General features: G+C 40.9%; 12 non-coding genes and 3 gene segments (V, D, J or C); 4 read left to right on the top strand and 11 right to left on the bottom strand.

The window, feature by feature from the left end:
• The first annotated feature begins 18272 nt into the window (after window positions 1-18272).
• LOC142385705 (Ig kappa-b4 chain C region-like) lies at window positions 18273-19797 on the top strand. The segment is given in 3 exon segments: window positions 18273-18281; window positions 18569-18650; window positions 19328-19797. Coding segments are annotated over 3 exon segments (432 nt in total).
• A 6904-nt stretch (window positions 19798-26701) lies between these two features.
• LOC142385704 (immunoglobulin kappa variable 2-29-like) lies at window positions 26702-27179 on the bottom strand. The segment is given in 2 exon segments: window positions 26702-27012; window positions 27125-27179. Coding segments are annotated over 2 exon segments (366 nt in total).
• A 5420-nt stretch (window positions 27180-32599) lies between these two features.
• Window positions 32600-35054, top strand: LOC142385703 (Ig kappa-b4 chain C region-like). The segment is given in 3 exon segments: window positions 32600-32638; window positions 33879-33960; window positions 34646-35054. Coding segments are annotated over 3 exon segments (444 nt in total).
• A 584-nt stretch (window positions 35055-35638) lies between these two features.
• trnal-caa (transfer RNA leucine (anticodon CAA)) lies at window positions 35639-35749 on the bottom strand. The gene is made up of 2 exons: window positions 35712-35749; window positions 35639-35684 (listed from the first exon to the last, which is right to left on the bottom strand). It is a non-coding gene; the product is annotated as a tRNA-Leu (tRNA).
• Window positions 35750-36278: 529 nt separating this feature from the next.
• trnak-cuu (transfer RNA lysine (anticodon CUU)) lies at window positions 36279-36351 on the bottom strand. The gene has a single exon. It is a non-coding gene; the product is annotated as a tRNA-Lys (tRNA).
• Window positions 36352-38547: 2196 nt separating this feature from the next.
• On the bottom strand, window positions 38548-38620 carry trnak-cuu (transfer RNA lysine (anticodon CUU)). Its single transcript has one exon. It is a non-coding gene; the product is annotated as a tRNA-Lys (tRNA).
• A 2194-nt stretch (window positions 38621-40814) lies between these two features.
• On the bottom strand, window positions 40815-40887 carry trnak-cuu (transfer RNA lysine (anticodon CUU)). The gene has a single exon. It is a non-coding gene; the product is annotated as a tRNA-Lys (tRNA).
• Window positions 40888-44711: 3824 nt separating this feature from the next.
• Window positions 44712-44785, bottom strand: trnan-guu (transfer RNA asparagine (anticodon GUU)). The gene has a single exon. It is a non-coding gene; the product is annotated as a tRNA-Asn (tRNA).
• A 469-nt stretch (window positions 44786-45254) lies between these two features.
• On the bottom strand, window positions 45255-45328 carry trnan-guu (transfer RNA asparagine (anticodon GUU)). Its single transcript has one exon. It is a non-coding gene; the product is annotated as a tRNA-Asn (tRNA).
• A 10048-nt stretch (window positions 45329-55376) lies between these two features.
• trnah-gug (transfer RNA histidin (anticodon GUG)) lies at window positions 55377-55448 on the bottom strand. Its single transcript has one exon. It is a non-coding gene; the product is annotated as a tRNA-His (tRNA).
• A 499-nt stretch (window positions 55449-55947) lies between these two features.
• trnay-aua (transfer RNA tyrosine (anticodon AUA)) lies at window positions 55948-56036 on the bottom strand. The gene is given in 2 exon segments: window positions 55948-55983; window positions 56000-56036. It is a non-coding gene; the product is annotated as a tRNA-Tyr (tRNA).
• Window positions 56037-56751: 715 nt separating this feature from the next.
• trnah-gug (transfer RNA histidin (anticodon GUG)) lies at window positions 56752-56823 on the bottom strand. Its single transcript has one exon. It is a non-coding gene; the product is annotated as a tRNA-His (tRNA).
• Window positions 56824-57325: 502 nt separating this feature from the next.
• trnay-gua (transfer RNA tyrosine (anticodon GUA)) lies at window positions 57326-57414 on the bottom strand. Its single transcript is given in 2 exon segments — window positions 57326-57361; window positions 57378-57414. It is a non-coding gene; the product is annotated as a tRNA-Tyr (tRNA).
• A 7707-nt stretch (window positions 57415-65121) lies between these two features.
• On the top strand, window positions 65122-65193 carry trnae-cuc (transfer RNA glutamic acid (anticodon CUC)). Its single transcript has one exon. It is a non-coding gene; the product is annotated as a tRNA-Glu (tRNA).
• Window positions 65194-67923: 2730 nt separating this feature from the next.
• On the top strand, window positions 67924-67996 carry trnav-cac (transfer RNA valine (anticodon CAC)). Its single transcript has one exon. It is a non-coding gene; the product is annotated as a tRNA-Val (tRNA).
• The last annotated feature ends 3944 nt before the right edge of the window (window positions 67997-71940 follow it).

The raw sequence follows: 71940 nt of genomic DNA, 5'->3' as shown, positions 1-71940 counted from the left end.
GGAGCCCCAGGGTGGTCAGCAGCAGAGTCAGTGACATCATCATCATGGTGCTGCTGGTGTGTCAGTGTCTCTGAAAGCTCTGGACAGCCACTGATCAACACTGACCTCTTAACATCTGGGAGCAGAGAGGCAGGACACATATGCAAACACACAGAGTCAGTCAGCTGGAGCTGTGCTCTACATGTCAGGATGTTTCCTGCTCTCTGCTGAGATTATTACTCCATGTTCTTTTAGTTTTCTACTTAAAATGATCTTTTTCACAATGATTTTTAGTGTTTTGGGTCCTTTCAGTCTGACTTAAAAGTTAAACCTGAACATTTGGGATCAAAGCATACAGCAACTTAGAAGCTGTTCAGAGGGTTTCAGTTAAACAGTCTATAATGAATTTTCATTCATTTCAGTCATCATAGAATATTATATATGTAGTCTATCTTCCAATGCTAAGGAACTTCTTCATCTTACTGAAATTTCCAAAACTTCATTTGATTTAAGAAACTTCAGTTTACAAGGTCAAAATACAATTTTTGTATATTTGGTTTGTCTTTTAAATAGAATCTGCCATTGCATGTTCTTCTATTATTATGTGACCTCTTGTTATCAGAAGAATCCCTGCTGTCATATGATGATGTACTAATCAGGCAATAGATGAATGAAATTCACAGTGAATGCCTTTAACTCTGGTCAGGACACCAGTTTTATAACAGCAGGTGGCATTGAAACACTGACTGTTATTTCAGAGTGATAAGACAGTGTCTCTGTTTAACTGTATGACATAAAACAGCTTGGACCTGGTGTTTAAAAAAATATTTAACAAAGATAGAAATTGTACAAATAGTTTCCTTCAAATGTGCTCCTTTGCTCGTGTTATATCATAATAGTTTTCTATGAATATATATATATATATATATATATATATATATATATATATATATATATATATATATATATATATATACATATATAAATAGTTATATATGTCTGCAGAAAATATTTGTGGAATCAAAGCTTTCGATAGTTTTAAATCATTGTCATGTTGAGCTTTTTTAGATAACAACAACTAGATCAATTGTATAGAAATCTTTTCATACTGTTAAATGTTATAAAAATCTTATGGTGTTGAGAGGATGTGCAGATTTCTTCTTGAGTATTAAATCGCTGATAATTAGGATTTTGTTTTTAAATGTATTTTCAAATATTTTTTAATACATATAGTTGAGATGCACAATTATCCTGAGGTCAAAGGTCATGGGGGTAATATATTTCATGAACTCATATAGTCCTTATTTCTTTTATATATAAATCTATCAGAAAAATAAGATTAATATGGATTTTGCCTGGATGTGATGGATGAATTAACCTTTAACTGTTTAATAACCTCTAATGTGTGTCCTCAGTGAGCTGTATCAGTCTCTGCAGCTGTCAGTTCAGTTTCTGTTCAGGCTGACTGAGGGAGGTTTTTGTACGACTGTTTTTCACTGTGTGAGCACCCACTGACTGTTGATAACATGAGCACTCTGACAGTAATAAACTGCAGCATCTTCAGCCTGAACTCCACTGATGGTCAGAGTGAAGTCAGAGTTTGATCCACCATCTGTAAAACGATCTGGAGTCCCTGATACTCGATTGCCAACATAGTAAAAGAGCAGTTTGGGAGTTTCTCCATCTCTCTGTTGGTACCAGGCTAAACGATGGCCGTTGCCATCAACATAAACATCCTGACTGGTTTTACATGTGATGGTGGCGGAGCCTCCTACAGCAGAGCTCACTGCTCCAGGCTGAGTCACTGTGACCTGACCTCTGGACTCTGAGGATACAGAGACAAAAACATAAAGCAGCTTCATGCTTTTGTCGGCTTCATTTCAGAGGGACGGATGTTCATAGAGGAGAGGAGTTTGATTCTCTGGACTTTACCTGTGAAGCAGCAGCAGAGGAGAGTCCAGATGAGGACGCAGATCAAAGTCATGTTTCTGATGAGGAGGATTTCTGTGGCTTCTGGTGTCATGAAGGTCAGCTGTCAGTCATCCAGTGTTCAACTCTCAGGACTATAAAGTCTCCCAGAGCACTGGAGCATGGTGCTGCTGATGCAAAGTGGCTCTCTATGGAAATGCTCTGACTGTCTCCAACAGGGAGAATTTATACAAGTATTTACCGAAAACTTCCTTCTACTTAGTTTGATGTGCTGGTGACTTTTTATTAAGATTTTCTGAAATATTTTTATTTTATTTCAGTTAAAACTGTTTTACATTCCACAGAAATTTAGTGAGGAAGAAAAAAATACATAATAAAAAAACAAACAAAAGATAAATTAATCCAAAGTTTATATCTACTTTGATTTATATCACAACCAGGGAGTTGACTTTAAAATTGATAATTATTTTTACTTTTTCATGTGATTGATATTTTATTATATCATTCAGCATACTATAACTACTTACAAAAAGAGAAGCATGGAGTCAATATCAGGCTTAGATTTAAATTCAAATATCAAAGATATCTGTTCAGCACCGTAAATGTTTCGGGAACATATTAGCATATTAACCACTTGTATGACTGACAAAATTATTCTAAGGGAAATATTATTGTTCACAGAATACTAGCCATTTCAAGGAAAATATGAGCAAATATCCTGTGATGGACAGGCTATATGTCCCGTGCATACCGCTCCTCCCACACAGCTAGGATGGCCTTCAGTGAACTTTAACCCCTCCACCCCCACACCTGAACAGGACGAATCAGATTCAGAATACAGATGGATTTCTAAAAAGTCTGGAAATGATACCATATAAAGGTCCATGCCAATGAAAATGTAGATGATGTTGATATGTCCTTCTGCTCAGGAATATTTGCGAAAGCTTTATTGGAATTTGTGGATAAATATGTTTCAAACATCGGTCTGAACTGTGCATGAAATCCATATTTGATGATAAAAGCTGTTTGTGAGAAGGCTGCAGGGTGATGTGGTGGTTAGAACTGTCGCCTCACAGCAAGAGGGTTCTTTGTGTGAGTCCCAGCCGGGCCTTTCAGTGTGGAGTTTGCATGTTTTCCCTGTGCATGCGTGGGTTCTCTCCAGGTTCTCTGGCTTTCTCCCACCGTCCAAAAACATGCATGTTAGGTTCATTAGTGATTTAGATAGATTACAGGATATTATTGAGAATGTCTTGGACAAATAGTCCGGAAATGTTGTCATCCACAGCACATGACAGTAAAAATAGAGTTTATTTAGATATTTCCTTCTGCTGAGCAGGATTTTTAAACTTCACAGGACTTAGGAAGTTTCTTAAGGATCAGTGCTGTAATTTGATCAGTTTTTGGTCTTTTATCATAAAGTTGTGCACCCTTAGCTTTCAACTGTCTTTCAGTAAAGTTTTTTTTGCAGCTGTTCATTCAGCTCAGTTCCTCTGCAGCTGAAGGAGGTTTTTGTACGACGTTGTATCACTGTGTGAGTTGCCAGCTGTAACCACCCTGCTGACAGTAATAAACTCCTGCATCTTCAGTCTGAACTCCACTGATGCTCAGAGTGAAGTCAGTTCCAGATCTACTTCCACTGAAACGATCAGAAACTCCAGACTGACGAGTTGTAGCAAAATAAACAAGGAGTTTAGGAACTTCACCAGGATTCTGAAGGTACCAGTGAAGGTAGTTACCCATATCTGAACTGGCTTTACATTTCATAGAGACAGTCTGACCTGGAGAAACAGGCTGAGATCCAGGAGTCTGAGTCAGGATGATTTCTGCTGATGAACCTGGATAAACAGGACGGAAGTTAGTACAACAAATTCATCTAACTAGACAAAAAATCATCAGTTTAAAAACATTTATAACAGAGATTTGATGATAAATGCTGCTCATTTCTCACCCTGAACAAGGAGCCCCAGGGTGCTCAGCAGCAGAGTCAGTGACATCATCATCATTGTGCTGCTGGTGTGTCAGTGTCTCTGAAAGCTCTGGACAGCCACTGATCAACACTGACCTCTTAACATCTGGGAGCAGAGAGGCAGGACACATATGCAAACACACAGAGTCAGTCAGCTGGAGCTGTGCTCTACATGTCAGGATGTTTCCTGCTTTCACTGATGAGTCTGTTGCAGTTAACATTAACATGATCACTGTGGTATATTAAAAAGTCTGATGCTGAACTGATCTAGCGTTTCATTCTGTGTCTCCAGATGGGTAACATTACCATTCTGATACTGTTGCAGACTTGTTATTTCAGAGTCACAAAGTAACTCTGAGGATCAGGATGTCAGATAATGTGCTCAGTGAGCTCAGGTTAATGTTAACTGTCCCAGAACTTTGGAATAAATAACATGGTCCTCCATCTCAGAGGATATTTGTTCAGCTGCATCAGAGAGCTTTATCAAGAATAAGAATGAAAATAAATGCTTTGACCTCATGATTAGGAGTCTGATGGGTTAGTTGGTGGTTTAGTGGGATATGGTAAAGAGAGAGATGAGGGTGGGGTGGGTTTAGGATTTGAACAGATCACACAACTGCTCTGATATCAATGTGTCAGCGCAACTGTTCTGAGAACGCCGAGAAAGTTTGTTGAGAGAAGACGCTCAGAGGAAGAGGAGTTTGAATATCTTATGGCAAACACTCTATTTTATAACTTACTGTATTAAATACTGACTGTATGGAGCACCAGACTTATAATGAAGGTATCTGTATATGCTGTGAATTATGTGATAAAAAACATCTGAAAATTACTAAAAATAAAATGTATTGATCTACAAATCTTTACCTCAATCTAAACCAGAGGCTCAAGAGACTCTGTTCTAATAAAAATAAAATAATTAATGATACCATCATGCTTGAAATCTGAATAGTTGCCCAAATTTCATTCACAGGTTAAATATTTGAACTTTCTGTTTGTGTGTCCTAAAATCTTCATTAATCTTCCAACTGCTGCCAGCCATGAAAGTGTTTATGGATAAAAATAAATTAATCAAAATAAATTTTAAAACAAGAAATATAATTAATGATCATTTCTGTAGTGGTATTGTCTCCATGTACTTGGACAGACTTGGATAGAGATGATTCACACTAATATTTGGATGACTGTGATGAGAACTGGAGCTTCAGTCACCTGCGATGTCGGGTTAATAAGGTTGAATTAATGGTAATACTCTTACAGAGAGTTCATGTACGGAAAAATATGTGAAATGTGTTTATATGCATCTATTGACAGAGATTAAATGTGTGTTACACGTAGAGTTTATCAATAGTTCATATATGTGCTTTTGTGTGTGTGTGTCCTCAGTGAACTGTATCAGTCTCTGCAGCTGTCGGTTCAGTTTCTGTTCAGCCTGACTGAGGGAGGTTTTTGTACGACTGTTTTTCACTGTGTGAACACATACTGACTGTTGATAACATGAGCACTCTGACAGTAATAAACTGCAGCATCTTCAGCCTGAACTCCACTGATGGTCAGAGTGAAGTCAGAGTTTGATCCACTGCCTGTAAAACGATCTGGAATCCCTGATACTCTGCTGCTAACACGGTAAAAGAGCCGTTTGGGAGTTTCTGCATCTCTCTGTTGGTACCAGGCTAAGAAATCTGAGTTATAAACAGCCTGACTGGTTTTACATGTGATGGTGGCGGAGCCTCCCACAGCAGAGCTCACTGCTCCAGCCTGAGTCACTGTGACCTGACCTCTGGACTCTGAGGATACAGAGACAAAAACATAAAGCAGCTTCATGCTTTTGTCGGCTTCATTTCAGAGGGACGGATGTTCATAGAGGAGAGGAGTTTGATTCTCTGGACTTTACCTGTGAAGCAGCAGCAGAGGAGAGTCCAGATGAGGACGCAGATCAAAGTCATGTTTCTGATGAGGAGGATTTCTGTGGCTTCTGGTGTCATGAAGGTCAGCTGTCAGTCATCCAGTGTTCAACTCTCAGGACTATAAAGTCTCCCAGAGCACTGGAGCATGGTGCTGCTGATGCAAAGTGGCTCTCTATGGAAATGCTCTGACTGACTCCAACAGGGAGTTGGAACTCTCTGATGATGATTAATATAAATAGAGTTCATTAAGATATTAATCAGATCCTTGTCACATTCCATCATATATGTTTGTTTCATTAAATCTATAAAATCTAAATTTGAAGTCATTGCTCATAATTCACAAACACCACAATAATCTATTTAAAAAAAAAATTCATCCTCCTCAATAAGACATCTTCTCATAATTCTAACATTGAACGAGTTTCATTGTAGAATTGTTTAAGGCTCCGGTTCATTGCTGTTTTTAAAGTGTTTTAAATATAGTTGTGATTTTCTATATTTATTTGATGAATTTATGGAGCATTTTGACACAAACTTCTTGATCATTAACTGAAATGATATTTTGCATTGTTTGTTTCAAAGACATGTCTCTCTTCTGTCAGAGGTTTTTGTAGAGCTGATCAATAATTATTCATCATTGTGGCTGAATCAGACTGAAATCTAACTGTCAGTACATGTGAATCATTGAATAACCAAACTGATCATTTTTCTGTTATTTGATATATTTAAAAAAAAAGCTATTTCACATGACTGCATACTGTTTGATCAGGTATTAGTTTATCTTTCAACAGCATAAAATATATGTTTGATGAAAACTTAATTGTAATATTTTGTTAAGTTTAAAAATGAGTTTCTAATGTCTGTTATGATGGATGAAAACATGTTGTGCATAAAACTGAACAAAAGTTCTGTTTCTTCATATTAAGGTTTGAGAACGGTTTTGTATTCGTGGGAAAACATGATTTATATAATCATTTAACCTGTGTTATTGGGTTGAATGATTCTAATTCGTAGTTCAGTGGTGAACAGCTTTTATTCTAAATGAACACATAAAAGAAAAATAACTCAACAAGGAGTCTTTGCTGTTTTATAAATTCTAAGAAATAATGAATATCAACAATCTTTCCGACACATTACTGTAATCTGCAGACTTTGCAGGTTTAAGTTATCTTTGATGTTCTGTTACATTCTTCTCATTATTAAGCCTGTAAAGTTACTCACACAACAGTGTTGTTAGTATCACTTTGTACGCTGTCAGTAATCTCTGATGTCATCTCTGGCGAAAGGTTTCATGACAATGAACAGGACTGGAGTTTTTATGAGGAAATTTGATCGTGTTCGACAGCATGAAGGCTCACATTACTGTTAGTAAGAGATCAGACTACTTTTTTACAACTCTGCGTGGCATATATCAAATTAAATATCACTGCAGTTGATAATGTGGTAAGCAGCAGTTTTATTCAGATATTAACATGAATATGCTCTAGCATTTAAAACAGATGAGAAATTGTGTTCATGATGTTTTTACCTAAATTATTTCACTACTTTATCTTCACTTCTGAAACCTGTCTGTTGCTGCGGTTCAGCAGTGATGCTCATCTGTTGTCATGGTAACTGAGGTGATAGAGGGAAGTGAAACCCTGAGGAAGAGTTTCACCTAAACTCTGTAATGTATCCTCTGTCTCTGCAGTGTGTGAGGTCCCTCTTTCCCAGATGGTGCTGCCCCCCTCTGGAAAGCAGCTGCAGATGGTGCTGCCCCCCTCTGGAAAGCAGCTGCAGATGGGGAAGCCCACCATCATATATCTGGCCAACAAGGGCTTCCCCTCAGACTGGAGTCTGTTCAGGAAGGTGGGGAAATTATGCACGCTGGTAGTTTGGTGTTTTCTTCTGATTTTTGGCAAATGACTGTTTTTTTTACCATAAACACATCTTATTTGAAGACAAATTCTGAAAGTGATATGATTGTGATACATTAGAAATGATAAACTAATCAAATAGATTTTACTTCTCAGCAGCTCTTCATTCATTTCACTTCCTCTCCAGCTGTGAGCTTTTTGTACGACGTTGTATCACTGTGTGAGTGGCCAGCTGTTACCCTGCTGACAGTAATAAACTCCTGCATCTTCAGGCTGAGCTCCGCTCACTGTTAGAGTGAAGTCAGTTCCAGATCCACTTCCACTGAAACGACCTGAAACTCCAGACTGGAGACTTGTAGCATAGTAGATCAAGAGTTTTGGAGATTCTCCATCCTTCTGGAGGTACCAGTTGAGGCATGTGCCAACACTTGAACTGGCTTTACATCTGATAGAGACAGTTTGACCTGGAGCAGCAGACTGAGATCCAGGAGTCTGAGTCAGGACTTTTTCTCCTGATGAACCTGAAATAAAAGAAAAACGTTATTGAGAGAAGTCCAGCCTCATGAAAGAAGATCAACATCCAAAAAGAAGAGGATCATTTCTTTCACATGGAGAGAACAGATAGAAAAATTATGATTTTTCTTGTTTCAGTGTTTCTCCATCACAGCAGAACATCATTGGGATGAAGCTGCTTTTAACCTGAAGCAAAGTTCTCAGAAGAGAGTCTCACCCTGAACAAGGAGCCCCAGGGTGGTCAGCAGCAGAGTCAGTGGCATCATCATCATGGTGCTGCTGGTGTGTCAGTGTCTCTGAAAGCTCTGGACAGCCACTGATCAACACTGACCTCTTAACATCTGGGAGCAGAGAGGCAGGACACATATGCAAACACACAGAGTCAGTCAGCTGGAGCTGTGCTCTACATGTCAGGATGTTTCCTGCTCTCTGCTGAGATTATTACTCCATGTTCTTTTAGTTTTCTACTTAAAATGATCTTTTTCACAATGTTTTTTTTTTTGGAACATTTGGGATCAAAGCATACAGCAACTTAGAAGCTGTTCAGAGGGTTTGAGTTAAACAGTCTGTAATGAATTTTCATTCATATCAGTCATCATGCATCATTCATTATATATGTAGTATAATCTGAATATCATTCAGAGACAACTCTATATCTTTAAATGCTAAAGAACTTCTTCATCTTACTGAAATTTCCAAAACTTTATCTGATTTAAGAAATTTCAGTTTACAAGGTCAAAATAAACACGTTTAAATGTAATTTTTGTAAATTCGGTTTGTCTTTTAAATAGAATCTGCCATTGCATGTTCTTCTATTATTATGTGACCTCTTGTTATCAGAAGAATCCCTGCTGTCATATGATGATGTACTAATCAGGCAATAAATCAATGAAATTCACAGTGAATGCCTTTAACTCTGGTCAGGACACCAGTTTTATAACAGCAGGTGGCATTGAAACACTGACTGTTATTTCAGAGTGATAAGACAGTGTCTCTGTTTAACTGTATGACATAAAACAGCTTGAACCTGGTGTTTAAAAAATTATTTAAGAAATATAAAAATTGTGTCAAATATTTTCCCTCACATGTGCTCCTTTGCTTGTGTTCTATCATAATGGTTTTCTATGCATATTTACATATATATATATATATATATATATATATATATATATATATATGTATATGTATATATGCATATATATATATATATGTATACATACATATATGGTGATATACATGGAGCACCGCGTTAGTTCTGGCAGACCACGTTAGTCAACGCGCCCTTTGCCTATTGGCTGACGCCGACCCAACCCTTATGGCTGTCCACAAACCAGCTGCGCTCATGGGTAATCAGCTGCTGCTCGCAATTGGATGCTGGCATTTGGGGCACTTCATTTAAACTTGGTTTGCTGTCACTGCTTTTTTTTTGCTTCTGCTTGCAGCATCGGGGCGCCCCCGTCCAGTCCGCTGGCTCGGGCGCCCCTTCCACAGCAGCTCCCCTGCGTAGGGGCAAAAAGTTTTTGCTTTCTGCTTACAAGACGTAGCTCCGATTAGCATACGCGCCGATGCTAGTATTTTTATTGTGCTGCTTACCCTGTCGTCCGGCATGGATCCCCGCTGCCGGCGGAGTCGGAGAGTCTGCCGGAGGACTCGGAGATTTGGCTGAGATGGACGTGTGGAGGACACCGACCTTCCCAAATCCAGCCGAGCCAAGACGCGACACCGGGCGGGCTGTCACAGCGCGCCGCGGTCAGAGTCGAGGTAGGCCGCGGTGGGCTCCTGTACGTGGCAGGGCTTGCCGTGGTTAGACATGCGGCTTATTTTACACCGATTTCACATGATTTTGCGTGACTGTAGCTGTGGCGCGGGTCTTATGCCGGCGCATTTGGATTACAAGCCATCCTCCTAATTGGTCCGTTGGATCCTCGCGGTGATGCTTCTAAGGTGGAGCGCGCGCCTCAGGTGCTACACGCTGCTGATTGGTATGTTTGCATTACAGTCTGATGGGTGCGGCGCCACCTGTCGTGTCGGGGTGTGGAGTGCGGGGATGGTTATTGCCCTTGCTCGAATGGGGAGCATGGCCCAACTGTGGCTGTGGTCGGATTGATCTCATCATGTAGATCCACTGTGATTATTATTGCTCATGTATGTTCTGCTTGTATTAATTCGGCTCATCGTTGATAGGCCCTGAACGGTTTGATCCTGAAGAGAGAACGTCAGGATGCTACCCTGTTTGATATAGAAATGCACTTCGTTGTATAACAACCTCCAGAGACCTACAGTGAAACTTCACTACTTAGCTGCATTTTTGCTTAACAAAGCAACAGTAAGAGGCTTGATTAGCTAGGCTATCGTTAAACAATGGAGCCTAAGTGTACTTGGCTGACTGAACTACCTTTGAATATTTATTCAACTGGTAAATGAGCTCTGGGAATTATACATTTTTAAACAGTGGATACATTTTTAGGTGGCTCGGGTAAAAAAAAAATATATATATATATATATATATTTTTCCCTCAGGTTTTTTAAAATCTAGGTCTCTACAGGCGCTCATATGGAGCGATTTAAAGAGACTTGTCCAGTAATACACAGCTATTTGCCACTAACAGGAAATCCTTTATTTAACGCACTATAACTGACAATAAGAGAGCTATAGTTCTTTATGCTCTATAAAGCCAGTCCTCTAAGCTGCAAATAACACCATATCATAAGGATGCATACTGCTCTCCTGAGCACTGCTGTGTGAGCTGCGATGCTCGTATACTAAGAGAATCACTCACCCTCACTCGTTCTTTGGGGCCATTTAGGGGACAATTTCAAAGCACAATGCGTCCAACAGTTTTTGTGTTAAAGGCTTGAGCATAAACACAAGATGGAACTTGAGATCAGTGATGCACTCGATGATTTAAAGGATCTGACATCTGTAGCCAGTTCTACAGCATATGTTTGTGATGCTTTGTGGACAAGCGTCCGGCACTTCGTGTAACACCAGCCTGATTATGATTGGCTCTTGCACAGCAAATGGAATGCTAATTTGCATGACATCAAAACATTTCAACCATCGTCCCCATGGTTGATGTCACAACTAATCCCTTCAGGAGGAGTGTTGTCCTTTTTTCCTACTGTTTGAGAAGCAGCCTGTAAAAGCTGATTTCAGCTGTAAGCTGATAAAAGAGCAAACTGTCCATTTAAGTACTGGTGCAGGATGAACTTCTGAGAAAACATATGTTGCAGGAAACACTGGAGGCTTCTTTCTTCCCTTTAGTTTCTTGCCTGCAAATACTGAGTGTGTTGCTTTCTGGCTATTTGTATACGACTTATGCATGTGATGTGCTCGTGTTAGGAAGCACTTGCCTCTTCTCATTTTGTGTCATTTTGGAGGCTGCTGGTCTTCTTGGAAGTTTGAAAATAAACGGCATCCTGTTTCTCTGCTTACTCAAGCCATTGTGATGCCCTGTTGATGCCAAGTTGCCATGCTTACGTGTCATCTTGCCACAGCTTGATTTTCAGTATTTACAGTATTATTTTTACTTAAACCTGCTATAAGCTGATGTTTCAGCTAGCTGGAGTTTGTGCTGTTGGGAAGGTAGTTTTCAATGGGTCATTGAAAGATTTTTCCACTTAGAATAGCAGCCTACTGGAGTTAAAGAAAAAAAAAGAGAGAGAAAGAAAAAGAGAATAAAAAAGGAAAAGAAAAGAAGAAAGAAAGAAAAAAAATTGTGCAGCTGTGCCTCTGTTTAAATAAAACAAGAGCCACTGTTAGGGCTTAACTTTGCATGAAAGATGCTGATTAAGATCGAAAATAAATTTGGGATGAAGTCAAATCATTAAAACCGCTCCCGGAATTGATGGCATGAACAGCAATGACAGAGGTCATTTGTGTTGTGCTTTATGGCTTGTTTAATTGTGTGGATAGCAAAAATATGCAAGCTCACGGTGACTTTAACTTCCTAGGTGGGTCAGGTGAAGTGTGTTAAAGGCTCTGCTTTGCTTGGATGTTGCTCTGCTTTGCTTGGATCTCGTTTTGCTGTTCTTGGATCAGATCTTGCTCTGCTTGCTTGGATGGTGCTCTGCTTTGCTTGGATCTTGTTCTGCTTTGCTTGGCTCTCGTTTTGCTGTCTTGGATCGGATGTTGCTCTGCTTTGCTTGGATGTTGCTCTGCTTGCTTGGATGTTGCTCTGCTTTGCTTGGATGTTGCTCTGCTTTGCTTGGATGTGCTCTGCTTTGCTTGGATGTTGCTCTGCTTGGTGTTGCTCTGCTTTGCTTGGATGTTGCTCTGCTTGGATGTTGCTCTGCTTTGCTTGGATGTTGCTCTGCTTGGATGTTGCTCTGCTTTGCTTGGATCCTGTTCTGCTTTGCTTGGATCTTGCTCTGCCTTGCTTGGATCTCGTTTTGCTGTTCTTGGATCGGATCTTGCTCTGCTTGCTTGGATCTTGCTCTGCTTTACTTGTATCTTGCTCTGCTTTGCCCTGCCGCAAAGCGCTGTCGCTGCTGTGGAGACCGACTATATTTTTTATGGTGTACCTAAGTGGTTGAGTTCTATGCTTGCCCCAAATAAATACTTGCATCACATTTCAGTCTGTGTTAATGTGGGCCTACGGCAGTTCCACCTTTTAACGTCAAGCTTAGTCGCGGTTTAATAATTATTTTTGTAATACTACTACTACTAATCATTATGGTGACACACGTTGGTAGCTAATAATTCGTTGGGGGGGTAGGATACCCTGGTTCCAACTAATCAATTGGCTGGTCTACGTTCCGGTATGGTCTGTTGGGGGGTTTGTTGCCTTTACAGCAAATGGAAGGCACTCCACCTGAGGATGCTGCTGTTTCCTGTCTTGGCTTCCATGGAGCTCATGGAAAAGTCGGGAACTTCCTCCGAACAGAGCCATACCACCAAACACAATTGTATGCATTCAGAATAAGCTTCTGAAATTCATCTCTGTTTCTCGTCTCGTTTTGACGAGAGTGGTTCTGACAGAACTATAGTTATATATGTCTGCAGAAAATGTGTGTGGAATCAAAGCTTTTGATTGTTTAAAATAATTGTCATGTCGAGCTTTTCTAAGCTCAATAAATGTGATTAAAATCTTATGGTATTGAGAGAATGTGCAGATTTACTCTTGGCAATTGAATCACTGATGATAAGGATTTTGATTTTAAATGTATTTTCACTTTTTTTTTTTTAATACACATAGTTGAGACGGTTGGGATGCACAATTAACCTGAGGTCAAAGGTCGTGGGAGTAGTATATCTCATGAACTGTCACTCATTGACACCTTATTGAGGCACGCTCAGGACGGGAGATTGGACTGAAGACAATTTTCGGTGCAATCTGTCGGTTTCCTTGGCTAGGAAATTGTTTTTGAATTGGCTCTATATGAATTAATTGAATTATTTTATAAATAATTATGATTACAATTAATTGAATTCCAATTGGCTGGAATTTGACTTTATTATTTAAGTGCCTTGAGATGACATTTGTTGTATTTGGCGCTATATAAATAAAAATGAATTGAATTGAATTATTGCTTTTATATGTAAATCTATCAGAAAAATTAGATTAATATGTATTAATATAAGATTATATTAATATATTGATATGAATTTTGCCTGGATGTGATGGATGAATTAACCTTAAACTGTTTAATAACCTCTAATGTGTGTGTCCTCAGTGAACTGTATCAGTCTCTGCAGCTGTCGGTTCAGTTTCTGTTCAGCCTGACTGAGGGAGGTTTTTGTACGACTGTTTTTCACTGTGTGAACACATACTGACTGTTGATAATATGGAGACTCTGACAGTAATAAACTGCAGCATCTTCAGCCTGAACTCCACTGATGGTCAGAGTGAAGTCAGAGTTTGATCCACCATCTGTGAAACGACTTGGAGTCCCTGATACTCGACTTCCAACATAGTAAAAGAGCAGTTTGGGAGTTTCTGCATCTCTCTGTTGCTACCAGGCTAAATGGTTGGAGCCATGAACATCACATGAGCAACACATCATCAGTCCGGTAAAACAAAGCTGTCTCAGCACCATCTAACAGACCAGGATGGAGACTGAGGCCCAAATATAGTCAAACTTTAATTAACATTGACAGTAACAATGACTCTCACTTATATCAGGTCTTGAAACAGATCCATGTCCAACATTTCATGTCTGAAGTTTTACCTAAAAAGTCTTTTGATGATGATTTCACTCTAAAATGTGAATTTAACATTTTTAAACTTCTACTGTAGAATATTTTGATTAAATTAATACACATTAATCTGATTTTGTTTAAATCAAATGAGAAAATACATAAAGATTCATATTGAATAGAAGAAGACGGTATCATCTGGATCTACTGTCAGCAACATTTTCACACTCCTATTTATATGCTTCAATTAATGTTGATTGCATGTTAAAGAATGAACAAATTAAAAAAAAATTAATCAAACTCATATCATAAATATGCACCTGATTTCATATACGTCTGCATTAAAATTAGACAGTGGATTTATCTCATTAACGACATTTAGTTTGTCTCAGATTGTCTCAGTTTCATTATTAACAGTGATGATAAAATTATGGAAAATACACCAAGTATTTTTTCTGCAGTGAGACACAGTGTATTAAATAATTAGTTAAGAATGTGAGTTGATGTGATGATTTGTGACAGTATTCTGTTACATAAATATATTTACTCTATTTAAAAGCCTCTGCTGTAGTGCAGCTGGGGATCAGTTCCTCTGTAGCTGACTGAGGTTTGTGTACGACGTTGTTTCACTGTGTGAACGGCCTGCTGTAATCCTGCTGACAGTAATAAACTCCTGCATCTTCAGGCTGAACTCCACTGATGCTCAGAGTGAAGTCAGTTCCAGAATAACTTCCACTGAAACGATCAGAAACTCCAGACCAACGGGAATTAGCATTATAAATTAGGAGCTTAGGAGCTTCTCCAGGTTTTTGAAGATACCAGTGCACATCATCGCTAACACCTGAACTGGCTTTACATTTTAAAGAGGCAGTCTGTCCTGGAGAAACAGACTGAGATCCAGGAGTCTGAGTCAGGATGATATCCCCTGATGAACCTGGATAAAGAGGACATTTATTGAGATAAACGTAACCCATAGGAAAAGGATCATTTGAAAAACAGAAAAGAAAAATCTCTTTCAACCTCAGAAGATATGAATGATGGTAAATGCGTCTCATTTCTCACCCTGAACAAGGAGCCCCAGGGTGCTCAGCAGCAGAGTCAGTGCCATCTTCATCATTGTGCTGCTGGTGTGTCAGTGTCTCTGAAAGCTCTGGACAGCCACTGATCAACACTGACCTCTTAACATCTGGGAGCAGAGAGGCAGGACACATATGCAAACACACAGAGTCAGTCAGCTGGAGCTGTGCTCTACATGTCAGGATGTTTCCTGCTCTCTGCTGAGATTATTACTCCATGTTCTTTTAGTTTTCTACTTAAAATGATCTTTTTCACAATGTTTTTTTTTTTTGGAACATTTGGGATCAAAGCATACAGCAACTTAGAAGCTGTTCAGAGGGTTTGAGTTAAACAGTCTGTAATGAATTTTCATTCATATCAGTCATCATGCATCATTCATTATATATGTAGTATAATCTGAATATCATTCAGAGACAACTCTATATCTTTAAATGCTAAAGAACTTCTTCATCTTACTGTGGGGATGGCCCTGGTTCGGGGTGGCTGGGGGATCCTGCACTTTGTGCTGCTTTTTTTTTAGTATGAAAGGTGCTATGTAAATAAAGCTTGATTTGATTTGATTTGATTTGATTTGATTTGATTTGAAATTTCCAAAACTTCATCTGATTTAAGAAATTTCAGTTTAATAGGTCAAAATAAACACATTTAAATGTATTTTTTGTATATTTGGTTTGTCTTTTTAAAATAGAATCTGCCATTGCATGTTCTTCTATTATTATGTGACCTCTTGTTATCAGAAGAATCCCTGCTGTCATATGATGATGTACTAATCAGGCAATAGATGAATGAAATTCACAGTGAATGCCTTTAACTCTGGTCAGGACACCAGTTTTATAACAGCAGGTGGCATTGAAACACTGACTGTTATTTCAGAGTGATAACACAGTGTCTCTGTTTAACTGTATGACATAAAACAGCTTGGACCTGGTGTTTAAAAAAATATTTAACAAAGATAGAAATTGTACAAATAGTTTCCTTCACATGTGCTCCTTTGCTCGTGTTATATCATAATAGTTTTCTATGCATATATATATATATATATATATACATATATAAATAGTTATATATGTCTGCAGAAAATATTTGTGGAATCAAAGCTTTCGATAGTTTTAAATCATTGTCATGTTGAGCTTTTTTAGATAACAAGAACTCGATCAATTTTATAGAAATCTTTTCATACTGTTAAATGTTATTAAAATCTTATGGTGTTGAGAGGATGTGCAGATTTCTTCTTGAGTATTAAATCGCTGATAATTAGGATTTTGATTTTAAATGTATTTTCAAATATTTTTTAATACATATAGTTGAGATGCACAATTATCCTGAGGTCAAAGGTCATGGGGGTAATATATTTCATGAACTCATATAGTCCTTATTTCTTTTATATATAAATCTATCAGAAAAATGAGATTAATATGAATTTTGCCTGGATGTGATGGATGAATTAACCTTTAACTGTTTAATAACCTCTAATGTGTGTCCTCAGTGAACTGTATCAGTCTCTGCAGCTGTCGGTTCAGTTTCTGTTCAGCCTGACTGAGGGAGGTTTTTGTACGACTGTTTTTCACTGTGTGAACACCCACTGACTGTTGATAACATGAGCACTCTGACAGTAATAAACTGCAGCATCTTCAGCCTGAACTCCACTGATGGTCAGAGTGAAGTCAGAGTTTGATCCACCATCTGTGAAACGACCTGGAGTCCCTGATACTCGACTTCCAACATAGTAAAAGAGCAGTTTGGGAGTTTCTGCATCTCTCTGTTGGTACCAGGCTAAACGATGGCCGTTGCCATCAACATAAACATCCTGACTGGTTTTACATGTGATGGTGGCGGAGCCTCCTACAGCAGAGCTCACTGCTCCAGGCTGAGTCACTGTGACCTGACCTCTGGACTCTGAGGATACAGAGACAAAAACATAAAGCAGCTTCATGCTTTTGTCGGCTTCATTTCAGAGGGACGGATGTTCATAGAGGAGAGGAGTTTGATTCTCTGGACTTTACCTGTGAAGCAGCAGCAGAGGAGAGTCCAGATGAGGACGCAGATCAAAGTCATGTTTCTGATGAGGAGGATTTCTGTGGCTTCTGGTGTCATGAAGGTCAGCTGTCAGTCATCCAGTGTTCAACTCTCAGGACTATAAAGTCTCCCAGAGCACTGGAGCATGGTGCTGCTGATGCAAAGTGGCTCTCTATGGAAATGCTCTGACTGTCTCCAACAGGGAGTTGGAACATTCTGATGATGATTAATATAAATAGATAAACACACTTGTTTATAAGTGGAAGTTTATATTGCAGTTTTGGGGAGACAAATAGTTTATCATCAAGATGAATGAAATGATATCAGCAGGACAATGCAAGACCTCGTTCACAGCGACTTAAACAGTTTGTGTTTAACTGGCCTGCCTGCAGTCCAGATCTGTCTCCTGTCGAAATGATCTGGCTCATGAAAGAGAGAATCAGACAACAGCAAACTGTTGGGCAGTTAAAATCTTGTGTTCAGGATTAATTAACAGAAATGTAACACAATGGTAAAAAAGCCTTTTTCATCAAACTTTCTATGAGTCACCTGCTGGCATGAAATTCAGGATTTATTTATATTTTCTAAATAGCTCAATGAAGACACTGAACTTTTCTTCTGAGCACGTTTTATGTTTTATTTTGCATGTATTTTTGTACATGCCTACAGTAGTGCTTAAAAAACACAATGTTGACATCTAACCAAAAATATAACCCACAAATACCACAACAATAAAAAACAAGTTGAATTAAAAGTACTACACCCCTTCTTTTCTCATTAAAAGCATTTTGGAACATGCAGAAGATGAGCTTCATAAAGTTTCTGACAGTTTCACATCATAAAAATGTCATAAAAAGACAACCATAAGAGCTGAATGTTTCTGAAGAATCATGAATATAGTAGATAAACATTTGTTGGACCATGTATGACAGTAACATGTGATGCAAAATGGAAGAACATCTAACTATTATTAGTTAATCAATACGGTCCTGATATCTCACCATTTGTACATATGTTTTGCAATACAGCATTAAATAAGTCCATCCTTCTTTTCACAAAAGTAAAACTACTACCATAAAAACTCTGATGTGAGACATTTGTTGCTCTGTCTGATCTTCAGTTTTCATTTGAAGTAAAATTCCACAAAAAACAAAAAGTTTTGCTGAGTTTGTTTGTCTCTGTGCAGTCAGAGGTTTTTGTACGGCGGCTCAATGAGTTTGTATCACTGTGGTACACGTTCGGTGGAGGATCCAGACTGGAGTTTGGAAGTAAGTTTTTACTGTATTTAATATCAGTGACTGTAAGTTTTAAGTGGGCTTTATTCCATTTAATGTTTGAATGAAAAATATCGGTCATAATTTTTATTTATCCTCAGAGCTTGGCTAAGATCAGCTTTGCTAAAATTTGTCAACATTTCTGTGAAAGTCGAGCAAATATTTTAATATTGTGGCAAGACTGTCTCTACAATGAAGAAAAACATGCATTTTTAACAAGTGGAACCACATTAAACTAAAGAGGAAATATTTTAACATCTCTGTAATGATAATGTCATACGTTACTTTAAATCCCCTTTAAAATAAACCATGTGTTCATTTGTTTAAGCAATATTTATGCTCCATATGTAGAATGTTTAATGTGAGTGAGATGCTTTTCTGAACTGGAACTAAAGCAAAACTTACTTTGTAAATATGCCGACATCTGCTATTTTAAATTTCCCGTACAGTTTTAGATATTTCAGATCAAACTGTGTGAGGATTCTCTCTGTGCTGATGTGCATCAGAGGTTTCTGAAAGGGAAGTGAAACAATGTGTTAGTCAGTGACTGGTGGAGCAGAACCTGACAGAAACTTCTTAAAGGAGAAAATCAGCTCTGAGATGTCCAAGTGTCTGCTGTTCTATGGACAAGTGTGTGGTTCCTGTTCTCTAAGCTGACTGGTGTCTCCTAGGTGATGTCCGTCCCACCCTGACAGTGTTGCCCCCCTCCAGTGAAGAGCTGCAGGAGGTCTGCTCTTCACAGAAGAAGGCCACACTCATCTGTCTGGCCAACAAGGGCTTCCCCTCAGACTGGACTCTGTCCTGGAAGGTGAACGGCAGCAGCAGCATCAGTTTTGAGGAGAGCAGGAGCCCCGGGGTGCTGCAGAAGGACGGCCTCTACAGCTGGAGCAGCACCCTGAGGCTCCCTGCAGACCAGTGGGAGAAGGTGCTCTCTGTGACCTGTGAGGCCACCCAGGCCTCCCAGACTCCAGTCTCAGAGACACTGAGAACAGACCAGTGTTTCCAGTACTGACCTGACTCACTGGGACTGGGCAAATATTTTAACGTTTCTGCATTCTGTTTGTTTTAATCATAAAATATATTTTCTGTTTCTTTTCCTGTCATCTGTCTCAATAAAGGTATCACCAAATTTCAACTTGAATTCAGACTATTAAGATTTGTTTTTTTTTCCAAGTCAAAATGTTTCCATTTGAATTCTTGTTCAAATCACTAATCTTAGTCTAATTTAAACCCATATATATATTTAAAGTGTGCCAAATTATTGTTGTATACTTTGTTTTTTCATTTTCTTATATTTTAATGCAATTTTAAAATGATGCCTTAAAGGTAGGGTAGGAGATCCTGGATTTTGAGTCCAGCGAAGCTGCATTTTGAAAATATACATGCAGGTAAAAAGTCCCAACCCTTTTCTTCACTTTCCCCCCGAAGGCACGCCTCTAGAGTACATGAACGTGCACGAGCGCTGTTCTGACAGCAAGCATCGATCGTTGCCGTATTTAGTATTTAGTATTTAGTATATGCAAACTATACGTTTAATAATGCTAGGTGCTAGCCAAGCTGGCTCTAGTTTAGCTTCCTGCCAAGCTTCTGGACGCGTAATTCGTTCACGGAGCAGGGTACGTGCACAGGAGGAAGGAGGGGGAGGGAGGAGCAGATTGCAGTTTGATAGACAGCATCAGAATCCAATCATTGTGAACGATCCGTTCAGTATGATTGGATAGTGTTTTTCCTAGATTGTACGTTCTAGAGGCCACTAAGACTTTTCATATTAATGTCAAAACTTTTAATTAATTGGTTGCAATGGGGGTGTGAAGAGAAAAAGATCCCCTACCCCACCTTTAAATGTGCTTTGGGTGAAATTACAAACATTTGAATAAAGCAGTAAAAAAAGGGAGAAGAAAGTTCAGGGTTAAACTTTACACTTTGGCAAAGGTTTTATGGTGCATGAAAAATAAAACATCACTTAAACATACATGGAAAGTGGCTCTCTATGGAAATGCTCTGACTGACTCCAACAGGAACTTGTCTTTATCATCATTATTATTATCATTATTATCATTGTTGTTGTTTGGCTGTTTTGCATAGAAATGCACACTTGATTGCCTAAGAAGAAAAGACAAATAAAATTTGATCTAAAATATGGATTTTTCAAGGTCTGCATTCAAATGTTGTGAGTTTTTGTTTGACATAAAAGTTTATTCTTTAAGTCATAATTTGATCAGTATCACTGCTGACAATGGGAGGCAGGTTTATTGAAACATACTAAATCAGTTTTTGGTCAACTGTTTCAAAATATTTACTATTAGTAAAAACTTTTCCAGTAGATATGTGAAAGAACCTGGATACAGATGATTTGTAACTAACAGACTGCATAAGGGAGGTTTAGGGAGGTTTATCTTTGAGTTAATGCTGATATATCTGATCCCATCCAAGATATCCATTTCAACACATTTGGTCCTTCATGGATCTCAGATAAATATCTGATGATGCTCAGAGAAAATAATCTATACAATAAAAGACTGATTAGTTTTTATCTCTATTTGTTAAGATGAAGTCATTCATACTTTGATAATGGCTAACACAAAAGCAAAACATGAATTTAAATATAAAAACTGATTATTCAAATCACAAACTTAGTCTTAATAAGTTTTGTTGCTGTCATATAAATATGATAAAAACTGTAGTCATATATAGATGGGTTTTATTTTCTCAGCATCTGTTGAGTCCTTTCAGTTCCTCTCCAGCTGTGAGGTTTTTGTACGAGGTTGTATCACTGTGTGAACGGGCGGCTGTTACGCTGCTGACAGTAATAAACTCCTGCATCTTCAGGCTGAACTCCACGGATTGTCAGAGTGAAGTCAGTCTGTTGTGCGTTTGCACTAAAACGCTCTGGAATTCCAGACTGACGTGCTGTAGTATCATAAATCAAAAGTTTAGGAGCTTCTCCAGGTTTCTGAAGGTACCAGTTAATGTCATCACCTATAAGTGTGCTGGCTTTACATCTGACAGAGACAGTCTGTCCCGGAGCAACAGACTGAGATCCAGGAGTCTGAGTCAGGGTGATTTCTGCTGATGAACCTGGAGAAAGAGGAGATGAATTATTGCAACAAATCTAACCGGAAGAAAAGCCATCAGTTTAAAAACAGAGAATGATGTTGTATGTTTCTCACCCTGAACAAGGAGCCCCAGGGTGGTCAGCAGCAGAGTAAGTGGCATCATCATCATTGTGCTGCTGGTGTGTCAGTGTCTCTGAAAGCTCTGGACAGCCACTGATCAACACTGACCTCTTAACATCTGGGAGCAGAGAGGCAGGACACATATGCAAACACACAGAGTCAGTCAGCTGGAGCTGTGCTCTACATGTCAGGATGTTTCCTGCTCGCTGCTGAGATTATTACTCCATGTTCTTTTAGTTTTCTACTTAAAATGATCTTTTTCACAATGGTTTGTGTTTTTAGTGTTTTGGGTCCTTTCAGTCTGACTTAAAAGTTAAACCTGAACATTTGGGATCAAAGCATACAGCAACTTAGAAGCTGTTCAGAGGGTTTCAGTTAAACAGTCTATAATGAATTTTCATTCATTTCAGTCATCATAGAATATTATATATGTAGTCTATCTTCCAATGCTAAGGAACTTCTTCATCTTACTGAAATTTCCAAAACTTCATTTGATTTAAGAAACTTCAGTTTACAAGGTCAAAATACAATTTTTGTATATTTGGTTTGTCTTTTAAAGAGAATCTGCCATTGCATGTTCTTCTATTATTATGTGACCTCTTGTTATCAGAAGAATCCCTGCTGTCATATGATGATGTACTAATCAGGCAATAGATGAATGAAATTCACAGTGAATGCCTTTAACTCTGGTCAGGACACCAGTTTTATAACAGCAGGTGGCATTGAAACACTGACTGTTATTTCAGAGTGATAAGACAGTGTCTCTGTTTAACTGTATGACATAAAACAGCTTGGACCTGGTGTTTAAAAAAATATTTAACAAAGATAGAAATTGTACAAATAGTTTCCTTCACATGTGCTCCTTTGCTCGTATTCTATCATAATAGTTTTCTATGAATATATATATATATATATATATATATATATATATATATATATATATATATATATATACATATATAAATAGTTATATATGTCTGCAGAAAATATTTGTGGAATCAAAGCTTTCGATAGTTTTAAATCATTGTCATGTTGAGCTTTTTTAGATAACAACAACTAGATCAATTGTATAGAAATCTTTTCATACTGTTAAATGTTATAAAAATCTTATGGTGTTGAGAGGATGTGCAGATTTCTTCTTGAGTATTAAATCGCTGATAATTAGGATTTTGTTTTTAAATGTATTTTCAAATATTTTTTAATACATATAGTTGAGATGCACAATTATCCTGAGGTCAAAGGTCATGGGGGTAATATATTTCATGAACTCATATAGTCCTTATTTCTTTTATATATAAATCTATCAGAAAAATAAGATTAATATGGATTTTGCCTGGATGTGATGGATGAATTAACCTTTAACTGTATAATAACCTCTAATGTGTGTCCTCAGTGAACTGTATCAGTCTCTGCAGCTGTCGGTTCAGTTTCTGTTCAGTCTGACTGAGGGAGGTTTTTGTACGACTGTTTTTCACTGTGTGAACACCCACTGACTGTTGATAACATGAGCACTCTGACAGTAATAAACTGCAGCATCTTCAGCCTGAACTCCACTGATGGTCAGAGTGAAGTCAGAGTTTGATCCACCATCTGTAAAACGACTTGGAGTCCCTGATACTCGATTGCCAACATAGTAAAAGAGCAGTTTGGGAGTTTCTGCATCTCTCTGTTGGTACCAGGCTAAACGGTTGGAGCCATGAACACTCTGACTGGTTTTACATGTGATGGTGACGGAGCCTCCCACAGCAGAGCTCACTGCTCCAGCCTGAGTCACTGTGACCTGACCTCTGGACTCTGAGGATACAGAGACAAAAACATAAAGCAGCTTCATGCTTTTGTCGGCTTCATTTCAGAGGGACGGATGTTCATAGAGGAGAGGAGTTTGATTCTCTGGACTTTACCTGTGAAGCAGCAGCAGAGGAGAGTCCAGATGAGGACGCAGATCAAAGTCATGTTTCTGATGAGGAGGATTTCTGTGGCTTCTGGTGTCATGAAGGTCAGCTGTCAGTCATCCAGTGTTCAACTCTCAGGACTATAAAGTCTCCCAGAGCACTGGAGCATGGTGCTGCTGATGCAAAGTGGCTCTCTATGGAAATGCTCTGACTGACTCCAACAGGGAGTTGGAACATTCTGATACAATATGTATATGGTGATTACCAATAAATGCACGTGTTTATCGCTGACATTTTTCTGCAGATACATGTATGTCATCAACCCTGCCTCTCCCCAAATTCCCCCAAAATTGCATCAAATGGCTCCTTATTTTCACAAAATGAAAACTACTTCTCTGTATATAACAACATAATTTGTGATATTTGTTGCTGTTTGTTATTTTCAGTTTTCATTTGAGATAAAATTCTACATAAAGCAAAAGGTTTTGGTGCGTCAGAGAGCCGTGTCTCTACAGTCAGAGGTTTCTGCACAGCGGTTCAATGAGTTTGTATCACTGTGGTGGAAGTAAGTTAAATTTCATTAAACTTAAACTTAATCCAGCTCAGAATGACAAGAAAAAATTGGATAACAAATTATTGGTTAGCATTTTTATTCATTAAGTTATTATAAGTTAATTTATCCAGGAAGATTTAGGAAATCTAAATGTTTTAAAAAGTAATAAGAAACATTACGCTTGGCTCAAGGGGAAAGATCGTTTTTTCTTTTGATTTTTTATTCATGATTCAGCCTACAGGACTCTTAGGTTTAGTTCAGTCATAAAATATCAGAGAGTTGGTCTCTGTGCAGTCAGAGGTTTTTGTATGACGGTTCAATGAGTTTGTATCACTGATGGACTTTTGGTGGATGTTCATATTGTTTTTTATTATCAAAAACAATATTCTAAAGATGGCTATATTTGAGGAATTATTTGAATATCTTAAACTGAGTAAAATATGTTTATTCATCATTTTAAACTATTTCAGGATTCATAGTTTTACTTATCTTTGTGGAAGTCAAGTCAGATCAGCTTTGATGGTATTTTTCTATGTTTATGTCAAACTGTATTTTAGAATCTTTAAAGTCCAAAGACTAAATTTGACCAAATGGAAGTTAAAGATATCTACCTTTTAAATTCACTATTAATATCATGTCATATTTCAAAATTTATTTAAAATATATATATTTTTTTTTTCAAATAATGACTTCAATCCATGTCAAGAAAAAGAAATGTTAGAACTGGTCTCCAGAAAATTAATTTAACTGATGTATATTTAAACTTTTGAAGATGTTAAATCAAAATGTAGAATATCTCATCTGTTAGTTTTATGTTCTGTACAGTTTGAGATATTTCAGGTAAAGCTGTGGGATGATTTTCTCTTTGCTGATATGCATGAGAGGTTTCTTATAGGTAAGTGAAACAATGTGTTAGTCAGTGACTGGTGGAGCAGAAATGACATGTGACAGAAACTTCTTAAAGGAGAACATCAACTCTCTCACACTGAAGATTACCGGTGACAGTTTTATGGTTCCTGTATACTAAATTGACTGGTGTCTCCTCGGTAATACCCGCCCCACCCTGATAGTGTTCCCCTCCAGAGAGGAGCTGCAGAAGGGGAAGGTCACACTTCCAGACTGGAGTCTGTCCTGGAAGGTGGGCAGCAGCAGCAGCAGCAGCAGCAGCAGCCTGGAGGAGAGCAGGAGCCCCGGGGTGCTGCAGAAGGACGGCCTCTACAGCTGGAGCAGCACCCTGAGGCTCCCTGCAGACCTGTGGGAGAAGGCCAGCTCTGTGACCTGTGAGGCCACCCAGGCTTTATTTATTTATTCAGGCTTTGAATGTAGAACAATAAAGGTATATAAAAAGTATGTGATTATTTTTATTAGATTTTGTGTTTCTGCTATGAAATGAAAGAAAAAAGAAAATCATTCAGCATGCTGCTTACAAAAAGAGAAGCACAGGGTCAATATCAGGCTTCGATTTAAATTCAAATATCAAAGATATCTGTTCAGCACTGTAAATGTTTCGGGATCATATTAGCATATTAACCACTTGTATGACTGCCACAATTATTAAGGGAAATATTATTGTTCACAGAATACTAGCCATTTCAAGGAAAATATGAGCAAATATCCTGTGATGGACAGGCTATATGTCCCGTGTATACCGCTCCTCCCACACAGCTAGGATGGGCTTCAGTGAACTTTAACCCCTCCACCCCCACACCTGAACAGGACGAATCAGATTCAGAATACAGATGGATTTCGAAAAAGTCTGGAAATGATACCATATAAAGGTCCATGCCAATGAAAATGTAGATGATGTTGATATGTCCTTCTGCTCAGGAATATTTGCGAAAGCTTTATTGGAATTTGTGGATAAATATGTTTCAAACATCGGTCTGAACTGTGCATGAAATCCATATTTGACGATAAAAGCTGTTTGTGAGAAGGCTGCAGGGTGATGTGGTGGTTAGAACTGTCGCCTCACAGCAAGAGGGTTCTTTGTGTGAGTCCCAGCCGGGCCTTTCAGTGTGGAGTTTGCATGTTTTCCCTGTGCATGCGTGGGTTCTCTCCAGGTTCTCTGGCTTTCTCCCACCGTCCAAAAACATGCATGTTAGGTTCATTAGTGATTTAGATAGATTACAGAATATTATTGAGAATGTCTTGGACAAATAGTCCGGAAATGTTGTCATCCACAGCGCATGACAGTAAAAATAGAGTTTATTTCGATATTTCCTTCTGCTGAGGAGGATTTTTATAACTTCACAGGATTTAGGAAGTTTCTTAAGGATCAGTGCTGTAATTTGATCAGTTTTTGGTCTTTGATCATAAAGTTGTGCACCCTTAGCTTTCAACTGTCTTTCAGTAAAGTTTTTTTTTGCAGCTGTTCATTCAGCTCAGTTCCTCTGCAGCTGAAGGAGGTTTTTGTACGACATTGTATCACTGTGTAAACGGCCAGCTGTAACCACCCTGCTGACAGTAATAAACTCCTGCATCTTCAGGCTGAACTCCACTGATGCTCAGAGTGAAGTCAGTTCCAGATCTACTTCCACTGAAACCATCCGAAACTCCAGACTGACGAGTTGTAGCATAATAAACGAGGAGTTTAGGAACTTCACCAGGATTCTGAAGGTACCAGTGAAGGTAGTTACCCATATCTGAACTGGCTTTACATTTCATAGAGACAGTCTGACCTGGAGAAACAGACTGAGATCCAGGAGTCTGAGTCAGGATGATTTCTGCTGATGAACCTGGATAAAGAGGACGGAAGTTAGTACAACAAATTCATCTAACTAGACAAAAAATCATCAGTTTAAAAACATTTATAACAGAGAATGATGATAAATGCGTCTCATTTCTCACCCTGAACAAGGAGCCCCAGGGTGCTCAGCAGCAGAGTCAGTGCCATCATCATCATTGTGCTGCTGGTGTGTCAGTGTCTCTGAAAGCTCTGGACAGCCACTGATCAACACTGACCTCTTAACATCTGGGAGCAGAGAGGCAGGACACATATGCAAACACACAGAGTCAGTCAGCTGGAGCTGTCCTCTACATGTCGGGATGTTTCCTGCTTTCACTGATGAGTCTGTTGCAGTTAGCATTAACATGATCACTGTGGTATATTAAAAAGTCTGATGCTGAACTGATCTAGTGTTTCATTCTGTGTCTCCAGATGGGTAACATTACCATTGTGATACTGTTGCAGACTTGTTATTTCAGAGTCACAAAGTAACTCTGAGGATCAGGATGTCAGATAATGTGCTCAGTGAAATGGAGCATCGCGTTAGTTCTGGCAGACCACGTAGTCAACGCGCCCTTTGCCTATTGGCTGACGCCGACCCAACCCTTATGGCCAGCTGCGCTCAATGGGTAATCAGCTGCTGCTCGCAATTGGATGCTGGCATTTGGGGCACTTCATTTAAACTAGGTTTGCTGTCACTGCTTTTTTTTGCTCTCTGCTTGCAGCCTTCCACAGCAGCTCCCCGCATAGGGGCAAAAAGTTTTGCTTCTGCTTACAAGACGTAGCTCCGATTAGCATACGCGCCGATGCTAGTATTATTATTGTGCTGCTTACCCTGTCGTCCGGCATGGATCCCCGCTGCCGGCGGAGATTCGGCTGAGATGGACGCGTGGAGGACATCCAGCCGAGCCAAGACGTGACACCGGGCGGGCTGTCACAGCGCGCCGCGGTCAGAGTCAAGATAGGCCGCGGCGGGCTCCTGTACGTGGCAGGGCTTGCCGCGGTAAGACACGCGGCTTATTTTACACCGATTCACATGATTTTGCGTGACTGTAGCTGTGTGGTGCGGGTCTTATGCCGGCACATTTGGATTACAAACCATCCTCCCGATTGGTCCGTTTGGATCCTCGCGGTGATGCTTCTAAGGTGCAACAGGTACTACACACGGCTGTGGTATGTATGCATTACAGTCTGATGGGTGCGGCGCACCTGTCGTGTCGGGGTGTGGAGTGTTTGTGCCTATGGGGTACCTCATGTCACGGTAGCCACAAGATAGCTTTGCAAGCCAGTTCGGTAACAGATAGCTGGCGCTACCTAACTGGAAACGTTGAACTAGCTAGCTACTGGCTAGCCTTTGACATCTTGAACTGAACAAATTGAAGTGTGGCATTTCATATCATTGTTGTTCTATGAACCGTTCTTAAAAAGTCTGCTAGTTTGCGTTGGCTAGTATACTAGTGGTGGCTAAGGCTAGCAGAACTGTGTTTGGAACCATACAGAGGAGTTCAGCTCTTAAACTCATCAAAATCACCTGCGTTCAACTATGTCAGAGAACAGACTCACAGGTTTAGCAATTCTCAGTATTGAGTCTAAACGTGCAAAAATTTAGATTTGGATGAGTTGTTAGGAGATTTGCTGCACAGCAATTGTTGCATACAGCTTCTGTAATTTGATTCTGTATAGCAATCAGTTGATATACATGTTTTGTATTGTTATTGGTAATGGAGCCCAAGTGTACTTGGCTGACTGAACTACCTTTGAATATTTATTCAACTGGTAAATGAGCTCTGGGAATTATAATTTTTGAAACAGTGGATACATTTTTAGGTGGCTCGGTTTTAATAAAAAAAAAAAAAAAAAGACATTGTGCAGCTGTGCCTCTGTTTAAATAAAACAAGAGCCACTGGTAGGGCTTAACTTGCATGAAAGATACTGATTAAGATCGAAAATAATTTGGGATGAAGTCAAATCATTAAAACCGCTTCCGGAATTGATGGCATGAACAGCAATGACAGAGGTCATTTGTGTTATGCTTTATGGTTTGTTTAATTGTGTGGATAGAAAAAAAAAATGCAAGCTCACGGTGATTTTAACTTCCTAGGTGGGTCAGGTGAAGTGTGTTAAAAGCTCTGCTTTGCTTGGATGTTGCTCTGCTTTGCTTGGATGTTGCTCTGCTTGGCTTGGATGTTGCTCTGCTTGGCTTGGATGTGCTCTGCTTTGCTTGGATCTCGTTTGCGTTTTTGGATCGGATCTTGCCTGCTTTGCCCTGCTGCAAAGCGCTGTCGCTGCTGTGGAGACTGACCATATTTTTTATGGTGTACCTAAGTGGTTGAGGTCAATGCTTGCCCCAATAAAATTGGTAGCTAATAATTCGTCGGGGGGTAGGATACCCTGGTTCCAACTAATCAATTGGCTGGCTGCGTTCTGGTATGGTCAGTTGGGGGGTTGTAGGACACCCTGGTCCAACAATCCAATTGGCTGGCTGCGTTCCGGTATGGTCTGTTGGGGGGTTTGTTGCCTTTACAGCAAATGGAAGGCACTCCACCTGAGGATGCTGCTGTTCCCTGTCTTGGCTTCCATGGAGCTCATGGAAAAGTCGGGAACTTCCTCCGAACAGAGCCATACCGCCAAACATAATTGTATGCATTCAGAATAAGCTTCTGAAATTCATCTCTGTTCTCGTCTCGTTTGACGAGAGTGGTTCTGACAGAACTCAGGTTAATGAATGAACTGTCCCAGAACTTTGTAATAAATAAAATGGTCCTCCATCCAGACCCGGCGGCAGAGACAAGCTATTGGACGGGCATTTAAATGAGTAGGGGGGGCCCCTAGCGGGGGGTCTGGGGGTCCTCCCCCAGAAAATTTGGTATTTCGTAGATGCAATTTTCTGCATTTTAACCGAATTGTGGGCCCCGTTTCAGCCCAATAAGGAACTGTCCCTTTGTTACTAAATACGTTACGATTCCATTATTTCAAGGGACGGTTGGCAACTCGTTTAGGCAGCCCTGGTAAACACATCACGCTTCCTTTAAAGTAGGCATTCGGAGACATCTCCAATAGCCTGCACAGTTTAATCCACTCTGTAAAATCATCGGTGCATAAATTGAACGCAAAGCCCAGATCACGTTTGCCCCTTTCTAGTCGCCATTAATACTAATACACACAACGAGCAAACAGGAGCGCAACAACAACAGCAACGCCCACGCACGGCCACAGTGAATTTAGACTGGCGTAATCAGCCGAAATCAGAACGCATTTGAACATGTAGTTCAGGGTCGGACTGGGGAAAAAAAATCGGCCCTGGCAATTCCCCCCCCCCCCCAGTATTAATTAGTATCTCCAATCTAATTAAATAAAAATAAAAAACGAGCACAGACCGCTCAGTCAATGGCATGTACCCAGAGAAAAAAATACACACCCAACACACAACTATCGGCTAACAACCATGATCAGTAACCTACACAAACCCAGACACATAATGGCTCGGCGGCCAGCAATCGGATAAACCAATGAAGTGAATCAATCCTGTGAAAGAATGAAAACAAGTGAATGAAACCTGCACTCACCCATTATGAAGTTAACTCTGCCAGCCCCATACTCTTGCCCCTGCTCAGCCAACTCCTTGACGTCGGGTATGGTTGGTAACGTTACTGCGGCTAGCATTAGCAACGAGGCTGCTAGGCATGCTAAATCGGTAAGCATTAGGCTACTGAAGAAAGCTAGTCTTTTTAGTTACATTATATTATCATCTTTCTTCTCGGCTATAACCTTTGTTTACGGCCACTGGCCCTAACCTGACGCGTTAGCTTAGCTGTCAAATCACCGGAAGTTTTCACCGGAAGTACTGGCGCACACACAAAAGCTCTCTCCAGACATATCTTTCTTTCATTCCGCCCAGATGAAATTTAATGCCACTCTTCGAAAATCAGAGAAATTAAAGACATTTTAAGACCTTAAAAAACGTATTTTTTTATTTAAGACTTTTAGATCGTGTCCCCTCATGCACTGCAGTGTTTGAGGCAATCTCCGGTCAAACGTCAAAGTGAACCCAGGGGGGGCACACCGGCGTGGATGGGGGGGCAATGCCCGCGAGTGCCCCCCCGTGGCGCCGGCGCTGCCTCCATCTCAGAGGATATTTGTTCAGCTGCATCAGAGAGCTTTATCAAGAATAAGAATTCAGAAAAATGCTTCAATAAATGCTTTGACCTCATGATTAGGAGTCTGATGGGTTAGTTGGTGGTTTAGTGGGATATGGTAAAGAGAGAGATGAGGGTGGGGTGGGTTTAGGATTTGAACAGATCACACAACTGCTCTGATATCAACGTGTCAGCGCTACTGTTCTGAGAATGCTGAGAAAGTTTGTTGAGAGAAGACGCTCAGAGGAAGAGGAGTTTGAATATTTTATGGCAAACACTCTATTTTATAACTTACTGTATTAAATACTGACTGTATGGAGCACCAGTTTTTTCTTGAAGGAAAGTTATTCACAACTTATCTGAATATGTTTTAAAAAACATCTCAAAATTACTAAAAATAAAATGTATTGATCTACAAATGTCTACCTTAATCTAAACAAGAGGCTCAAGAGACTCTGTTCTAATAAAAATAAAATAATTAATGATACCATGATGCTTAAAATCTGAATAGTTGCCCAAATATCATTGTCAGGGTAAATATTTGAACTTCCTGTAAATATGTAAAATGTGTTTATTTGCATCTATTGACAGAGATTAAATGTGTGTTACACGTAGAGTTTATCAATAGTTCATATATGTGCTTTTGTGTGTGTGTGTCCTCAGTGAACTGTATCAGTCTCTGCAGCTGTCGGTTCAGTTTCTGTTCAGGCTGACTGAGGGAGGTTTTTGTACGACTGTTTTTCACTGTGTGAACACATGCTGACTGTTGATAACATGAGCACTCTGACAGTAATAAACTGCAGCATCTTCAGCCTGAACTCCACTGATGGTCAGAGTGAAGTCAGAGTTTGATCCACTGCCTGTAAAACGATCTGGAATCCCTGATACTCTGCTGCTAACAGCATAAATGAGCAGTTTGGGAGTTTCTCCATCTCTCTGTTGGTACCAGGCTAAAAGGTGGTAGCCATTATACACATAAACATTCTGACTGGTTTTACATGTGATGGTGACGGAGCCTCCCACAGCAGAGTTCACTGCTCCAGCCTGAGTCACTGTGACCTGACCTCTGGACTCTGAGGATACAGAGACAAAAACATAAAGCAGCTTCATGCTTTTGTCGGCTTCATTTCAGAGGGACGGATGTTCATAGAGGAGAGGAGTTTGATTCTCTGGACTTTACCTGTGAAGCAGCAGCAGAGGAGAGTCCAGATGAGGACGCAGATCAAAGTCATGTTTCTGATGAGGAGGATTTCTGTGGCTTCTGGTGTCATGAAGGTCAGCTGTCAGTCATCCAGTGTTCAACTCTCAGGACTATAAAGTCTCCCAGAGCACTGGAGCATGGTGCTGCTGATGCAAAGTGGCTCTCTATGGAAATGCTCTGACTGACTCCAACAGGGAGTTGGAACTCTCTGATGATGATTAATATAAATAGATAAATTACGTGTTTATAAGTCAAGTGTAATGGACTTATGGACTAATGGAGTGATGGACCTGTCCAAGGTGTACCCCGCCTAACGCCCTATGACAGCTGGGATAGGCTCCAGCCACCTGAGACCCTGGATTGGATAAAGCAGCTATAAAAAATGATGAATGGATTAAAAGATTTGTATCTTCATCTCCCAAATGATTAAAAAGTGTAACGCAGAGGAAAAGGTAAACACAATGATAAACATGCCTTTTTCCTCTTGCTGGTATGAAACTGAACATTTATTTATATTTTCTGAATAGTTGGTCAATGGAAATGCTGAAAATCAATACATTTTTTAATAGTTTCTGTTAAACAAATGTTCAAACTTATGGGATTTGTGCTTTTAGGGCCCAGTCAACACACAACGGATACATTTGACCTCATATCAAAAACATCATAACGGTGGAAAATGTTTAGTTGTTTTACAATGCATGATGCCAAAATATAACCATGTTTTTATTCACATCTCACCCAAACATACTACAACACTGAGCAAAGTTGAAAGGTGAAAAGCACTTGGACAATAACGCCACCCTACACCTCTTCCCACCTCCATAAAAACACTTCTGAACATGTAAAAGATGTGCTGTAATATCTGTGGAATTTTCACACGAGACAAAATGTAAGTATGTTAAACTTTATTCAGACAACCATAAGAATATAATGTTCTGGAAGCACTGAAAATATAGTGATGTTACTATAAAGGAGCTGAAAGTAGCCTTTATAGAGAAAACACTTTGCTCTGTGGAAAGATTTCTTGTTCTGGAGTGAGTCTCTTGAGTCTTTAGACACTTTAGCTTTAATCCTGTTTGAAACATCCCGCTCTGGGATTTCATCCTTATTTTGTTGGAGATAATATAATTTAGGGTTGATAAAAGAATGATTATTTTATATAATGACTGAGTTAGGGTATGTCTGGTCTTATCAGGGGATCAATAGCTTTAATGTGCTACTGATTCCAAATATTCATCAGTATCAGTATCTTTTTTTATTTGTTAATTAATGTGATCAGAATATCTCACTTCTGTAAAAAATGTTTAGCAGGACAGCAATGAATAAGTCTTTTTTCATAACTCAAGGAATATTTTTACACTTTTGAGTGATATGTAAAAATATGAATCCACATGTAGAAATCTGATTTGTTGCTCTGTGTTATTTTCAGTTTTAATACGATAAAGTTTGATGAGAGGAAATCGTTCAGAAATTTAAAAAAAAGTTTGGTGAGTTAGTTTGTCTCAGAGTCAGAAAGCCGTGAGCCGTGTCTCTGTGCAGTCAGAGGTTTTTGTACGGCGGCTCAATGAGTTTGTATCACTGTGGTGGACTTTTGGTGGAGGAACCAGACTGGAAGTTGGCAGTAAGTTTATATTGTTTTTATGGAGAAATACAATATTTTATATTTGAGGAATTATTTGAATATCTTAAACTGAGTAAAATATGTTTATTCATCATTTTAAACTATTTCAGGATTCATAGTTTTACTTATCTTTGTGGAAGTCGGTAGATCAGCTTTGATGATATTTTTCTATGTTTATGTCAAACTGTATTTTAGAAGCTTTAAAGTCCAAAGACTAAATTTGACCAATGAGTGGTTTAAATCTTAAATTCTCTATTAGAATAATGCCATATGTGAAATTTAATTTGAAATAATTTGCAGTGTTTTTTTCAAATAATGACTTCGCTCCATCTGAAGAACATTTAATGTTAGAACTGGTCTTCAGAAAATTCTTTTAACTGATGTATATTTTAACCTTTGAGAATGTTGAAGTAAAACTTATAATGTCACGTGTGTTTGTTTTACATCCCGTACAGTTTCAGATATTTCTGGTAAAACTATGAGATGATTTTCTGTCTCTGCTGAGAGGTTTCTTAAAGGGAAGTGAAACAATGTGTTAGTCAGTGACTGATGGAGCAGAAATGACATGTGACAGAAACTTCTACAAGTGGAAAGTCAACTCTCTCACACTAAAGGTGTCCAACTGTCTGCTGTTTGATTGACAGTTTTATGGTTGCTGTCCTCTGACCTGACTGGTGTTTCCTAGGTGATACCCGTCCCACCCTGACGGTGTTCCCCCCCTCCACAGAGGGGCTGCAGAAGGGCAAGGCCACCCTCATGTGTCTGGCCAACAAGGGCTTCCCCTCAGACTGGAGTCTGTCCTGGAAGGTGGACGGCAGCAGCAGCAGCTTGGATCAGAGCACGAGCCGCTTTGTGCAGCAGAAGGACGGCCTCTACAGCTGGAGCAGCACCCTGAGGCTCCCTGCAGACCTGTGGGAGAAGGCCAGCTCTGTGACCTGTGAGGCCACCCAGGGCTGCCAGACTCCAGTCTCAGAGACACTGAGGACAGACCAGTGTTTCCAGTACTGACCTGACTCACTGGGACTCTGATACTGGTTCTGTTCTGTTCCTGCTCTCAGTCTTTTTGCTTTAAAAGTCTTACTGATTTCATCTTAAAGCTGTTTCTTGCTTCTGTTCGTTTGAAATAATAAAAACAAATCAAACTTGTATTTTTACTTCTTTTTCATGACATATGAACCTTACAGCACTAAAATAAGTTAGATAGATTATCTGAGTCCAAAGGAGACTCTAAATATCACACTACTTTGATAGAGATTGTTATATCTAATTTTCTTTGGTTGTTAGGAAATATCTATAGGGCAGGATTACTGTTCCAGCAACACATCATCAGTCCGGTAAAACAAAGCTGTCTCAGCACCATCTAACAGACCAGGATGGAGACTGAGGCCCAAATATAGTCCAACTTTAATTAACATTGACACTAACAATGACTCTCACTTATATCAGGTCTTGAAACAGATCCATGTCCAACATTTCATGTCTGAAGTTTCACCTAAAAATTATTTTGATGATGATTTCACTCATCATTAACATTTTTAAACTTCTACTGTATAATATTTTTATTAATGGGAGGAACTGAAGGCCCGTCTTCAGATATAAATTCCCTTTTTCACCATGGCCTGACATGGCTTTCTTCATGGTCTTCTAATAAGAAAGTAAGATTTAAGCAATAAATTAGTGTCAGGAGTGGGATTGGAACCCACGCCTCCTTTTGGAGACCAGAAGTCCCTGTGCTAAGGAAGGAATGAAGCCTTGAGTCTGGCGCCTTAGACCTCTCGGCCATCCTGACACCATTACTTCCCTGACTTTGTAAAATATGACAAACGTGAACCAAAATGCAAAACGCTACTCTACTTGACTATATTCGACTCAGGTTTTAGGGTTTTTCATGAGGTAGTAACAGCTGGTAGCAGCTACATTTTTAGCACCTACACGGCAGGGATTCGAGTTGAGTCCAGCCGAAAATGTGACGTCTTCAGACTGCAGGCCACTGATTGGCCAGGGAGTGATGTCACTGGATGAGTAATGAAAGCAAGAGAGGGCCAGAGGCCATGGGTTGTTATTCAGATTTTCCTTCTTTTGTTTTAAAGTGAATGATCATACTTGAGCAAAAAGGGAATACAGAAATGACATGAGCCCAAAGAAAGGTCAAAGTAATGCTCTTGCACAAGTTTGAATGTTTTTTATTCATGTTGTGCATTTCAGGAGGTTTGTGATCATTCAAAGAGGCACCACTGAGGACGCTGTGATGGTGGTAACAGAGCTGAACTTTGACTTTAAGTGCTGGATCAAACATCTGTTGATTATTAAAACTGCTACGCCCAACGTGGGGCTCCAACCCACGACCATGAAATTAAGAGTCTCATGCTCTACCGACTGAGCTAGCCGGGCTATTCACATGTTCTATAACATGCCTTCCGAAAAAAAAGAAAAGATAAAACAAGCCAAAGTCAACTTTCAGAGATTTCAAATGACATCGGAACTAGGGATGGGAATCGAGAACCGGTTCTTGTTGAGAACCGGTTCCCAGTGTTTCAATTCCTTGGAATCGTTCGGCCATTTTGCAAACGATTCCTTTATCGATTCCAGAGGGTGCGAATGATGTCACCACGCAACGTTGTGTGGAGAGTCCAGTGCAGCCAGCAGTCAACAGTAAACATGGCGCCCAAGTTGTTCAAACGCTCCAAAATTTGATTACACATCCCTAAAAACGACGACAACAGGGCAACTTGCAAAGTGAATATTTCACCAAAGGGAGCAAATACTACCAACATGCAATAACTATGAATGAATGTCGCGTTTTCGATCTGCTCCGGACTAACGTTGGTGAATCTGAACCCAGCAACGTTAGCAACGTTAGCATGTCCTTGGCTAACACTGCAGGTAACTAACTAACTAACAAACACTGCCTATCATGTTAGCACCATTTGCCTCATTGTAAAACCTGCTGTTAGTAACGGTTAAGGTTAAATGAATGCCTTCTCATGCATTACATTTAGATGAAATCATGAGAGACAGAGCCTGACTGGCTCAGAGCCAGAGGCTGGTGGTACTACCCCAAGTGCACGTCTACCTCCAGCTTCTCCTTTCACCAGAGCAGGGAATTTAAATTACCCAGGCCATGATAGACCAATGTGGACCTAACCGTTGTTGGGTTTGTTAGGTCACGACTCATGTTACTTCTAAACTAAACAAAGCTGATGCTAATTGACCGGTTTGTTGTCCTTTTTCTCCAAATGAGAATCAATAAGGGAACCGACAAAGAACCGAATCGTTAAGCAGAATCGAAAATGGAATTGGAATCGTAAAAATCTTTTCAATTCCCATCCCTAATCGGAACACATTCCTCCCTTTTCAACCTCTACCTACTCCACTCGACTGGATCCCACTCAGCTGTTGATGTTTTCCATGAGGTAATACCACCTGGTACAAGGTGGTACATTTTTAGCACCTACTCGGTCGGGGTCGAGTTGAGTCCAGCTGAAAATGTGACATTTACAGACAGCAGGCAACTGATTGGCCAGGGAGTGATGTCACTGGATGAGTCATGAAAGCCACTCCTTATCAAGAACCCGGCAACAGCAACAGCTGGATTTGATGTATTCTGTAATCATCAACGAGGTGGATTACTAGACGCAAAGACACAGACCAAGTAGCAGGTATACCTTCGCCTTGATGTCCTAAATTGTTTTGTCATGTTTTGTCCAATAAAAGTGACATCACAGGACTTTTGGACCTCCTTGCTATAACGACCCCACCCACATTGAGGTGGTTGTGAGTAAGTACGAGTGGAAAAGAGCTTAATGTAGCAGGAGAACTGCCTCACATCGCACATCAGAATCGTGTATGTTAATAGGAGGAAGTGAAGGCCCGTCTTCAGAGATAAATGCCTTTTTTCACCATGGCCTGACATGGCTTTCTTCACGGTCTTCTAATAAGCAAGTAAGATTTAAGCAAGAAATTAGTGTCAGAAGTGGGATTTGAACCCATGCCTCCTTTTAAAGACCAGAAGTCCCTGTCCTAAGGAAGGAATGAAGGGACCGCTCGGCCATCCTGACACCATTAATTCCCTGACTTTGTAAAATATGACAAACGTGAACCAAAATGCAAAACGCTACTCCACTTGACTATATTTGACTCAGGTTTTAGGGTTTTCCATGAGGTAGTAACAGCTGGTACCAGCTACATTTTTAGCACCTACACGGAAGGGATTCGAGTTGAGTCCAGCCGAAAATGTGACGTCTTCAGACTGCAGGCCACTGATTGGCCAGGGAGTGATGTCACTGGATGAGTAATGAAAGCAAGAGAGGGCCAGAGGCCATGGGTTGTTATTCAGATTTTCCTTCTTTTGTTTTAAAGTGAATGATCATACTTGAGCAAAAAGGGAATACAGAAATGACATGAGCCCAAAGAAAGGTCAAAGTAATGCTCTTGCACAAGTTTGAATGTTTTTTATTCATGTTGTGCATTTCAGGAGGTTTGTGATCATTCAAAGAGGCACCACTGAGGACGCTGTGATGGTGGTAACAGAGCTGAACTTTGACTTTAAGTGCTGGATCAAACATCTGTTGATTATTAAAACTGCTACGCCCAACGTGGGGCTCCAACCCACGACCATGAGATTAAGAGTCTCATGCTCTACCGACTGAGCTAGCCGGGCTATTCACATGTTCTATAACATGCCTTCCGAAAAAAAAGAAAAGATAAAACAAGCCAAAGTCAACTTTCAGAGATTTCAAATGACATCGGAACTAGGGATGGGAATCGAGAACCGGTTCTTGTTGAGAACCGGTTCCCAGTGTTTCAATTCCTTGGAATCGTTCGGCCATTTTGCAAACGATTCCTTTATCGATTCCAGAGGGTGCGAATGATGTCACCACGCAACGTTGTGTGGAGAGTCCAGTGCAGCCAGCAGTCAACAGTAAACATGGCGCCCAAGTTGTTCAAACGCTCCAAAATTTGATTACACATCCCTAAAAAAGACGACAACAGGGCAACTTGCAAAGTGAATATTTCACCAAAGGGAGCAAATACTACCAACATGCAATAACTATGAATGAATGTCGCGTTTTCGATCTGCTCCGGACTAACGTTGGTGAATCTGAACCCAGCAACGTTAGCAACGTTAGCATGTCCTTGGCTAACACTGCAGGTAACTAACTAACTAACAAACACTGCCTATCATGTTAGCACCATTTGCCTCATTGTAAAACCTGCTGTTAGTAACGGTTAAGGTTAAATGAATGCCTTCTCATGCATTACATTTAGATGAAATCATGAGAGACAGAGCCTGACTGGCTCAGAGCCAGAGGCTGGTGGTACTACCCCAAGTGCACGTCTACCTCCAGCTTCTCCTTTCACCAGAGCAGGGAATTTAAATTACCCAGGCCATGATGGACCAATGTGGACCTAACCGTTGTTGGGTTTGTTAGGTCACGACTCATGTTACTTCTAAACTAAACAAAGCTGATGCTAATCGACCGGTTTGTTGTCCTTTTTCTCCAAATGAGAATCAATAAGGGAACCGACAAAGAACCGAATCGTTAAGCAGAATCGAAAATGGAATTGGAATCGTAAAAATCTTTTCAATTCCCATCCCTAATCGGAACACATTCCTCCCTTTTCAACCTCTACCTACTCCACTCGACTGGATCCCACTCAGCTGTTGATGTTTTCCATGAGGTAATACCACCTGGTACAAGGTGGTACATTTTTAGCACCTACTCGGTCGGGGTCGAGTTGAGTCCAGCTGAAAATGTGACATTTACAGACAGCAGGCAACTGATTGGCCAGGGAGTGATGTCACTGGATGAGTCATGAAAGCCACTCCTTATCAAGAACCCGGCAACAGCAACAGCTGGATTTGATGTATTCTGTAATCATCAACGAGGTGGATTACTAGACGCAAAGACACAGACCAAGTAGCAGGTATACCTTCGCCTTGATGTCCTAAATTGTTGTGTCATGTTTTGTCCAATAAAAGTGACATCACAGGACTTTTGGACCTCCTTGCTATAACGACCCCACCCACATTGAGGTGGTTGTGAGTAAGTACGAGTGGAAAAGAGCTTAATGTAGCAGGAGAACTGCCTCATCGCACATCAGAATCGTGTATGTTAATAGGAGGAAGTGAAGGCCCGTCTTCAGAGATAAATGCCTTTTTTCACCATGGCCTGACATGGCTTTCTTCACGGTCTTCTAATAAGCAAGTAAGATTTAAGCAAGAAATTAGTGTCAGAAGTGGGATTTGAACCCATGCCTCCTTTTAAAGACCAGAAGTCCCTGTCCTAAGGAAGGAATGAAGGGACCGCTCGGCCATCCTGACACCATTACTTCCCTGACTTTGTAAAATATGACAAACGTGAACCAAAATGCAAAACGCTACTCCACTTGACTATATTTGACTCAGGTTTTAGGGTTTTCCATGAGGTAGTAACAGCTGGTAGCAGCTACATTTTTAGCACCTACACGGCAGGGATTCGAGTTGAGTCCAGCCGAAAATGTGAGGTCTACAGACTGCAGGCCACTGATTGGCCAGGGAGTGATGTCACTGGATGAGTAATGAAAGCAAGAGAGGGCCAGAGGCCATGGGTTGTTATTCAGATTTTCCTTCTTTTGTTTTAAAGTGAATGATCATACTTGAGCAAACGGGGAATAAAGAAATGACATGAGCCCAAAGAAAGGTAAACGTAATGCTCTTGTGCAAGTTTGAATGTTTTTTACTCATATTGTGCATTTCAGGAGGTTTGTGATCATTCAAAGTGGCACCACTGAGAACGTTGTGATGGTGGTAACAGAGCTGAACTTTGACTTTAAGTGTTGGATCAAACATCTGTTGATTATTAAAACTGCTACGCCCAACGTGGGGCTCGAACCCACGACCCTGAGATTAAGAGTCTCATGCTCTACCGACTGAGCTAGCCGGGCTATTCACATTTTATAAAACATGCCTTCCGAAAAAAAAAGAAGAGATTAAACAAGCCAAAGTCAACTTTCAGAGATTTCGAATGACATCGGAACACATTCCCTCCACTCCCTTTTCAACCTCTACCTACTCCACTCGACTGGATCCCACTCAGCTGTTAGGGTTTTCCATGAGGTAATACCACCTGGCACAAGGTGGTACATTTTGAGCACCTACTCGGTCGGGGTCGAGTTGAGTCCAGCCGAAAATGTGACATTTAGAGACTTTTGTTAAATAGATTCGAGGATTTTTTACCCGATTTCTTTTTATTATGTATGTTATTTTGAATAGTCACGTGGATAAGACACTGGCCTCCTAAGCCAGGGATTGTGGGTTTGAGTCCGATCTGGGGTGTGTAGCAGAGTGGCGCAGCGGAAGAGGGCTGGGCCCATAACCCAGAGATCAATGGACCGAAACCATCCTCTTCTATGTATAAAGTTTCAAATACAACTCAACACCTCTCACTAAAGCAAACCTGGAAAAGATGATGTGACATTCATTATCATCACAATTGACACTTGACCACGGGTTATTCCTTGAAGCTGGCTTAGCGGAAAGCCTGGCTTATTTTGTTACTTCTGGCTAAATTTAGCGAGAGTTCCGTCCCATGAACGTGGCTTATTTGAATGCCCGCTGAGTAACCATGGTAATTTATGCTGCTGAACTAGCCTGGTCCCGGGCAGGCTAAAGTTGAAGCTTAGCTTAGCTGCAACTCAAAAAATGTCCGACCGGCTGAAACAGACTCCCGAAAGAAATGTTCACCTAGAATTCTGCGCTCCCGCAACTCATGTCTTGTCTAAAAAACGAAACAAAAACTGTGGTTATCATATCACCACTTTCACTGTCTCGAAAAATCAATCAGTCGGTGCCAGTGCAACTAAAAAAAACGCAACTATACACACGTATTCAGCATGAAATTAAATGAGAGATAACATGGTATTCATTAAAACTAATCAATACCTAACAAACATCCGATCTACACCCACGTAGGACCAGACTCAGAAAAATGGGGGACAGGTAATAATGTTAATGATACAAATTATTGACAGCTCCTTTTAAAACAGTCAAGGACACTGGACAAATAAGATATTAGATAAAACGCAGGAATTAAAACATCATACCATACTAAAAATACACAGAATGGAGCAATAAATGGAGGTAAGCAAAGTTAAACAGATGGGTTTTGAGTTAAGACTTGAACAGAGGAAGTGTCAGTATGGCGAATGTCGGGGGGACCTTTGTCCTTTCAGGCTGCTGCTCCATATTTACAGTTGCCGATAATGTAAAACAACCTACTGGCTGAAGTATTTGCATTAAGTTCCTCATCTCCCTCAGGCTTCCCTAATGTTATCAGTGCACTACACTGTGCCCATGTACGCATCCAAGGCAAGGCAATTTGTAGAGCACAATTCGTACACAAGGCAATTCAAAGTGCTTTACAGCTACATAAAATCACAAGAAGGCAATAAAATTATTCCAAAAAACAAAGAAATCATTAATTAATTAATTTAAAAGTGAAGAGTGCAGATAAAATACTTTCAGGTGTCATATGCACATCTAAATAGAACTGTTTTCAGTCTGGATTTAAACATTGTCACATTGTCCAGGCCCCTGCTGGACCCGTGGAGGCTGATTATGTAAACCAAACATTTTTCCATATCCTAAATGTACAGGTACACTTGGGGATAATTGTCCATAGACTCTGAACTGGATTTCTCATTTTGAAAAATACCACTTCAACCCCTTTGAGTAATGCTGAGCAATGTTACATTTATGCCCTGTGAAAGCTCATCATTGACTCCTATCCTCCGTGCATACAGATGATCTGTGATGGAGGTCATTTCATTTCGAACATTGAGGCTAAATGGCCGGGATCAGTTCATGATTCTTTGATCTTCTGAGCATCCTCACTGGCACAGAGGTTTGCACAAGGCGCAAGAATTTTACTTACCCGAAGGAGTGTACTTTTGAAGTAAGGTGTAGCATAGGCAGAATTTTGGTAATGTAATGAGAAGTCAGGTGTAGAGGTCATCTTAAGGAATTCAAAGTGCTCGTCATACTTTATTATAGTTAGCCATATAAGGCACATATTGCATCAAATTGCCTAAAGTCTTAACACATGTATATCCATCCAACATTTCTCTTATTCTGCAGGAGAGTTCAATGGTGTCCTGCTTGGGGACAGAGGCTATGCATGCTGGCCGTACCTCCTCACGCCATATCCTGATCCAGGAACAAGGGCATGCACATGCACATGCACATGCACATGCACATGCACATGCACATGCACATGCACATGCACATGCACATGCACATGCACATGCACATGCACATGCACATGCTAAAACAAGGGCACGGATAGAAATGACCTTTGGCCAAATTAAATACAGGTTCATTGCTTAAAGTTCTCAGGCACCATGGCTGACTTCTGACAGAGCCATCTTAAATTTTATAGTATACTTCATATTTTATACATTTTGTCTTGTGGACAACTTTTCAGGCTCAAGTCTTTTCTTCGTTGAGTTCTAGTGCCTGAAAGGACTCAGTTTCTCCTGACACAGTGAGGGACCTATACAGGGACACATATTTCCTTTGATCCTTATTGTTGTGACCTTTGAGTTAGAACTTCTTTTCATAATTTAGCATTGACACAGTAGCAGTTTAAGTCAGAGCAGGTGTAAGAAGGCTAAATGGACAGAGATGATTTATAACTTTCCACACGTTTAGGTCATGGCACCCCACTGTGAATATAAATGTAAAAAACACATTTCTAACACTTCGCATGAATCGTACAATAATGACAAGTTTGAGTTCAAGTTGTGTTGAATTGTTTAATTATTATTACATGTTTCTCAAGCTGTGGAGAGAAAACTGAATTAAATACAGTTCACAACACGAAATTCTCCTTTATCTGAATTTATACTAACATCTCTCTCCAGTTTCATAATCTCTAGCTTGATCTTTTTTATTTTCAGTTTCTTCCTTATCTAGTTTGCTGCTCTCTTTATTGGACAAACACATTTCTTCAAAGGCTACTTACCACTCTGAAATATTTTCCTGTACTTTACCTTCACCTGCTGCCAGGTACGCTTTTGGCTGTTAAGATAGCTCCTGTTGAGATGTAACAGTGAAAAAATAATATGTGGGTCACACACTCACGATAATATAGTCACAAAGTATGATGATGCGTGTCGATTATTGGGTTATTGATAAAGTGAGCAGGGCCAGTATATTTGTGCTGTACATCACATACAGAGACAATTCAACATGCTTTATGTAAACAGATTATAACACAAAGAGGAGAGCATAAATACATGAGTACAGTAAAATAAATGTCTAACAATTGACAATGGTATGAAACTTTCATAACTTACGCATTTAGTCTGTCTGCAGTTGTTAGTCATGCCGTATTCTTCGCTTTATTGATCGCAGCTGTATTACCATTTCTGGTGATGACACTTTTAAAATCCTCATACAGCTCCATCAGCATTATTTATTCAGCTGCCGAAAAAATTAGAGCTGTTGTCTTGCTCTCCTTTTCTGCCATCTCCATTTTTCCACCATCCACTCGTCAGGGCTTCTTACGTTCCTCATGCACTCGCACTAAGCTAGGCTGTGTAAGCCTCGCTTGGATTAGCCTCACTGAGATGCAGCTGAAATGTCTTCGTGGAGCAACTTGAGGCTTAATTGGGAGATGGTGCTAGTTCAAGTAACGATTTCTGGCTATAGCCAGGCTATCTTTAGCTACCCCTGGTTGCTGACCAGTGGATTTGTTGGTATACACACTCGTCCCTGGGTGGGCTCGAACCACCAACCTTTCGGTTAACAGCCGAACACGCTGGCCGATTGCACCACAGAGACTTGCTGTAGTTGTCTGTGGGCGTGGCCTCGATCATTACCACCTCTCATCCCTTCATTAGAGTGTGTGTTCGATTTATTTATGTTTTTCATAAGATTGATATCTGCTGTGTAGGTAACAAGTAAAGTAGCACAAAACAAGTAGTCAATAACTTCCTGGTGCGACTTATTAAAGAAAGAGATTTAATGTCGAATTTTTTCCCAAGTGCCCTCATTTGGTCTCTCAGCCTTTTTGAATTTTTCTTGTTTGTGTGTGACTTTCATAGCAATATGACAAAAAGGTTGTTTTTTCACTTTGCTTGTGCAATTTTGACAAAAGACAGAGGAGCCTCCAGGTTGAGTCATGCATTACACTGCACTTAACAGGTCACCCTTGGAAAAATATTTTGCCAAGGAGCGTGTATAATACGTAAGGAGAGCGTTTTGGCGGCAGACTGTTTGCTTTAACTCACGTAATACGCATAAGTCAGAACGTCCCTAGGTGGGCTTGAACCACCAACCTTTCGGTTAACAGCCGAACGCGCTAAGCAATTGCGCCACAGAGACACTGCCTGGCTATTGTTGGCAGTGAGCGTGGCTTCGAGCTTGACTGCTCCCTCATGGCGGTAGATGCAAGCGTTCTGTATTTTTGCGTGATGAGACTCGAGTGAACTGCTGCTGATCTATGTCAAACTTGAACCGAAAAGTAGGAGGTGCTAAGTCAGCCTACTCACAAACTAGTGAGAATAAGGACTCCGGAAAGAATTGAGGCTTTAAAGGTAGATCTTGCAGACTGTACGTGGGATGAAGTGTATGTTGAGGATCTGAATCTGGCTTATGATGTATTTTTGTCTACATTTACAGAGCTCTATAACAAACATTGCCCTATTAGGAACTGCCAGGTGAAGGAAAAATATAAGGAAAAACCATGGATGACTAAGAGCCTGCAAAAGGCATGTAAAAAGAAAAATGTATTATACAAGAAGCATTTGCTAATGAGAACCAGCGAAAGTGAAAAAAAAGTATAAACAGTACAAGAACACATTGACTTCTATTATGAGAAGGCAGAAGAAGGAGTACTATAATAAATTATTAGAGGATAGTAAAAATAACATTCAAAAGACTTGGAAAGTTATTAATCATATTATTCGAAACAAACATAAAGAATCAGAATTCCCGAGTCATTTCCTAAATAGCTCAGGTGATACAGTGGACAGTCCACAAAGTATTGTTGAAGAGTTCAATGATTATTTTGTGGGTGTTGGCAGTAATTTGGCCAAAAAAATTCCAATTTGTGACAATAAATCTAATATGTTTGATAACCTCATTAAGGATAATCAAAATTCTATCTTCCTTTGTGGGATTGATGAAAGTGATGTAACTGAAATTGTCAAAAAACTAAAAAACAAAACATCAACTGATATAAATTCCATTGATATGGTTATAATTAAAGAAGTCTTAGATTTTATCGTAAAACCTTTGACCTATATTTGCAATCTGTCCTTTCAAAAAGGTATTTTTCCAAATAATATGAAAACAGCAAAGATAATACCAATATTCAAAAATGGAGACAAACATTGTATGGAAAACTATAGACCAGTGTCCCTACTTCCTCAATTCTCAAAAATATTAGAAAAATTATTTGCTAAACAAATGGATCTGTTTATTGACAAATATGAACTGCTTAGTGAGCACCAGTATGGGTTTAGGGGAAACAGAACGACTACCTGTGCAGTTATGGAGATGGTAGAAGAAATAACAAAGGCAATTGAAAATGATGAATATTCTGTTGGAATTTATATTGACTTGCAGAAGGCGTTTGGTACTATTGATCACAGCATATTAATGATAAAAATGGAGAAGTACGGATTCAGAGGTGTAGCATATTCTTGGCTTAGCAGCTATTTGGAAAATAGGAAGCAATGTGTACACATCAATAACACAGTGTCACAAGTCAGGAAGGTCACCTGTGGAGTACCCCAGGGATCTGTGATTGGTCCGAAACTTTTTTTGCTTTATATTAATGATATTTGTAATGTTACAGATCTGTTGAATTTCATTATTTTTGCAGATGATACAAACATGTACTGTTCTGGCAATAATTTACAGGAACTTTTATCTTCTATTGAAAATAAGCTAGAAATCCTCAAAATGTGGTTCGACACTAATAGATTGTCACTCAATATAAAAAAAACTAAATTCATGGTCTTTGGAAATCGTAAAGAAATTGATAAGGACATGAAATTAAAAATATGTGATGCTGAAATTGAAAGAGTGACTGAGATAAAATTTTTAGGGGTGGTTATTGACAACAAATTAACATGGAAACCACATGTGTATTACATCCAAGGAAAGATTTTGAAGACAATAGCAATACTGTATAAATCAAGAAACATATTAAACTATAAGGCCTTACATATTATTTACTGCTCACTCATACTTCCTTACCTGTCATATTGTGTGGAAGTCTGGGGCTCGACATATAAAACAACTATCAACGCAGTAGTTCTCTTACAAAAACGAGCTATACGGATAATTAATAAGGCCGATTATTACGCACATACTCCCCCACTGTTTGTAAAATCTCATGCTATGAAGTTCAGTGATCTGGTACATTACAAAATAATGCAAATAATGTATAAAGCTAATAAAAAATTACTCCCAGTCAGGATACAAAGGTTCTTCTCACTTCAAGATACAGGGTATAATTTAAGAAACATCTGCAGACTTGCCGTGCCCATGGCCAAAAAAGAGATTAAAAGGAGATGTATATCTGTTGTTGGGGTTGCATTGTGGAACGATGCCAATATAAAAGTAAGAAATTGTTGTCCTTTTTTGGTTTTCAAAAAAATGGTTTGTAAGGCGATTTTTGAGGGCTACAAGTGTTTATAATTTGTGAAGGATGTTGTACTTATTTATGATTTTGTTGTATTTTGTTTTATAATTTTTGCTACTTTGATATCGTTATCGTTATTATTATGTGTATATGTATATCTATGTATATGTGTTTGTATACATATATGTGTATGTGTGTATGTATGTATGTATGTATGTATATATACTGTACGTTGAAGGGCAGATTAATCTATTAATTTGTTAAATAGGACAGGCTTTAATATAAGCATTATGCTTCAGCCTGTGCCTTTTCAGTCACTTTATGATGTTTGAGGTTATTATGATTGTATTGTTATTATTGTGTGACTGAATAAAAATATACCTATCTATCTATCTATACAGCAAGATTACCAGTTACAATACAATTGTAATATCTCTCATCAAACAGCTCAGCATGCTTTGGCACCTTAACTCTTGTCAACCAAATGACTTAAAGGATAACTTGTGTGTTCAGTGGGACAAGTCACCCATTACAGCTATCGATTTGCTACCAAACCTACAACTGGTTGCTGACCGGTAGATTTGTTGGTACACAAACTCGTCCCTGGGTGGGCTCAAACCAACAACCTTTCGGTTAACAGCCGAACGCGCTGGCCGATTGCGCCACAGAGACTTGCTGTAGCTGTCTGTGGGCGTGGCCTCGATCATTACTACCTCTCATCCCTTCATTAGAGTATGTGTTCGATTTATTTATGTTTGTCATAAGGTTGATATCTGCTGTGTAGGTAACAAGTAAAGTAGCACACAACAAGTAGTCAATAACTTCCTGGTCTGACTTGTTAAAGAAAGAGATTTAATGTCAAAGTTTTTCCCAAGTGCCCTCATTTGGTCTCTCAGCCTTTTTGATTTTTTTCTTGTTTGTGTATGACTTTCATAGCAATATGACAAAAAGGTTGTTTTTTCACTTTGCTTGTGCAATTTTGACAAAAGACAGAGGAGCCTTCAGGTTGAGTCATGCATTACACTGTACTTAACAGGTCACCCTTGGAGAAATATTTTGCCAAGGAGCGTGTATAATCCGTAAGGAGAGCGTTTTGGCGGCTGAATGTTTACTTGAACTCACGTAATACGCATAAGTCAGAACATCCCTAGGTGGGCTTGAAACACCAACCTTTCGGTTAACAGCCGAACATGCTGGCCGATTGCGCCACAGAGACTCTGCCTGGCTTTTGTTGGCAGTGAGCGTGGCTTCGAGCTAGACTGCCCCCTCATGGCGGTAGATGCAAGCGTTCTGTATTTTTGCGTGATGGGACTCGAGTGAACTGCTGCTGATCTATGTCAAACTTGAACCGAAAACAGCTCCCCATATATATTTTTACATTATTAATTATTAATAGCTTAAACCTAATTTTATAACATTTTGTTTCATTATTGACATTGTTAAGCACTTATGATGAGTAAAAATGCTGCATAACAGTGCTTTATAAATAAAAGTTTTATTATAAACATTTAAATTATCACAAAATAGCACCACTTCCACAAAAATAACTTAAAATAAATTAAACAGATAAAATACAAACACTCACCACAATACGAAAAAGTATCAAAGGAGCTTCATAACAAAAAAGGTGCCACAATACAAATATCAAATACAGTGCTATTAAATTAAAGTATAAAACTATGAAGGATAAAAGAGACCATGTGAACAACACCAGTTTTGAACTACTAGGCCTAGAGATGGAGAACTCACTGTATTACAAATACTCACCACAGTACGAAAAAGTATTGAAGCTGCTTCATAACAAAAAGGCACCATAATACAAGTATCACTTTCAGTGCTATTAAATTAAAGTATAAAACTATGAAGGATAAAAACATGTGAACAACACAAGTTTTGAACCACTAGAGATGAAGAACTCACTGTATTAAATACAAATACCCACCACAGTACGAAAAAGTATAAAAGCAGCCCCGTCACCTTATTAATTGAAAGCTGCGTGTGATCACTCAGATGTGTGGAGCACACGCTTCCATGAGGGCAGTGGAGACCGAGGAAAAACTCTCCGTCTAGCACTGGCAGAAGCAGAGCAGAGTGAGGGGGAGGGGGAGGGGGAGGGGGGGGGAGACACCGAGGTATGAAGGACAAAAAAACAGATGTGGGGACAAAACTGACGGCTCTCCTACTTTGCAGAGCACAAGCGAGACAGCGAGATACTGAAAGAAAAAAAAAACGGCTCCCAAATAGGATCCCAAAATGACTCCCATTGTGGAGCCAGTTCCTGTCGTTCACTTCAAAGAGCCGGCTCTTAGAGCCGGCTCGTTCGCGACCGACACATCACTAGTCTGAGGCAGACACACTCACTGACCCTGTGGACTTCGGGATCCCGGGCTGCTTGGCCGTGAGTCATGTACAGTCTGTGGGAGAGAAGTGTGATATGATCTGGACCGTGAACAAGGTTGTAAAGCCACGAAGAACCAAGTGACAATGTCAGTAGGGATTGCAATAAAGTAATTTACACTTAATTACATGTGCTGTCTCTTAATCAATGATTTGTATTGACCCAAAATGATAGAAAGCACCTCTCTGCTGCCTGCTGTCCAGGAGCAGAGCCACTCGGCTTCCTCGGTGCTCTCCACGGTCCTCCTGAAGCCCGCGCTTTCTTCCTAGCCTTCTGGGTGTAGCTAGATGGTGAAAGAGACATCCATATTCTTCATTCAGCCCATGGAATGTATGTTTAATTCTGGTGCATAAAATAATTACTATTTTGTACCTTGAAGGCTTCTTGTCCATGGCATGGAGGGCTGTGTAGCGGTGGACTATTTCCTCCTCCTTGGCTGACTAGGTTGTACTACATGCAACTCAGAATCCTACACTCACAGTTTTCTCCAGAATAGTGAAGATATATATTGTTCAATAAATAAATCCACATGTTGCAGTGGCTTATCAGGACTTAGTAAATCATTTCACCTACCTTGTGGAACCCACAGGAGCACAGAAGGCATCACCCGAACAGATCCTTTGTGTGGTTCTGCAGGGGACAAGCATCAATTTTCTCCAGGGCCCTTTTCCACTTCTTGGCCCCTGGACGTTTGCCAGTAGAGAAGTGGTATTGTCCTTGAGCATATTTTACACAGATTAATGTAAAGCTAGGCTATGTGTACAGAGGGTATGAATTCATCCCCCTTTCACAAAAATAGAATCATTATTATCTAAATGTGGTTTCATGTAGGGATGTTTGAGGTTGTTTGATTTAAAATTAGGCGAATCAAAAGCAAATGCACTTAGGACAAGTCAAATTTAGGGTTGGGGTTATTACAATCTCTTCAGTATATACCCAAATGTGGAAGGCAAATGAGGTCAAATTATAAAGGGCTTGCTTTCCAGGTAAAATGTAGTGGGATTTATGTCCACACTCCTCAGAACTCTTTTAGGTGCTCTTCTGGTGAGAGACCTTAAACATATCACAGAAAATAATAATGGACTTACTGTGCTTTCTATGTTAAAATTCTCAGAATATTCCTTCCCTATTTTCACTTGTATTTTTCTTCCTTCTAAATTTTTTTTAATCCATTTAAACATACAACCATTTATACTCATTCTTTTAATTTGAACTAATAACCCTTCCCTCCACATCATATCATACGCTCTTTCAATATAAAAAAATACTGCTACAACACTCTCTTTATTTACTTGAGCCTTTCTTATTTCATTCTCTAGACATATTACTGGATCCATTGTACTCCTCCCTCTCCTAAATCCACTTTGATACTTTGATATAAGTCCTTTACTTTCTATATAATAGAACAATCTTTCATTTATCATTCTCTCCATTATTTTACATATATTGGATGTTAAAGCTCTCGGTCTATAATTTTTGATTTTTGGTTTTGATTCATCTTTTCCTGGCTTTCTAATTGGTATAACCACAGCTTCTTTCCAACTTTTTGGTAATTCTCCCTCCTCCCAAATTCAATTCCAATCAAATATTTTTAGAAAATTCACTTAAATGACTTACCATTACATAACAAATCTGATCTTTCCTGGAGTTTATAATTTAAATTTTTAAACTGCCCTATTCAATTCCATTATTGTAAATGACATATTCAATAAATCATTCGATTCGACCATTTTCTCCAATAACTCCTTATTTTCCAGAATTGTCTTTTCTCGCCCTACTACACTGATATTTTCAGAACTATGAATTCTAACAAACACTTTTCTCAACATGTCTGCCTTATCTTTATTTTTCACTGCTGTTGTTTCTCCATTATTTAATATTGGATATCCATTCACTCTTTTAATTCCTTTCATTCTTTTAATCACTTTTAACAGTTCTTCTTACCTTTGCTTGCAATTTTTTGTATTCATTCAAATTCTGAGGGCTATGATTTCTTTTTAATACTTTAAAGGCTTTATTTGGTTTCTTCAATAGCTGCAGTACATTCTATTGTCCACCATGGTACCAACTTCCTTTCCTTTTTCCCACCTTTTATCCTTATAGTTCGACTAGCCACTTCTACAATAGCATTACATATATAAAGATTAAAATCCTCAATACTACTATTTAAATCCACTTTTGATATTTTTAATTCACTATTATCTGAATGAGCCCTGAATCTTCTAAATCTAATTATACCTGATGAGCAACAGCTGTGTCACCTCCACGAGGAGCTGATTTAAACCTCACAGGTGGGTTGGGATGTTGTTTGCTGACTGGAACAATGGGAGTTGTTGGAGTCCTGCTGATTTCTGTGCTGACGGCTTGGCTGGCCAAAGGTTTTGCATTTTTGTCTGCTGTTTTTGGTGTTAAGTCCTAAAACTGGATTGTGTCTGTTGTTCTTTCTCATGATTAGCATTTGTGGAAAAATATGCTCTCTCCATAGGATCATGTTGGCCAATAGTTGGGATGAATCATGGAGCTGCCAGTGAGGTTCAGAAAAAGCAAAGCGGTAAGGACAGCTGTAAGAAATGTTTTAAAGCTGTAGGTTTTCATAGTAACTCAATGCCTTTTGTGTCATAGACTTGTCTTCAAGGAAACCCCTTGAACTTGTCCAGCCAATGGATTCCATGTTGGGGAAGAGCTCAAAAGAAGGTATGCATAATGAGTTTGAGTCTTCCTTGGATGGTGAAACTTTATAAACTGCGTTAGTTGAGCATTGACTGGAAAATGGTATTCAGAAGACACCTGTCTGAACATTGACCCGTTTCAATCTGCTGCTGTCTACTTGACTCCTGCATAGTTGTATAGTATGTGTCAGGATATGGTAAAGCCCTTTAAAGCTTTGTCACACTGCAAGAAAAGCAACTAAACTGAGTTTAAAGCTGAAGTGTTTGCATTTTCTGTTTGACTAACTTGTCTATATTTCTTAATCCACTTTTGAACTTCTTTGCAGTCTTAATGGAAAGCAAAGAAGTTAAAGCTGCTGCATCCATTGGCCACATGAAATATAAGCAAGCTGACATCTCACAAGTAAATCTGAAGGCTAAAAGAGAAGTGAATGTTTCTCTGGCAGTCGCCGCCAATCCGACAGAAGCTGCAGTGGCGGTCGCCGCCAATCCGACGGAAGAGGCTGCCGCCGCCAATCCGACGGAAGAGGCTGCCGCCGCCAATCCGACGGAAGAGGCTGCCGCCGCCAATCCGACGGAAGAGGCTGCCGCCGCCAATCCGACGGAAGAGGCTGCCGCCGCCAATCCGACGGAAGAGGCTGCCGCCGCCAATCCGACGGAAGAGGCTGCCGCCGCCAATCCGACGGAAGAGGCTGCCGCCGCCAATCCGACGGAAGAGGCTGCCGCCGCCAATCCGACGGAAGAGGCTGCCGCCGCCAATCCGACGGAAGAGGCTGCCGCCGCCAATCCGACGGAAGAGGCTGCCGCCGCCAATCCGACGGAAGAGGCTGCCGCCGCCAATCCGACGGAAGAGGCTGCCGCCGCCAATCCGACGGAAGAGGCTGCCGCCGCCAATCCGACGGAAGAGGCTGCCGCCGCCAATCCGACGGAAGAGGCTGCCGCCGCCAATCCGACGGAAGAGGCTGCCGCCGCCAATCCGACGGAAGAGGCTGCCGCCGCCAATCCGACGGAAGAGGCTGCCGCCGCCAATCCGACGGAAGAGGCTGCCGCCGCCAATCCGACGGAAGAGGCTGCCGCCGCCAATCCGACGGAAGAGGCTGCCGCCGTCTGAGGTGGCTGTCATGAAGCTGTCTAACTTGCCAGCCTGAACCTCTTTTTAAATAAAACGGTGATATTGTACAATGTGTGCTGCTGAAACCAATTCCTTGGCTCTGAATAATTTATTTGTCTTGATGAAAGGGTGGCTGTCCAAGGCCTTCCTAAGGAAGGGAACCAGGGAGAAACATCCTGTGATGTTTGGAAATGGATTTAAGTTGGAGCTGCATGTTCTTATAGATGCAGCTACTCAAATCATGGCTCTGTACAGCCAGTTGCCAGCAGGGTCCTATCCAGTTTTCAGCCAAGTAACACCACCCCAGCCATAACAAAGTAATAATGTCCTTAATCAAGGAAGTGAGCTGCAATGCCTTTTCTCCACATGGGAAGGAGTAGTGACTGAAGCTAAAACTGTGTACAGCTGTCTCTGTATTTTTACTTTCTCGTGGAGTCATCTGAAAGTAAAATATTATGCCAGAACTCCTTAAATGGTGATGAAGATGTAGGCACATTTGTAACACCATTCAAAGGATATCTGTTGGAACAGGGAAACACGAGTGCCACATATCTAAGTAATGTTTCTGAGATTCAGTTCTCACAGCCTGTGGATCTATCAGCAATACCATTATTTCCCTTTCTTGTAAATTTGTGTGAGTTTACAAAGGTTTTCCATAGGTGTGCTAGGAAAAAACAAAGAATACTGGTGTAGAAATTAAGTTATTTTTATTCATATTTACAAAAACACTGACAAACATACGCGCACGCACGCGCACACACGCACACACTCACACACGCACAAAAACACAAACACACACACACACACACTCACACAATAACAGTCAATGAAAAGAATGAGTACATTTTTTTTTTTGCCCTCTTCCTCTTCATCAACAGCTGTCTGTGGGCAGTAAATGTGGCCATAATACTGGCTGTGGCCAGGGGCTGGTGGCACAGACTACACTTGTTTTTCTCCACAGTGCGGACATAGGGCTTACGAGCAAGTGGTGGAGAGGGAATGGGTCCAGCAGGAGCAATCTGATGGACAGCAGGAACTGGAGTTGGACACACAAAAACAAATGGGGCAGAGGAAGGACTGGGGTTGGGGATGACAGGTGAAGGAGAAGAAAGGTGTGAAGGTGTTTGGACCATGGTGGGACATGCAGGACTGGGGTTGTGGACAACAGGTACGGGAGCGGGATCAGCAGGGAACAGCTGCCTTGGGCTTGGGCCTGTTTATCAGTTAAATAAACACAAAAAGTGATGAAAAACCATCCATTCATTTGGCACACGATTTTCATCTTCTGTTGTTAGGATGTTTATACTTTGGGTGTGGCGGTGTGTGAAAACCCTCCCTTTAGAAGAGCTAAAAAACACAGAACATATACGGCCTTGGCGACTCATTAAAAAGGCACTATTTCTCATTGGGGCCCGTTTCATACTTTGACCCCTTTTATGCTCTTTAAATGGGCAGACCTTCTGCATTTGTGCTGTTTGATTCTTTCAGACCTTTGATACGGGACAGAGGCCTGTAGACAAAATAATTTTTTAAAAGTTTAAGAAATCTAAGTTGAAAGTGGGATCTTTTTTCAGCCATGCAAACAAATTAGGTCAGGGGGTTACCGTGACCCGGATTCGAACCGGGGTTGCTGCGACCACAACACAGAGTACTAACCACTATACGATCACGGCCGGCTGTGGGTTTTTGTCGTGTGTGGCTTTGATGTGATCCGAAACACCTTCGTATCCCAAGGATAGCATATGTAGCTCTGCGGCATGTGGCTGGCAGGCATGGTTTTTTTTGTGTTTGGAGCAAAATCATTGACAGCAGAGATAAAGAGGAAGACGAGCTTTCCTTACGGTGTGGGGTCAGCCACATGTGTAGCAAGACGACACACTGTGAGGTATCTTTGGGGCATAAGTGAGCTGGGATACCCAGGGAGTAGAAGGTTTAAAGCGATCCTGTTCTATAGCAGTGGGAGAAGTGAGACTAAAACCAGCGTGCCGAGCTAGCCAGGAGTTGAACCTAGAATCTTCTGAATGTAGTCAGACGCACTATCCATTGCGCCACTAGCCCTTAGTAAGTTCGATAGAGACTGGAACAGTCTTTCGTAAAACAGCATATTCCAAAAGCTTTGAAAGGATTGACGGAGTTGGCCAAAAGAGCCTCTGTATACGAAAGCTTGGCACAACCTTCGAGCCGGAATTGAACCAGCGACCTAAGGATAACTGTTGATGTGCACCTATAGTCCTCCACTCTACCAACTGAGCTATCGAAGGGAGCAAAGCCACCATCCTTTTCATGAATCCTGTATGAATGCATGTAACCAGGGTTAAAATGCGTATCATGGGACACCTGCAGTTCTCTGCTGTACCAAATGAGTTATGGAAGGGAGCCAGGGGCTGCGGCCTGTTTATCAGTTAAATAAACACAAAAAGGGATGACAAACCATCAGTTTCAGATGCGTTTCAGATCAAATCAGCCCCAGTTTCTATCATGCATTTAGTCCTTACAAAAACATATCTGGCATCTATCTGGGAAAGTCTCCATATCGTCCAACACAGATGTTGATCCTCAATATACCCTCACATTGTCCAGCGCAAAAGTCCAGCCTTTTTGTTTTGGTTCTTTTTTGTCAGGTCTATCCATCCATTCTTTTGGCGCACGATTTTCATCTTCTGTTGTTAGGATGTTTATACTTTGGGTGTGGCGGTGTGTGAAAACCCTCCCTTTAGAAGAGCTAAAAAACACAGAACATATACGGCCTTGGCGACTCATTAAAAAGGCACTATTTCTCATTGGGGCCTGTTTGATACTTTGACCCATTTTATGCTCTTTAAATGGACAGACCATCTGCATTTGTGCTGTTTGATTCTTTCAGACCTTTGATACGGGACAGAGGCCTGTAGACAAAATAATTTTTTTAAAGTTTAAGAAATCTAAGTTGAAAGTGGGATCTTTTTTCAGCCATGCAAACAAATTAGGTCAGGGGGTTGCCGTGACCCGGATTCGAACCGGGGTTGCTGCGACCACAACGCAGAGTACTAACCACTATACGATCACGGCCGGTTGTGGGTTGTTGTCGTGTGTGGCTTTGATGTGATCCCAAACAACTTCGTATCCCAAGGATAGCATATGTAGCTCTGCGGCATGTGGCTGGCAGGCATGTTTTTTTTTGTGTTTGGAGCAAAATCATTGACAGCAGAGATAAAGAGGAAGACGAGCTTTCCTTACGGTGTGGGGTCAGCCACATGTGTTGCAAGACGACACACTGTGAGGTATCTTTGGGGCGTAAGTGAGCTGGGATACCCAGGGAGTAGAAGGTTTAAAGCGATCCTGTTCTATAGCAGTGGGAGAAGTGAGAGACTAAAACCAGCGTACCGAGCTAGCCAGGAGTTGAACCTAGAATCTTCTGATCCGTAGTCAGACGCATTATCCATTGCGCCACTAGCACTTAGCAAGCTCGATAGAGAGTGGAACAGTCTTTCGTAAAACAGCATGTTCCAAAAGCTTTGAAAGGATTGACGGAGTTGGCCAAAAGAGCCTCTGTATACAAAAGCTTGACACATCCTTCGAGCCGGAATTGAACCAGCGACCTAAGGATAACTGTTGTTGGGCACCTACAGTCCTCCGCTCTACCAACTGAGCTATCGAAGGGAGCAAAGCCCTCATCCTTTTCATGAATCCAACATTAAGGTGGATGTGAAGCGGAGACTGGCTGCCCACCGCCGCAGTGTGGCCAAAACAGGCAGGTGGGGGGGTGACCGACTCTGTTCGAACAGAGAGTCGGCGCAACTATGGGTGACACTGCTCTCTCTGGGGTGGTGGGAGCTCATGTGGGTGACTCTGATTATCCCCAAGGTAAATACCCATTTTTTTGTGTAACTCACAACAACGTGTTCATACAGTAACGTGCAGAAGTGCGCCGGGGAAAAGGCTGATTGAGACATTTCACACTTTACGCACGGGGTTATTAATATATGCCCACAGAGACGATCAGGGGCTTGTTAGAAAGATCTTAAACTGAAGTTTAACCAGCAAAAAACAGCAAGAAACTAACTTTAACCACCGACTAATATATATAATATAATAATGTTGCTGTGTGTTGTGTCCAATTACATGTCACTAATGCTGTTCTCATTCCAGTTTGATTTATTCTCCCGTATGACGCACATGTCCAAATACGGACCTACCTGCTGAAGTGGGCATGGCCCAATTGGGATTCCCCAGATAAAGAAGCCGTGGACGCGCAGCGCGGTAGCGCGCACACATCAGAGACTCTTTCTTTGACATTGTTCCCAAAGCCATCCCCTGCGCATTTTGAAATTGTGAAGTTTAATAATAAATAAAACTAAGAAGATAAGAAAAAGACTCTTCTCCTGGAAAACTTATTTTGCACGCTACAAACTGGTGCCGAATCCCGGGAGGAAAGGATCCAATCCATGAAGGAAAGTGGATTGAAGAATTGTTTGCGAGAAGCTGCTGTAAAAGTTTGAAGTCATGGATCCGGAGAAGATGAAACGATTGAAACAGAAGCGTGGAGTGATTCGAACAGCGACAACCAAACTGAATCAGAAAATTGATGCAGAGTTGAGAGAAGAAGAATTGGACTTTGGAAGATTGGAAGAACTGCTCGAACAGGTGAGGGATAAAGAACAACTCCTAAAAGATTGTGACAAAGATGTCGAAGCCGAAGCAAGAGAAAATGATCTGGTACAAGAAATGGCTACGGCAATGGAGTATATGGAGGCAATTAGTGTGCGTAAAACAAGATTGAACCGCGCCTTACGCGCTGAAGAGGAAAGTATACAGTACAGGCAAAATGCACAGCGAAATGCAAATGGGGCTGAAACTGCAAATAGGCCAAGAGTGAACACGGTCAAACTTCCAAAATTAGTCATGCAGAAGTTTTTTGGGGAGATTTGTGCGTGGCAAAGCTTTTGGAGTCAGTACGAAACAACAATTCATACAACAGAACATTTGAGCAAGACTGACAAATTTAGTTATTTAAAATCCTTTTTGTCTGGCACCGCAGCGAGGGCAGTAGCAGGCCTCGCTTTGTCTGATGCGAATTATGACACTGCCATTGATCTGCTTAAAAAACGATTTGGTCGTAAAGATTTAGTAATTAATGCCCACATGAATAAATTGCTAAATATGACTCCCGTAAAACGAGCCAATGATGTAATCGCTTTGCGCAAACTATATGATGACTGTGAGATACAGGTGCGAAGCCTTGACGCACTTGGCGTGGCATCCGACACTTATGGCAGTTTACTATGTCCAATCTTGTTAAAAATAATCCCAGAAGAAATTGCGCTGGAATTTACCAGATCTGAAGCGGACAATGTTCTAAAAGCAAAAGAACTGATGGAATTTCTGAAATTGGAAGTGGAGAGTAGAGAAAGAACAGTGAATCTCACTCAGATGAAGGACGTGTCTCAGAATGATTGGAGGAATACAGGCAGTACGTCAGAGCGGAGAAAAAAGGAGCCCAACTTAGGAAATATGGCCTCGTCAGCCGCAGCATTCTACACTAGTCTGAATGATAGTGACGGTTTGTTTTGTGGCAAGCCTGACCACAGATCTTCTGACTGTAATGAATCCACAGTGGATGTCAGAAGAGATAAATTGAAACGATTAGGCAGGTGTTTTGTATGTCTTGGGCCCAGACACATTGCGCGTAACTGCAGAGCGCAGGGAATTGAATGTGCACAGTGTGGCAGACGACATCATAAAACAGTTTGTAATGCCCAACAGTCAAACCCGACACGAGACCCAACAAATGCAGACACCGCTCAAGCGCAGTGCACAGTTGCGCCAGGTGAAGGAAAAGCGATACTGTTACAAACGGCAACAATTTGGGTAGATGCGCTACGACAAAGCCAAATTGCCAAATGTTTGTTAGATGGAGGTAGTCAGCGTAGCTTCATACGAGAAGACATCTCCAAAGCATTGAATCTGCAAGTAGTGGGAACAGAAGTAATCAAATTACACGTATTTGGATCCACTAATGCCAAAAGAATAACAGCCAGAAAAGTAAAAGCCAGTCTGAGAAATCTTAAAACCAACATGTCTGTGGAAGTGGAATTATTAGAAACCACAAGCGTATGTTCATCTCCTATCAGAAGGGCCAGCGAGGAAATTAGGCGCTCTCTCGAAGCCGATGGATTACAAGTTGCGGACCATCCTGTGAGAGGTATGGAACAGAAAAGCCTTGGACTTCTGATCGGAGGAGACTACTATTGGCATATTGTGACAGGACATACAAAGAGACTGGAAAACGGACTAGTGGCAGTAGAAAGCAAATTCGGATGGCTAATACAAGGAACTGTCTCAATCCCTGCAATGAGTGTGACAACTGAAACAGTGGACGTGAACACACTACATCTCAGCGTTGATGAGGGACAAGCGCTGAGTGACCAACTACGCAGTTTCTGGGAAACAGAATCGTTGGGAATTACGGACATCAAACAGAACCCAGAGACCGACGCACTGTGGAAGTTCGAACAGTCTGTGAAACAACAAGAAGGTAGATATGAAGTCAGTTTACCTTGGCGTAATGAAAAAAATCATTTCGAAAATAATTATTGCATGGCTAGAAATCGTTTGAAAGGCCTTAAAAAACGTTTCCATAACAATGATGACTTGTACGAGCAATATGATGAAGTAATTCAAGAATATTTGGCTGAGGGAATAGTGGAAGAGGTGCCAAATGTAGAAACAGAAAATCCAGTTTACTATTTGCCACATCATCCAGTAATTAAAGAAAACAGGACCACGACAAAGTTATGCATTGTGTTTGACGCGTCATCTCATGAGAAAGACAGTCTCTCGCTTAATGAATGTCTCCTTACGGGACCAAATCTGAACCCAGATTTACTCAGTGTCCTGATTAAATTCAGGAAGCACAGAGTTGCTATGATGGCGGACATAACGAAAGCCTTCCTACAAATTGGCCTGAAAGAGAGAGACCGCGATGTGCTCAGATTCCTTTGGTTCAGAGAGAAACCTACTCCCTATACAGAGCCCAAGTTGGTGACAATGAGAATGAAACGCGTGCCATTTGGTGCGTCATCAAGCCCCTTTCTGTTATCCGCAACTATTAGACACCATCTGACGAAATACGAAAAGAAATACCCTGAGGAAATCAAAATACTGGATCAATGCATGTATGTAGATGACCTAATTACTGGAGCGGATAATATGGAAAAGGCACTCAAATTGTCTCAGACAGCCAAAGAAATAATGTCAAGCGCAAACATGAAATTATGTAAATGGAATACAAATTCATCTGAATTAAGAAACGAATGGAAACAACGAAATGACGAGGAAACGGTCGAAATCAAAGGCCCAAACCCACTCAAAGTACTTGGACTAACATGGAACAGAGATACCGACGAATTCAGGTTTGAAACTAACGAACTGATTGAATTCTTGCAGAACAAAAAAGACACGAAGCGAAGGGTGCTACAGGCAGCTGCACGCATCTTTGATCCTGTTGGATTTTTGTCACCATTTACCATTCGAGTCAAATGCCTTTTTCAGGAAATGTGGGAGAGAGGAATATCATGGGATGAAGAGCTTCCCTTCGATATCACGCAAATCTGGCATCAATGGTGCGCAGAAATTCCTCATTTGAAAAGAATAACTGTACCACGTCGTTATGACAGTGATGACAAAGCCGATGAAATGTGTGAAAACAAATCAGTTCAGTGTAAAGTTCATGTATTCACAGATGCAAGTGAAAAGGCCTACTGTGCTGCAGCTTACTTGCGATGCGTAAAACAACACGGAGAGTGCACAACCAGCTTAATCGCTTCCAAAACAAAAGTTGCTCCACTAAAGAAAATGACAATTCCCAGGCTGGAGTTAATGGCAGCACTCATTGGAGCTAGACTTGGAAAAGTCATATCAAACAACCTGAACGTGAGTGACAATGAAATTCATTACTGGACAGACTCAATGATAACATACCACTGGATACGGAGTAGCTCCAAACAGTGGAAGCCATTTGTGGAGAATCGAGTCAGTGAAATTCAAAGTCTGACATCACCGGAAAACTGGAAACACTGCGTCGGAAAGGAGAATCCAGCTGACCGCGGAACGCGTGGAATGAGCGCACAAGCGCTCCAAGAGGATGCGCTCTGGTGGCACGGGCCGGAGTGGCTGAAAGACTGCACACATGAACAGGAATCCCAATCACAGGTGACAAATGAAAATGAAGTGATGGAGTATGTCGTGCATAACATAAAAAATGAACAAAAAACTAAATGGACCATTACGCACGGAGGAGATTCAACGAGCAGAACAGTACTGGATCAAACAAACTCAAAGTGACAACTTCACACAGGAAATCGCCAGCCTGTTGAAAAATACGGAAATGGACAGACATTCAAAAATCATCTCGTTGAAACCATTTCTGGATGAATGTGGAATTCTGCGTGTGGGAGGAAGATTACAGGAAACAACCTGGTCTTTCAATCAGAAACATCCATACATACTGCCAAGTAACAACCAGTTTTCAGAACTATTGATCATTAAGGCACATGAAGACGTGATGCATTCAGGTTTACAAGCAACACTGAACCAACTGAGAGAAACGTATTGGATACTGAAATCCCGACAGATGACCAAGAGCTGCGTCACGAGCTGTTTGATCTGCAGACGCGCACGAGTTAAACCAGGGGAACAGGTCAGTGCACCGTTACCAAAAGAACGCATCAATGAGGCCCCAGCATTTGAAATTACTGGCGTGGACTTTGTAGGTCCAGTTTATGTGAAACCAGATAACAAAAAAGCATATATTGCTTTATTCACATGCGCTGTAACTCGAGCGGTACATTTAGAACTTGTTTCCGATTTGACTACTGATACATTCATGCTTGCCTTTAAGAGGTTTATTGCCAGACGCGGCATTTGTAGTGTAATTTATTCTGACAATGCCAAAACCTTTAAAAGGGCTGAAAAGGACTTGAAACTAATGTGGACAATGATGAAAGACAAAAAATTACAGGAATTGTTTACTGACAAGAGAATCACTTGGAAATACATCGTCGAGCGAGCCGCTTGGTGGGGTGGCATGTGGGAGCGTTTAGTGAGATCCGTTAAAACTTGTCTACGAAAAGTATTGGGGAGGTCTTATCTTCAATTCGAGGAACTCCAAACACTGATATGTGAAGTTGAGGCTGTGATTAACTCTCGCCCTCTCTCTTACCTGCACACGGATATCAGTGAACCTTCGCCCCTCACACCTGCTCACTTTCTAACTGGACAGAGGATTACTACCATTCCTTCCTATCCCCTAAGCGATTCCAGTTTAAGAAACACGACAGCAACGCAACTCAACAAAAGACTTCTGTACCGATAGAGATTGAGCATTCAATTTTGGAATCGATGGAAAAAGGAGTATTTGATGGAACTTCGTTCTGCACACCATGTGAGTACTGCAGTAAATCCATCTATACAATTTAAAAGTGGAGATGTTGTACTAATCCATGATTCTATTCAACCCAAGCACATGTGGAAAATGGGACGGAATGAGGAGACATTCAGGGGAAGAGACGGAAAAATAAGATCATGTGCTATTCGGATACCTTCGGGAATTGTGATTAGAAGACCTGTACAATTGCTTTACCCTCTAGAAGTGGCTGAACATTGACTTTCAGCAAGTTCATCGGGCCGGAGTATGTTTTGTCCAATTACATGTCACTAATGCTGTTCTCATTCCAGTTTGATTTATTCTCCCGTATGACGCACATGTCCAAATACGGACCTACCTGCTGAAGTGGGCGTGGCCCAATTGGGATTCCCCAGATAAAGAAGCCGTGGACGCGCAGCGCGGTAGCGCGCACATATCAGAGACTTGTTTTTTGCCATTGTTCCCGAAGCCATTCCCCGCGCATTTTGAAATTGTGAAGTTTAATAATAAATAAAACTAAGAAGATAAGAAAAAGACTCTTCTCCTGGAAAACTTATTTTGCACTTTACAAATAAGAGAGAAGTCTAAAGTGTGAAACTTGTGCTTGCTTGGATTCATTCTCCTGATGCGCACAATTGCTTTCATCTAAGGCTAAAATGTTCACAACTTCAGTACAATGCACTATGCCAATTAATTTGCCAGTTAGGAATGAGTTTACCACAGTGTTGCAACCTGTACCATGTGCACTGCTTTCGGGTCCCTGATGGTCTAGTGGCTAGGATTCGGCGCTCTCACCGCCGCGGCGGGGGTTCGATTCCTGGTCAGAGAATGATTGAACCAGGTTTTGGCACTGTTAGTAGCGTAAACCAAAGACATTTCTGCTGTTGTTTTCCAATGACATGACAAGAATGTCAATTTAATCGAGCCCTGTCACAAATTCAATAGGACGTTGGTTTGTAAGGAGTCATCCTATGCGCACCACTTGATTTGAAATAACACTTTACAGCCAGCAGATTTACTACTTCTCTTTAGAGAAGGGCTCGCTTAACTCTTTCCAGCAGCTCTAGGACCATTTTGGCTTTTAAAAACTAAAAGAATGATCAAGTTTTTCTGATACTTTGATGTGTAACATGGTGCTTAATAACATTTTGAGCAGCAAAGACAAATGCTATTTGTCATTAAATGACATGGGCATCCACGAATGATACGGAAAAAGAGAAATTTCATGGTCTATTGTCGGACAAAATGTTTTTGTCCGCGGACTTGGACCATTTGGTGATCTGGCAGATGCTGGCCGTCCATCCGTCCGTCCGTCTTGGATTGAGTTTGAGGGAGGCCCGTTTTTTGTGTCGTACGGCACTGTGGAATCTAATCTTCCCCACTTGCTTTGTAGGGAAGGAACTTAGAATGCACATGAGAAAACAGACATCACTTTAACTGAAGAGTCATAGCAAAAATGCTTCCTTGGTTGAAGAATTGCTAGAATGCATTAGCTTGAGACTGTGTTTTTCCTACAAGCCACCCATATTCTGAGCAGAGGTAGAGATAGCTAGGTACATTTGAAAGCTAATTATACAAGGAGCAGAGAATGCATTGGCCGGGAATTGAACCCGGGTCACCTGATTGGGAAGCAGCTATTCTCTCCACTATACCACCAATGCCCTGACAGACCCTGATTTAGTCATCTAACAACTGTTTTTCTTGCAGGGCTACGACACACTCACTCTTACTCAGGAATCTTTCTATTTCTCCCTGAAATAAGAGAGAAGTCTAAAGCGTGAAACTTGTGCTTGCTTGGGTTCATTCTCCTGATGCGCACAATTGCTTTCATCTAAGGCTAAAATGTTCACAACTTCAGTACAATGCACTATGCCAATTATTTTGCCAGTCAGGAATGAGTTTACCACAGTCTTGCAACCTGTACCGTGTGCACTTCTTTTGGGTCCCTGATGGTCTAGTGGCTAGGATTCTGCGCTCTCACCGCCGCGGCCCGGGTTCGATTCCCGGTCAGGGAATGAGGGAACCAGGTTTTGGCACTGTGTGTAGCGTAAACCAAAGACATTTCTGCTGTTGTTTTCCAATGACATGACTAGAATGTCAATTCAATCGAGCCCTGTCACAAATTCAATAGGACGTTGGTTTGTAAGGAGTCATCCTATGCGCACCACTTGATTTGAAATAACACTTTACAGCCAGCAGATTTACTACTTCTCTTTAGAGAAGGGCTCGCTTAACTCTTTCCAGCAGCTCTAGGACCATTGTGGCTTTTTAAAACTAAAAGAATGATCAAGTTTTTCTGATACTTTGATGTGTAACACGGTGTTTAATAACATTTTGAGCAGCAAAGACAAATGCTATTTGTCATTAAATGACATGGGCATCCACGAATGATACGGAAAAAGAGAAATTTCATGGTCTATTGTCGGACAAAATGTTTTTGTCCGCGGACTTGGAGCATTTGGCGATCTGCCATGGGGGAAATTTTGGGTAAAAAAAATGTATATAAATATGAACGAATTTATAAATGTATATATAATTAATATAAATATAAAAAAATCTTTCCTTACGCATTATACACGCTCCTTGGCAAAATATTTCTCCAAGGGTGACAACAATATTACTGGGCATGTATTGTTGTAATGTTTTAAATACTTTAACGCAGTTTTCCTAGAGAAGATAATTGCTTTGTATTTGGGAGTATCGTCCATTGACTCTTTTGGGCTTTCACATGCGCGAGCATACAAACAACAGGTAAGTGACATGCTGTTTATAAAGTTGTTTTGTAACGTCCCCATGCCAGTATTGTGAGAACCATGCATATGGTTTTGATGGTAAGGATTGTGACTTTATTGTCGGGTGGTTTATACAGTGGTGTGACGTTTCTGCAGTTTGCAAGTTGTTGTTTTATGTGGAAGGGTTAGCACTTACCCCTTAGCCACCACGTATTAGCCTCACATGACAGGCTGCGCAAACAGCGCAATCTCCGCACATGGAACGCCGATTTGCACCAGTGTGTGTCCTACTATCAGTATTTGACAACCTCTAGCAATGGGATTGCGCTTCAAATGCCCCGGAGTTCCCCTTTAAGTGCAGTGTAATGCATGACTCAACCTGGAGGCTCCTCTGTCTTTTGTCAAAATTGCACAAGCAAAGTTAAAAAAGAACCTTTTTGTCATATTGCTATGAAAGTCACACACAAAACAAAAAAAATTCAAAAAGCCTGAGAGACCTAATGAGGGAACCTGGGAAAAAATTTAACATCAAATCTCTTTCTTTAACAAGTCAGACCAGGAAGTTATTGACTACTTGTTGTGTGCTACTTTACTTGTTACCTACTCAGCAGATATCAACCTTATGACAAACATAAAGAAATTGAACACACACTCTGATGATGGGGTGAGAGGTGGTAATGATCGAGGCCATGCCCATAGATAGCTACAGCAAGTCTCTGTGGCGCAATCAGCCAGCGGGTTCGGCTGTTAACTGAAAGGTTGGTGGTTCGAGCCCACCCAGGGGCGAGTGTGTGCACCAACAAATCTACCGGTGAGCTATAGCTTGGGTAGCAAATCAAAAGATGTACTGGTCAATACCATCGCTCTTTTACGCTAGTCGTCCATTGTTCCGTCAACGCAAGCCGTATTCAGTTAATTTTCAATGAAATCCGGCCGATCGTTGTCGCCGTGCTCGCAAAGCATGCTGGGATTCTGACACGGCAGACGTAGTGCGTTACCCAATGACAGTAGATCATGTATTTTTTTTCCCTTTGTTTATTCACCACTGAACATTTCGGGTATTGCTCATGTCATTGCTATTGCGGGCAAAATGAACAGCAGCAGTGGCCAGAATGGCTGTGCTAAAACGATTGTAGGCGAATAAACACACCTAAAACATCAGGCAATTGTGAGCATCTCCACTTTTGCAGTAAAGTAATGACCATCAAGGAATAGAGGTTCAATCCAGTGCATCAAATTCTTTCATGGGCAGAGGTGGAGTAGTGGATTAAACGTTATCAATAATTGTGATAGGCATTAATTTCAACAAAAGAACCAAATCACACCCATGGCCATGTTTTCACAACATGTCTTGTTCATGTTTCATTTTCAAATCAGAGAAAAGGTGCAGGGACAGGTGATGCAGCGAGAAGGAGATCTCCTGTGTCGCTGTAGCAGCACAATAGCAGCTCTCCTCGCTCGCAGATCCACATCCATGGTGCAATATGAAATAATGTTCCATTGCTGACGATTTATACACATTAATTTCCCTCCGAAACTCCGAAACTTCGGTTGATTAAAATCACAAGTTATTTACTTTACCCCGGAGCCGTTCTACCGTATGTTCTATCTACAACTCCGTATACACGCCCACTGTAGTAGCAACACGGCGACACTAGGCATCCAATCCGGCGAGTTAAGTTGACGTGACGGAACAATGGACGACTAGCGTTAGAGATGCCTTGCAATCAGATATTTGTCGTCTTTCAGTTTCTGCTTCCTTTATTATCTACTTAAACTTGTCATGTCAGACGCATTTTTCTTCGGTTTTGCCGTTCTCGCCCCCCATAGGTGTCACAGGTGGCTGCAGATTAGAAGATCTTATTTCCCACCATCCACTTATTTGATTGCCATGCAATCCATGTGAGCTGGGCAAGTGGGCATCACATACCTTTAGCAAAGTCTGCAGGACCAATGAATGGGTGTGTGAAAGTGAGCCTAGGTTGACAATACATGCATATTTATGTTTTGCAGGCCTCGTTGGCGCAGTAGACAGCGCGTCAGTCTCACAATCTGAAGGTCGTGAGTTCGACCCTCACACGGGGCAGTTGTTTTGATGTGGTGTTTATAGCACTTCACCTCAGTTACAGCTGGAAACTTGCTGGGCACAGGTGGCTCCGATTATTCTCTGTTGGAGCTACAGAAAGCCCACTCGGTAGCTCACTCACTACAAAGTGTGGAAAGTGTCAAACGCAACTTATGGGCATTCGAACCATCTCTCTTTTAGAAAAGCAAGTTGCACCCTGGCCAAGACCCATGACAAAGGATAGGAAGTTCATCACGCTGACATAATAGAATACGCTGTGTGACAAAAGCACCTTTGCAGACTCTCCTTCTCTTGACATGGACTGACATGGGACAATTCAGTCAAGTTTATCCCACGTGAAACTACCTCTTTTGCAACTTTCCATAAACTTTCAAAATGAGAATGAAAGCCAGATAAAGAAACTTGTGAGTTGATTGTTTAACCTCTAGTCCAGACAACAGGTCTTTTGAACAAGTAGCTACGTGCTCAACAAGCCATGTCATCACATATTTTAGCAAAGTCTGCAGGACCAATGAATGGGTGTGTGAAAGTGGGCCTAGGATGACAATACATGCATATTTCTGTTTTGCAGGCCTCGTTGGCGCTACCTCGCTCACGTTAGTCTGCATCTCCCCTCCAATAGGCTTCGCCCTTCTCCATTCTCACATTGAACGGTTTAGCCAATGTCTCACCGACTCACAATGGACCGAGCCTATCAACGCCCGAGCTCACAATGGAGCTCGGCCAATCACCGTGACGATATACTAGCTTATCAGCGCCCGAGCCAGAGAGTCTCTATCAGAGAGTCTCTATTATGAGGAGAGGGAAAACTGGCGGCTATTTCCGGGTGGTACTGCACTCTAGGGGCGCCAACGAAGCAGTGCAGAGCACGCCGAACTCTATGGTGGTACTATGAAATCCACATTAGATGAAGCCATTGCTTTGGATAGAATTTTTTATATTTTTTTATTTTCATTTTCCTAAAGGCAGGATAAATTATCCTTTCAAACGGCACTTGGTTTGATTTTTTAGACTCACTAGATTTGTTTAAAATACACATTTATTGTCAGTATTGCATCCAGAGTGACGTCACGCATGTGGCATCACTTTACGGCATGGTCAGTCCTAGCGCTGAGCTAGCAGAGAGGTGTTAGCTCAAATAGTTACAGATTTCAGCACAGCCCTTTTACATAGTCTCTGACTAGCCTCTGGTTTAGCTTTTGTTGTTGTTAGCGGCACCAGGTTAGCACTCTGGCACAGTGGACGAGTGCCGTAAAGCAGCCGGTCGTAATCAGCCGTGCGTTCTTCAGATTCCGTTAGCTAGATGCTAGCGGATACTGACTCGCAAATGACAGACCTGTAAGAAAACAGAAAGCTATAACTCCCAGGTTATTGTACTTTCAATATAAATCCACATCCCTCTGTCAGAAATCACAGTATTATTTTCAGGTTTCAGCCGCTAGCGGGGACATTTTTTGAGTTATTAGCGCCAGCCCTATGGAAAATGGTCATTCTGCACTCGCTCGCCAGCCCCCCCAGAGAAAATCAACTGAACTGCAGCCAAATTTTTTATAATGGGGTGAATAGGAAGTGGAACGGCTGTCTGTAAAAGGGCTGTGCCCGAGCTCACAATGGAGCTCGGCCAATCACCGTGATGATATACTAGCTTATCAGCGCCCGAGCTCACAATGGAGCTCGGCCAATCACCGTGACGATATACTAGCTTATCAGCGCCCAAGCTCACAATGGAGCTCGGCCAATCACTGTGATTATATACTAGCTTATCAGCGCCCGAGCTCACAATGGAGCTCGGCCAATCACCGTGACGATATACTAGCTTATCAGCGCCCGAGCTCACAATGGAGCTCGGCCAATCACCGTGACGATATACTAGCTTATCAGCGCCCGAGCTCACAATGGAGCTCGGCCAATCAAGGTGAAGCCCTAAAGGCTGATTCTTACTCGGCGCGACCTCGCTCTTAAGGCTGATTCATACTCGGCGCAAACGCGCAACTGTTCTGGCTCGAGAACCATTAATGACGTCATCGAAAGCGCCAGCCCCTTCACAGTTCCTTCAGCTCATAAGCGCAGTTTGCGCCGAGTATGAGTCACATTTGCAGTTCTCTCCAGACCAGCGAGCGTCACTGTTGAGGAAACAAGCTGAAAAGCATACGAAGAAAGCATACACAATGCCACCTGTGGTGTCACGTCAGCAGAGGCTGGCACATCTGATGCGGAATGAATTTACTCTGGGTATAGAAATGTATATGTATCTCAGAGCTAAGCGGCTGCGGCAAAAACAGAAGAGAAGGTGGAATGTTCGTCCTTTGCAACAAGACGAACTTTGTCAAACGTTGTCCCAGTGTAACTTCATAGACGTGTCGTACAGATGTTTGGCATAATGTTTGGCACCAACAAAAAAACAAATTAACTTATCTAGACTCTTGCTTGTTTTTAAATTCATTTAAATGATTTTATTTGTTTCTCTTTATATTCTTTGTAATGCTTCTTGCATTCCCTGCTGCAATGCTTTTATTTTATGTAAAGCACTTTGAACTGTTTGCACATGAAATGTGCTATACAAATAAATTTGATTTGATTTTGAATTGATGAAAAGGCAGGAAACGGCTGTGGTGCAACAAGGGCTAAAACTTCCTAGACGGTTTTCTGTAGCTGGTGACCCACTTCTCCCTGCCAATATACGTCCCCATTATGCCATAACACATTCAGAACCAACACATATTTACAGTTTACCACCTAACACTGTGGGACAGGCCAAATTAAAAAGAAAGCTAAAATTTACAGATGATACAAATCCACCAGGACAGCAGCAGCTTCTCCCTGCTCCACCTAAAAGGCCTCAGGTAATGACAATTGCTCCAGTGGCCTCACAGGTTCGTGTTATCCCCACTACTCCACAGACACAGAGTTTTCGGACGTTCTCTGCCACTCCTCCACATGCTCCTGCTCTGGCTCCTGTTTTGGTTCCTCCTCTGGCCCCTGCTCCGGCTCCCATAGCAGGCTACACTAATAGAGCACCCCGAAAACTGACCCGCAGTTTTGCACAACACGTGCAAAAAATGCGGGCAGTTCAGAATTGCTGCAACAGGACACAGCCAATATAGAGGGCAAATTTACTGTCCCTCTGGTGAAACTCTAACTAAAGAGCAGTGGCTGGAAGAAATTAAAAAGAAGACATAAGTGTCTACTCATTTATACTTTTTTAGCATTTACAAACTTTTTTTTATTGTATATAGTTACTGCTGTTTCAGACTTCTCAATCTTTTAATTTATTTCACAGAGGGTTATTTATTTTATTTAGTGATGATACTACATGTTTTTTATATACTACAATCTAACTTTAAAATGTATAAATTTGTGGAGTAAATGCTAAGATTGTTCACAGTTTTTAGTTTTTTTAGGTTAAAAAATGGTTTAATTCACTGTTTTTGTTGTTGACAAATAAATATTTGGTTCTTTAAAAACAGATATGGTCTATGATCTTTCACTTCCCCCTTCTTCCCACTTCTCTCCTTTCTCATCCCCCCCCCAACAGACTATTGTTCCCCAGCTTTGGCGCAGTAGGCAGCGCGTCAGTCTCATAATCTGAAGGGCGTGAGTTCGACCCTCACACAGGGCAGTTGTTTTGATGTGGTGTTTATAGCACTTCACCTCAGTTACAGCTGGAAACTTGCTGGGCACAGGTGGCTCCGATTGTTCTCTGTTGGAGCTGCAGAAAGCCCACTCGGAAGCTCAGTCACTCCAAAGTGTGGAAGGTGTCAAACACAAGTTATGGGGTTTCGAACCATCTCTTTTTTTTAAAAGCATTGCAAACAGATCTTTGTCGCCTTGTGTCAAACCCAAGTTATGGGGATTCGAACCATGTCTCTTTCAGAAAAGCAAGTTGCACCCTGGCCAAGACCCATGACAAAGGACAGGAAGTTCATCACGCTAACATAATAGAA

The sequence above is a fragment of the Odontesthes bonariensis genome, chromosome 8, assembly GCF_027942865.1.
Source record: "Odontesthes bonariensis isolate fOdoBon6 chromosome 8, fOdoBon6.hap1, whole genome shotgun sequence".
Classification (NCBI taxonomy): domain Eukaryota; kingdom Metazoa; phylum Chordata; class Actinopteri; order Atheriniformes; family Atherinopsidae; genus Odontesthes; species Odontesthes bonariensis.
This window is presented reverse-complemented; position numbering and strand designations above follow the sequence as displayed.